Genomic DNA, 72,089 nt, shown 5'->3' with positions numbered 1-72,089 from the left:
TGTTTGAAAAGTGGTTGGATTGGCCTCGAGCCTAGATTAGCTTTAGCGGGAGTAGGTCTCAACACTCAATATACCTTGATTTGTAATATATCTATATGTGTTGTTCGTTGAAATAGACCAAAAGCAAACTATAAATCTTAACTACAGTGTGCTTGAACACAAATCTTATTTGTGATTTAGAAAATAAATGACCTATGCATAGAAAATGAGTCTTTATGATATGAAAATGAGTCATTATGGTATATATAAACTATATAATAAATTGAACTACTACATGCCTGCAAACTACAATTTGTATGCATAAATAAAGAGAAGTTTTAAAAATAAATACTAGCTTAAACCGACTATAGACCATTTATGTCACAGCGACATAACAGTTCACTGTCCTCGAAATAAAATGATTTTTGTAGCGTTATGTCTGATGTTCCCTTTATGTGAATCTAGGTTTCTTAAGTTGGCAAAGTAGTGCTGTCCTAAATCAACGTATGTTTCAACCACTAAAGCTAGTAGTGAGAAGTGATGATTATCAATTCCTACGTAAGTGTAAGTACAATGTTGCTTTAATTCAAATATATCATAGCAGCGCGCAATCTCTTCTTTTACAGAATCTTGGGATATTTCAAACACTGATTTGCTGATGTAGTCGCCTTCAGATACTTTTCGGTGCAAAGAACTGTTGTTACAACACCATCAGAAGGAGAAATCAAGCCACCGTTGTTCTTAACTCTTAACAGAACATGAATATCATCACATTTGCTAACTTCCTTTAAGAATGAATTAGGAAGTGTCTACATGGCTCACAACGCAACTTTTCAAGACGTTTACTGACAAGCTATACAAATAAGTAAACAGCAATGTTACCAAGAACAGCGTGTGATGTAATGTGTAGCATTCCTTCGGGAAGCATAGTTGGTTTGTCAATGACATACTCAACATATTCTTCACTACCAACAGTTGGTGGCACATAGGTAGTAAAAGCTTGTAACAATGCAGTGTCATCCATAGACCTGACATTACCAGTAGCTCCTTGTGTAACACTAGCCTGTTTATGCATGTTTAATCAACTACATGCATATAAGTACGATTTGGTATTAGGTTAGCCTGGGCATGGCTCTCGTGGGGGACTGGGAGAGAGAGCCTGGGACACAGCAACACGGGGAGAAGACAACTCTAAAAGTCGACTTCTGCAGTCGCTAATATCACAATCGTTATTTCCGAAGGAGTATCATGTGACGGTCTTTTTTATGATCTTCGCGAGTATTATGTATTATTTTTAATCTGAATTGGCAGCAAACAAACGCTGGTTGGTAAAGATGAAATGTTGGTTGCATAATAAATCAATCACGGGAGTTATATTATTTCATATGTTTAATTAATTAGGTTTTGATTTAATTATAAACAAAAGTTAAATCAATTGAATAAAAGATTTTCACAATAACAATACAAACATAGCAAACGAATAGCAATAGAACAACAAAAATTAATCGCACCCTGCTAGTAAACAAAAGTTTATCTATTAAAAAGTAATCTCAGTTGCATTTTACTCGCGAGTATTGTGATTACTCGCGACAGTGATTATGAACAACTCGGACCTACCACTGCAAAACGGTGCCATCTGAAAGCGAATACTCTTTCCGAAGCCAGTAGGAAGAACTATAAATTAGTCAAAATCTGCGATAATATGTTGTAAAGCTTGAGACAGTTTTGGTCTAGGCGTGACTATGCCTAGCTTTGATAGATGAATTTTGAATCGCTCCATTTTTTTATCAGTATATGAAATGAAACTGCAAACGTGAAAATGCAAGAAAATAGTAACCTATGGTTCTTATCGTTTTGTTATTAAACGGGGTATTACATTACTACCCAGCCTATCAAAAACATAGGGCCTTTCACTAGATCAAGTCACGTTACCGTGACGATAGGCTTTTAAACGCGCCACATCTAATACATCGTGAGATCTGAATCTATCGACAGGCTTTCATTAGTATCAGTCTGAGCGTCATATGTAACATATGTCGCTAGTTTTGCAGAAGTTATCTTACCCTTTTTTCGCTATGCGTCCCAGGCTCTCTCCCAATCCCCATGAGAGCCATGCCCAGGCTAGTGTAACACCACATCTTGTAACCAAGTGCCTAAAGATATGCTGGAACTGCTCTACTGACGGGTTGTTGTTCCAGCCTCCTGAAATAATAACAGTTATCCTTTGTTGCAATTGGAAATAAAATTAAAATGGTGCTAAAATATGGACTGAATTATAATAATTTTTAAAAGAAAATTGTTAGGTAGTTAATGTATCAGCCAAAACGTCCCCATTACAATCAATCATATCACGAAAATAGATTCATAGTCGAGCAATATCACGGTGTCCAGCAATATTTGAATTGATTATATTTAGGTTTTGACGCCCATTACCTTGAAGCTTGGTGATATCCTTTTTTGCATCATCCTTGATTTGGCCCACTTGATCTATTTTGCTTGAAAGCAGCGTGTGGTATGAAAAGCTATATCCAGCAGGTGAAATAACATACTGCAAAGCATAATACAGTGTATGTGTGTTTGCAACTATAGTTGGATGAGATAAATTAACAAACACTGTACTACATACCACACCTCTGCACAGCATTAAAGAACAACTCTAGATGGTCTTGTGAGAACTTACACATCAGCAGGTAATCTAAATGACCAGGCTTCAGTAGCTTCTCAACTAAACCGAGCACTACATCAACAGCACACACCAATCCAGTAATGCAAACATACCTACAAACAAACCACCAAAAATGTGAATACATAAACTTCGTTCATTTTTTTACTGAACATGAGGGATAGGGCCCACTACCAAATTTAACGTGGCCCACCTTACAAGGTCTCCAAAAAATTACTTTTTGCACATATTTGGAATGGAGCCCATTTTAGGCTGGTTTGTTAAGCTTCATGTAGAGTATTTCTCTATACAAATGGTGCACATAATCTGTATTCCATATTTCCATATTACAACTAAACATAATTTGTTATTGACGCGTGGATGTAATTGTAAAGTAATATAATATATATAGTTATAGAATTACAATAATGTTCTTAAACTCATTTCCAACTTCAGTTCATATCATCATACATCTTGTGGCCAAAATTCTCCAATATTAAATATTGGCCCTCAATTAAAGACAATTGGGCACCCCTGCTGTACATCAATATAAGTTAATGCAGGCTTATAACAATTATGCACTAATATCGCACCACACTACATGATGCAGCTGTTAGTCTAGGAAACTAAAAAGCAGAACAATCCACACACAAAGATCATAAACTAGAAAAGGGAAAGATAAACGAAAAATATTTACCCATAGAAACAAACTGAAATATTGTGAAAAAACAACAGATGATATCAGGTCACCAAACAATAGATAATTACCAGAATATTACTGTGCAATTCTGATTCAATCCAAAATTTGAATTAGTTTGTCAGTCTATTTCGATCATAGCGAAGAGATAGGAAGCGAACAGAAAAGCAAGCAACAGTTTAAACAAAAATGTAGTACCACCTAGTGTTGTATATAGGTGTATCATCCATAATCGTTCTCCAACTCATAAGATGTCTTTTTGTCTAGTAAAAATGGAGTTGGACAGTCCATACTAGACAACCGTATAGGCCATTTATAGCCACCGCCTGCAACTGACCGACTATTGAGTATATCAAATAGTCTATCAACTTTGCAGAAACACAAGAAACCCATTTACTAACATTGGCGGATTTTTAATATCTACAACTTATATTACATACATAAGTATATATATACCTACATTATTCCAACTGTGATCACACTGCCATGCATGACATCAAAATTTTCAACGACAAGTCTTTGCAGTATCAAATTGCAGTTACACGTTAGACTCACATGCACTAACCTGAATCAAGGATATACAGCCCCCTGTATGTGGGGTATCATTGCCTGAATGAATTCAACTGTGGCATCACAGTCTTCAAACTGTGGTACATTTAACTCTTTCAGGGTAATTAGAGAATCGGCCACTGCTACAGATAAAAGTAACTAATAAAAGTTATAAGCATACAGATAAGCACACTAGCTAAGCTAAATTGGCTAACCAGCTACTAACCAGCAACTAACCAGCTACTAGCAAAATGATAACCAGCTACTAGCAAGATGATAACCAGCTACTAGCAAGATGATAACCAGCTACTACTAGCAAAGTACTAATAACCAGCTACTAGCAAGCTTATAACCAGCTACTAGCAAGCTTATAACCAGCTACTAGCAAGCTTATAACCAGCTACTGGCAAGCCTCTTCTAAACAGCTACTGTACTAGTGCTACTAATGCAGGAATAAAACGCTAAACTCACTTGTGAATTGACATATCATTAATCCTCCGTGTTTCAGGGTTTGTCGTAGTAGCAGCAATTAACAGCAAAAACACTGATTTCCAGCAGATAAATAAATGAGTTTTTTTCTTGGGATCTACTATGATCCGCCATTTCGCTAATTACAGCACTGTAGCACTTGTAGCACTGTTCAAGATGGCGCTCAAATTGTTGCACAGAAGTTCATTGGTTTAGATAGGCTAACGCCAGGGCCGTATCCTCCTATACTGCAACTACTGCCATGGCAGTACCATTTTTTGAGGCTCAAAATCTCAGAATTCACGTCATTTTTGCTTGATTTTAACACTTTGGCTGGAAAAATAGCCAAAATTGCATGTTGTTTATTGGTTGTGTGGGGAAACAGCATTTACATCGCTTTTAGTATAAAGCTGCCGTCTCGTAACGTTAAAAAAAGGATATGAAATGCTAGCAATTTTCAAATATCATCAACAAGATATTAGTCGATAAATTAAGATATGAAACGATTATCCGAAAGGCGTTGCTTTGTGCTAATGAAATCGCACCTCATTGGAAAAGAATAAAAGCTGAAAATACCAGTCAACATCGGCTCGACTTTCAAAATGGTAAAATAAAATATTATTTGATTCTCCGATTGTAAGTGATTTTTTGGTGTGATTAGAATAACAATAATACAGATGATGGAAGTGATGCAAACTTTTTAGACTTTTATAATACTTGGAATATACAGAGAAAAACGATCGTTGTGGTAGCTTGAACGGCGAGGTTATAGCGTTGGACTCTACCAAAAAGAATGCTTTCAAGCATTTCATACAGAGACAATTGTACATGGTTGTATTTTTTGAAGTAGTAGATATTTAAATGAATGCTTATGTACAAAATATTTTGTTCATAGAAATAAATTAAGTTTGAGCTATGAATGTAACATGCATAGCTCAAACTTAAATCTATTAGGTACTACTTGCTCAGTATTATAGACTATAGTATAAGTACATTATTTTTAACATGGTGCTCTATTAATTTTACTTTTCAACTCTACAATATTATTTAATTAAATTATTTCATAGGGGACTACTCATCTCCTACACCATTCAGCATTGTACTCGGTAATAATTCTACCTCATGCTAGCTGTGGCCAACCCATTTAGCAGCTCCTATTTACATTATATTTTTAATAAGCGTTGTTAAAGACAATCTCAATAAACAATTTTATATTTAGAAAACTGGATTATACAGTAACGTCAAATTTTATGTTAGAACATGTGCCCCATCAAGAGCCAAGTGTGCTAGATTTGCACCATTTTGACTAGTTATACTAAAATATTTTGGGACCCTGGACCCCCCCCCCTACTCCCACCAATAGGGCGCTCGGTACCCCTCTTAAACTCTCCCTGCAGTACCATTTTCAAACAGGTGGATACTGCCTTTGCCAACGCCATTGGCCTATCCCCGGAATGGCATTACTACCTCATCCCTATCCATTACTACCCCTGGAATGGCATTGGTGAACCCTATAAACAATGTATTTCAGCATAAATGACTCTTGGACCGCCTATTGTTAAACCGAAAACAGTCATGTTTTGAGCTTGTTACTGATGGTAAGGGGTCCCAATATGATTTTCTGATTTAATTGTTTTTCATTCCTTTGGTGTTGTAAATAAAAAAGTTACAGAAAGGATAATATAATTAAAATATTGAAAAACGGTGTTGATTTTTGTATCGAGTAATACTAAAATGCAATATCATAAATTAAAGGTTGGATCCTGTTTACTGATTAATCCACATATTATTATTATATATCACTATATATTACCATATTATTGATTATCAGTTGAAACAGTGTTGTCAGACTTTCGACCCTATAGCCTATGAAATCGGGTCGTTTGTTGTTAGGATGACAAATGACATTGACTTGATTAAGTTGTGGTAATCTAAAATTGGCTGCAAAATTGATAACGCCTTGCGATTGGCTGCTGAAATAGATTGTTTATAAAGTTCACCGTATAATTCAATAAAAAAGAAAATTATTTGTGAGTTCCTAGCCCGTGGTTCCTAACTCGGTTGCGGAATGTACACAAAAATAAATTTTGGCGCATACAACATAACTGCAATATAAAAATACAACATAACTATAAAGTTTCTTTTAAAAGTTTTACAAAACTATTTTCTTACGTCAATGGTACTACTGATTACGTATAATCGCCAACACGGTTATACATTTTTCAAGCTGACTAGAACTCATAACCTATGATCTCACAATCAGTTATCTTTTTTAAATCTTGCCGTATAATTCAGTGCAGAAACTGACTATGTTTTGAGCCACTGCCATATATATATAGCTGTGCTAATATATTGTGATGGATTTACTAAGCTGAACTGCTTTAAGTACAATAAGCATTCAGCTATTCTCAGATTAGCCCTATAATTTAAAAGCCAGCTTGTTTGGAAAGCCTGTTGATTAACACTCAGCCCTTGCTATATAAGCAAAGATGCTTCAGTGTTAAGGGGAAGAACAAGGAGCGCAGAGCAAGTGATACAGACTACGAATGATGAAACTAAGAACTGAGAATTACTTTCCTAATCTTCATTAAGAACAGGGTAATAACAGTAACCTACCTGTAACACTCGATGTATATTCTACGCATCGGCGCCTTCTAACCCTACTAATTAGTGGCTCTCATTATAATATTATGTGTCAGCTTTATCAGCTTTGTATAATATTATGTGTTAGCTTTATCAGCTTTGTATAATATCATGTGTTAGCTTTATCAGCTTTGTTCAAAACTACATGTCTTGTACTGAAACTTTTTTTTTGGTGTAGACCTGCGAACAATAAACTGCGTTTCAATTCTCCAACAATATTCCTTACTTGAGCAACTTATAACCAACATATTACATGGTGTCAGGAGTCTGCCTACTAGTCAGTCATGGACAGTGGACTGAGGAGGCCACAGACGCTATCGTTCGAGAAAAATGTGTCCGAAAACTGGAGGATATTTTAGCAAGAATATGTTATTTATGTCAATGCCATATGTATATAGTGACAAACCAGAGGCTGCCAAGGCGTATATGCTGCTTAACCTGGCAGGGCCAGAAGCAATAGAGAAAAAATGGTCATTCACGTACAATGAAGCAACAGCAGAAGATGCGGAGCATGGCATTGTAGCTGCACCTCAAGAAACCAGGGAGCAAGTAGCAACTTTAAAGCAGAAGTTCAGAAAGATCTGCAGGCCGATCACCAATGTCATTCTAGAACGCCATCAATTCAATGCACGCAGCCAAAAGGAAGGTGAGCCGTTCCAAACCTTTTTAGCAGACATTAGAACTAAAGCTGCGCAATGTGATTTTGGAAGACTTGCAAGATGATTTGTTACGTGACAGATTTGTATCAGGTATCTGTAATGATAATGCACGTAAGCAACTACTCAGAAACGGTGACCTAACACTAGCCAAAGCTATACGAGTCTTCAGAGCAGAACGCAGCCGAATTCAGTAAACTGATCATAGACGTAGTAAAACGCAAATGATAGACGTAGTAAAACGCAAATCATATACGCAACACTAACTGTAGTAGTAATCACGCTAAATCGTCAACGCGACCCAGAACTTCAAGTAGTCAAAGCACATCGTCATGCCGTAACTGTGGGAAACGGCACACGCCAAAACAGTGTCCAGCGTATGACCGTAAATATAAAAATTGTGGTAAACTCAATCACCATGCAGAACTGTGCAGGTCAGGTGCAAAACATCCAGGAACTGTAGATGAATTTTCATAATCGTATCACGTAGAGTTCCGTATCGTAACAGTGTCACTGCCGTGTAACAATCGTGAGGACATACAAACTCATCTTACTGTCAATGACACCACGCTAGAGGTTAAGATTGCCACAGGTGCAAAAGTAAATGTAATCTCGCTCGATCAAGTACGTCGTATAGGACTACACAGCAAAATCAACCGATCACGCACTAGCACGCTGCTAGGCTTTGGAGGTGCTCAGACAGTGACAGTAGGATCTCGTAGTTATCCCAGTAGTTAAACCGCAAACTCAGTCGAAATTGCGATTCGAAGTAGTCGATAGTGACACCAGATGCCTACTAGGACTTAGTGATAGTATACAATTAGAACTTGTAACACTTAGTTAGGAAGTATTTGAAGTAGAGCAAAAGCCGCAGGCTCCAGCCAAGCTACTAGAGAACTGTACAGAATTGTTTGATGACAAACTAGGTACACTGTCATGTAACTAAAAGATAACGATAGATCCAAATGTAGCACCAGCCATTCGACCTGTCTGCTCTGTACCAGTGCCTCTACGTGACAAAGTAGAAGCAGCTCTAAACCGACTAGAGGATCGCGGTATTATCACCAAGGTAACCAAACCTACCGACTGAGTATCCGCATTGGTAGTAACCGCCAAGAAGGACAGTAACGACGTACGTATCTGCATCGACTCGGGTGACCTGAACAAGGCTATCAAACGACCTCATCTCTCACTTAGGACAATCGAACAGGTAGCAGCAAACATACCTGGAGCTAAGCACTTTACTGTAGTCGACGCGAAAGAAGCTCTTCACCATAAACCACTAGAAGAGAGCTCGTCATACCTTACCACATTTGGTACACCGTTTGGCAGATACCGATATCTGCGTATGCCCATGGGATTCTGCTTGTTCTCAGACGTATATCAGGATGCTATGGAACAGCTGCTGACCGACTATCCATGCCAAATGATATTTGTTCTATTGTTCGAACGCGTCTGTTTTATCGTCATTGTAATGCTGTCACTTTTAACACTGATATCTTACAACTTACCGTAAAAAATTGTTAAACTTTTTAATCTTAGCTCGAAGGAGTACATATTATTATCTGATAATCATGACGAGCCTTTTGGTTACTTGTGATAATCGAAAAAGTGCTGCAAAAATTATTTGCGAAGTATTGGGTCACATGATCAGATTACGGCTTGACGAATTGATCAAGCCGAAACAAAACTGTAAAGTAGCGAGCATCTATATTTGATACGGGGTCTTCGGTAAAACCCGAAGTGGTTATCATAAACTAGTGCTACGATAAGTTTTATATTGAGCTTTTTATTGGCCTTTCAATTCACGGGAGAACATCACATGACAAGACAATAACCAAACTGTAATGACTACACTACAGATAAATAAACAGATTCCAATCTATGACGGCTTTTCGTTTTTGAGCTTTTACGAGCTTGTAATTACATTTCCACATATTTGGCACCTACAACACAACAGGGTAAGACATGGTGAATCTTTTGATACCAAATAGCTGTAATGTGAATTTTTTTGCAATGCAACCTTTAAAGACGACTATATCCCGCAGCTCTATCGAGGACATATTGGCGTCGAAGCAACCAAGCGACGTGCCAACGACATAGTATTCTGGCCAGGCATGAGTAGTGACATCAACAAAGCACTAGCTTTCTGCAGTATATGCCAGGCATTTAAAAGTCACAAACCAAGACAACCGTTACTATCGTATCCTGTACCGTTGCAACCGTGGAGCATCGTAGCCACTGACATGTTCTACTGGAAATCGATTACGTATTTGGTGACTGTAGACTCATTCTCAGACTGATATGAAATGGACACACTTTGCGACACCTCTGCAGCGACCGTGATTAAGAAACTGAAAGCCCATTTTGCAAAATTTGGTAAACAAGTGACTCTAACATCAGATTGTAGTCAACCGTACAGCTCAGAGGAGTTCAGAAAGTTCATGCGAGCGTGGAATATCGAACACGTAAGATTTAGCCCCTACCACGCATCCAGCAATGAACTTGCAGAGAAATCTGTTCAGACAGCCAAACGCCTGCTTGAGAAGACATTCAAGTAGGGTAGAGACACTAACAGGGCTCTACTTAGTCAACGCAACACGCCGAGAAAGGATATGGGCTTGCCAGCTCAGAGAAACATATCCCGCCAAACTCGCACACCGATACCGACCGCCGAAACACTCCTACGACCCGCAATCATGGACTTTGAGGCAGTGCAACATGAGCTGTCACAAGAGCGTGCTCGTCAGAAATCATACGCTGATCACTCTGCTGTTACACTCCTGACACTCACACCAGGCGATACTGTGCGTAAGCAGACCGACAAAGGCTTCTGTGACACCACTGCCACTATCGTTGGAACAGCCAACCCCGATCGTATGTTGTGCAGCAGAATGATAAAACATAGAGACGTAACTGGCGCCACTTGCTACATGTACCGACTCCTGCTGACAACCATGTCGCTGATACTGTGGTTTTGCCACCATCTTCTATGTCTACCACCTCGGATGACAAGCGTGGTGACCTGCTAGCTCGCTCGACACCCGCCGACTCCGCCGCAGCAACTGACACTCCTGTGACAGTGACTAGATCAGGACGTGCATTTGTTAAACCAATTCGATATCGCGACTAGGGGAAGGATGTAACATTCGATGTATATTCTAGGCATCGGTGCCTTCTAACCCTACTAATTACGTAGCTCTTATTATAAAATTATGTGTCAGCTTTATCAGCTTTGTATAATATTGTGTTAGCTTTATCAGCTTTGTTAAAGTATTTACCTGAAAAGAATGATAAATGTGAGCTTTCACGTGAGCTACCAAGTTGTCGTCTGCTCGTGGTTTCAACTTAAACCGGAAACTACATAAAATCATGTGACCATAATATGACATCTCCCCTTTTTAAGAAATATTTAAACTACCACGTTTTAAATGAACACTTCATATATCAAACCTACTCTAATTAGGATAAACTAAACAGAAAAAATATTCTATGTAGGACAGAAAGAACTAATACGTGGAACACGAGCTGAGATAAGCTCTGATCTGCAGAAACCAGTATACCTTAGCAGCAAATTGCCACATATCGACAACTGGATACTAAGCAATCATGTGACCACAAGAAACTAATGTAACTAAAACTAAGTAACTACATGTTATGCAGAAAACCCACTAAACAAAAACAAATACAAAGGCAAATGAGTAAACTAGGAGAGATGAGAATAATGATTGAACTATATATGGTACAAGAATTGTCAACTCAAAGGCTTAAGCTGACATGTCATAGTCCCTGTACCTCAGTGGCCGCTTGCCACGAGTAGAACGTTGACTACCTCTATTAGAGAATGAAGAAACAGCAGGCGGTGATGTGTCAACTGTAGCACTAGCATCAATATCTGGCATAGGAATATCTCTTTCCCAGACCACATCATCCTCAGCCCGAATCGGAAGCATGTCTGAAGAAGAAACAATTGTTCCACAAGTTTTTCTCGAATGCACTCGATTCCTTCTTAGCTGTTGACGCCCATCATCAACCAAATATGACCTAGGAGCAGCATTTTGACCTAGCACTACTGCTGGTTCCCAAGTGCTTTGTTTGTCAGTTCTTACCAACACATTGTCTCCAGCCTTAAGAGATGGCAAGGATTTGGTCCCTTGTCATAATATTTTCTCTGCTGATACTGTCTGTTAGGTTTACACACCTGAGGAGCCAGAGTAGATGACAGTTTAGGAGCCTTCGACCTAAGACGCTTACCAAATAGCATCTCAGCTGGACTGTACTCACAACCAGCAAGAGCAGTCTCCCTATAAGCTAACAGTGAGGCATACACATCCTTTTTGGACTCATCAGCTTTTTTTAGAAAAGACTTAACAGTCTGAACATACCGTTCAGCCATTCCATTAGAGCGAGGATAGTTGGGACTTGAAGTTGTGATTTTAAAACCCCAACTATCAGCAAAGCACCATATCTGACTGCTATTGAAAGGCATGTTATCCACTATGACCTCCATGGGTACTCCACGAGTAGCAAACACCGACTTTAAAGCCTGGATAACATCACTAGCAGTCTTCATGGTAAGCAATCTCAACTTAGGATAGTGAGAAAAAATCTACTACAACTAAGAAGTCTTTGCCTTGAAAGTGTAAAATGTTCATAGCTACCTTCTGCCAAGGAAGGTTTGGTACACTATGTGGCAAAAGAGGTTCTCTTTGCTGTCTCCTCTGCAATCTCTTATTGCACACCGAGCAGGCCCGTATAGCCTCCTCGAGATCTGTTCTGAGCCCCGGCCAGTAGACAGACTGCTTAGCTCTACCAAGACACTTATCAAGACCCATATGGCACTGATGAACTATGTCTAGCATCTGGTCCCTCAAAGACTTAGGAATAACTAAGCGTTTTCCAATGTAAAGAAAATCACCTTCTTTGTGCAGACAGCCCTTCACACCCCAGTAAGACTTACATTCTAGAGGCACGGACTTGACAGTGTTAGGCCAGCCAGATTAAACCAGAAAGTCTAAACCTTTCATCTCTATGTCATCGGCATAAGAGCTAGTCAATTCAGCATTGAGACCATCATCAGCTGTCATATAATGGAACATTACTACTTGGTCATCAACAATGTCCTGCGTTTCTTTCGCTCATATAGGTAGGTAAGCCCTGGAGAGAGTATCAGCTAAATAGAACTCTTTGCCAGGCACATGACGCACCAACTTATCTGGATACTTCTCCAGTCTCAGTAACAGCCTTTGCAGTCTAGGAGAGGCCTTGGCAGTGGGCTTGGCTATAATAGACACCAACGGCTTGTGATCTGTCTCAATTTTTATGGTACGCCCATAGACATAGGTGTGAAACCTCTCACAACCATACACTACAGCCAAGAGCTCCTCAATTTTCTGTTATAATCACCACCAAAGTTTAAATTCCTGCTGAGTTTCTCAACCCTTAACATATACTCCCTTTCATTTTCGTCACATGTTTGAGAACAAGTAACAAATTTCATGACCCTAACGTATACTGTTTCCTTTCCACCATAAATTCTATTTAGGTGGTCCATGGCCTGCTCATAAGTAGAATCATGAGACTCTAAACTAAATCCTACAGGCTGTAAAGCCTCGCAGCCATCCTTACCTATAGCACTCAATAGCGCGAGAAGTTTAATGCGACCGCTAAAGTTAACCTGACCTTCTTCAGCCTTACCCATTTGCAGAGTGGTAAGTTCTACACATAAATTAAATTCTGATAGCCTAGACTTAAATTGGCTACATCAGTAAGGCTGATCCATAACTTAGGGAAGTCATTAACTTTGAACCTGAATTTAGCCATCGTTAAAATAACCAAAGCGCCTCTACCACGATCACCACACAAAAGTGTACAAACACTTAGCCTCGTTTTTCCTGAAACGAATAGGTAACTAATTCCTGCAACACAATCACTGAACACTTGTTTTTATACCACTTTCGAATGACAACACGGCTATTCGAATATTAAACACTGTTACTTTTCCTTACACCACTTTCAAATGTCCACGTGACAATTCGAGTACTAAACACTGTATCACCTTCTCTTAAACCACTCTTGAACATCCACTTGATAATTCGAGCACTAAACACTTTCAATCGCTATCACTTTCCACTGAATTCGCCGTTCCCGCAAACCAAGTTTGCCTACAACGCCATGTTATATTCCTACTGGTCACTTACCAGTAGGAAAAAGATTTGAATAATGCGTTCTCGTCTGCGATCCCCATATATATGCATGCACAGCGATCTAGCCCTTTTACGTCCTATGATGTCCTAGTCCTGATTCGGTATTGGCGAGTCTCTATAGTAGCCTCGGAACCTGTAGTATGCATAGACACATATATAACAAATCTTACATTAATCTTACAAATGATTGTTGTAAAATGTGAAAATAATTACTAATTACTAATTGGCTAGGTTTAGAAGGAAGGATGTGAAAGCTAATACACAAAGTGAGCACTGATAGAAAAAATTGTGAAACACGTATTTCACTAACAAAACATTTGGCTGTTGAGGAAAAAAAATAGCGCTTGTTACTATACCATATCGCTATTAAAATATACGCTAATTAACAAAATGAATAACATTTAACAAAATAAAAACAACTGTGAAGGTTTTCAAAATTTTTCAAACAACCGTGACTTTTAAACTTTGTATCATGAGAAAAAGGTTCTCAAACCATTGTAAATTTAAAAGTTCGTAACTTTCATCTTTTAACAACATACAGTTCACCCTATTCTAGTGGAACTGTTCTAGCGTTGCTAACCGAGTTTTCGAGATCCGAAACAATTTTCTCCATTAAAATGGAATTATGTAAATTTTAATCCGTTCCAAGATTAGGGAAAACTTGAGTAAATTCGGAGATATACTTCGGTAAAGTATGTTTTCAACATTTTATACCATAATATGTACTGTAAAAACTGCATACTATAAATGGAAACGGGTGTATATAAATTGTGTTTAATTTTAATAAAATGTTTTATATTTATGATGATGGAAAAAGAAAACAAAAGTAAACATTTCGTATGTTTGGCTTTTAAAACATCTAAAGCATTAAAGGTTAAAATACAATACTAAAAAATATGCAACAGATAGTTACATAAAAAATCGTAGGAAAAAGAAAATATAAACAGCAATGGCCTGTTTACTTTACATCTTTAAAGGAGACTCATTTTCCAAAATAATTTAGGGTAACTCGACTGGAAGGGTTAACTCCCTAGCAAATTTCTTCGGTAGAGGAGGCGTTCTCCCACATGGTTTCGCCCTTTTTGTAAAGAATTTACGAAGCATAAAATGCTTTATTTGTTTTCGAGCGTTTCCGGAGCTTTCTAATTGCATTGCGCATGCTCTAGTTTTGACGAGAACCGAATTTATGTTCGAGCTCCGAGGCAAACAAATCTCAAAATATTTGGTAAAAAACCCAAGGCTAAAATAATTAGCACGCGCACGGCGTTATCTACTACATAAACGGCAATCGTTGTCTGTCTATCTGTTTTTCTGTCTGTCTGCCTTATAGAGTACCGTACTTTTCGGACTATTAGCCGCTACTTTTTTTCTGATGGTTTGCGAGACATAAGGCTTATATAAGGGCGCGGCTATTCTGTGGTTTTTTCTTTCATTGCTAGGGCACATTAACGGGAATCTCTGGTTAGTACACGCCTCTATACATAACCTACTATTCACCGTAGGATGGAAGATAAATACTGATAAGCTAATAATATCATATATTTTGGAGTTGTCTTCTCGATATATCGAGTTATCGATAACTCCCGCATATAAGTAGTATAAATAGCGTACGAAGCAAACTTAATTAATATGAGTAAGTAGTAAAATTAAATTAGTAGTAAATATTAGTAGTGAATTAAATAAAATTTACTAGTCATTAAATAAATTAATGAGTAGTAAGTTACATCTAATTAATATTTACCGCCAACATGTACCAGGAAGGTCATGTGAACATTTGTTTTTTGCAACCACTGGAAAAACGCTGTTCTCTATATAGTAGCAATGATATACAGCCCCCCATATATGAGGGGCTGTATATCATTGATAGTAGATAGCTGAAACTGAACATTAGACGAAGTCTATATATTCCGAACAATAGAATGTTGCGGAGGTTGACTCACAACATTCATAGGAAGAGGAACCATCAATAACATTGATTTATGGGCTGCAACCACATGCAACCAATTTTATAGAGAAATCTTCGGACAACACTGTCACTACTATAAAAAGCCCTAAAGATCTTTGGTTATGTTATCAACGAATAATAAATTTCAGTTACTAGAAATTGCTGGGAAAGTCGCAAATATGCGCCTACGGCGGTCAATCATAGAAAACGCATAAGTCTACTTCAGTGAAAGGGTTAAAAACGTTCGATTTTCCACTGTTTGTAATAGTAAACATGTACATTTCCTTCGGCAGCTGAGTTACTTTTACTTATTTTCCAGCTACGAGTACTACAGCTACTACAGAACTTGCACGGGTACTGCTACTGCATTTTACCTACTAAACTTCTACAGCGAAAAGAATAGTACGTCTTATGCAATGTTGTATTGTCTATGAAATGCCATACATCGACTACTTAAAAACGTTGGATTTTCCACTGTTCATGATAGTAAACATGTACATTTCCTTCCGCAGCTGAGTTACGTTTACCTTTTTCCAGCTACGAGTACCACAGAACTACAAAACTTGCGCGGGTACTGCTACTGCGTTTTACCTACTAAATTTCTACTTCAAAAAGGTAAACACTTCTCATTCAATGTTGTATTGTCTATGAATTGCCACACATGCACTACTTAAAAACGTTGGATTTGCCACTGTTTATGGTAGTAAACATGTTCATTACCTTCCGCAGCTGACTTGCTTTTACTTTTTTTTCCAGCTATGAGTACTACAGCTACTACAGAACTTGCACAGGGCACTCCAAGCGTTGCGATAGGCGATGGTGAGAAGAAAGCGATCAGCGTATATTACAAAAAAGCACACCATCTTATTCACTTTTAGAAATGCTTGAAGCAGTACAATTTGGGCTTCCCAAAAAGCCTACTGCCCAAACACAAGAACAGATTGATTCCCGTAGAGAAAGAGACCGAATTCGCAAAGCAGCAGCTAGACGAGCAGAAACTGCAGATCAAACACAGCTACGCCTACAACGAGACAGAATAGCTACTGCATCTGCTAGAAGCGCAGAAACTACAGAGCAAACGCAGCTACGCCTACAACGAAACAGAATAGCTACTGCATCTGCTAGAAGTGCAGAAACTGTGGAGCAAACACAGCTACGCCTACAACGAAACAGAATAGCAGCTGCTAGAAGAGCAGAAACCGCTGAACAAACACAGTTACATCGAGGGCAGGCCAGAATAGATGCTGCAGCTGCTAGAAGTGCAGAGACCAATGAGCCGACCCACCAGCGACTCAAACGGCTCAGGGCAGCCGCTACATTGGCCAGATGTGCAGAAACCTCTGAGCGGATGCAGCGGCGACAAGAACATGATGCACTAACTACAACAGCTGCTCGGCGAGCTGAATTTTTAGAGCAGATGAAACGGCGACAACAGCAAGATGCACTAACTACAGCAGCTGCTACCAGGCGCCGTGTATGGACAGAAAACTTCTCACTTTACTACAGTCCTGTAATACAGTATAGGGCCAAATTTTTCTATGGGATGAATGTCCAAAAATGCTCCAGATGTAATGCCTTACGTTGGAAAGGCGAGAGGCCATATATGTAGTTTATATAGTAGATTTTATTGATAATAAATTTTATCAACACAACCGCATTACTCCTCCACAGTTTGTATATACCATGTCAAAACACAGGCTATAGACGAAGAACTGGTGAGTCAGGATTAGTGTTTCAAGCACGTAGAAGTCTCAATTCAATAAATGCTGGCGATAGCTTAGCAGTGCAATAGCAAAATATTTTCTAGAATTTCTTAAAATATGTAAAGTTACAATATGTAAAACTTTTCAATACTGCCAGTTTGAAGAACTTCAGTTTGCCTAGCAATGTCAATTTCATTATCAGTTTTGTGTACAAAATTAGGACAATTCTGATTTGAGTGATTCGAGACTGATGCATTGTAAACTAACTGTAAAACACATTGCATATTTCCATTGATCTCTCCAACATTATTGACATGTACGATTGCATATGCGTATGCAGTCAGATCAGCACAAAAATTTTAGTATATTGCAATTCGGGGTTGTTTTACAGTATGAAAGACAACTCTCAATAAAACTATTGCTTTACGTAAATCTGTTCTCGAACACGGGTAATGCAGCTAGTATTTTATATGAAAACGCATCAGATTGCTACTATATGGTGTAATAGCTCAGTGGTTGAGCAGACGGATAAAACCTTCGTCGATGAGAGAGTCGTCGTGAGTGCGAATCCATCAAATAGCTGAAAATCAAGATTTCAAGATCTATAGCCGGATTTCCGACGGACGGACACACGGACTTTGAGAAATATATACCGTATATAATATAAAATATAATAAAATAATAATATAATGTAGAAATATAAATAGATGGATAGAATATATACCTAACCATATAGAGATACATCTTGTTCTCGATTTCACACGCTAAATTAATTTGAAGTCCAGCAACTCTATGAAACACATCGCTTTTTCGTCCTCACCGTACTAGGGCTAATTTGTTTTCCGCAAAATGATATAAAGAACATTTATCTCGAAATTAAAATTTGGCGGTTGTATCTCAGTTCAGCGTCATCCGTTATGGTAAAAACGAGTTCGCAACTAGAGAAGCGTTAAAATTCTAGGTTTAAACTTTAAAGGTTTATTAAAATGCATGCTAAAACTTCCTTCAAGTATGTTTTTAGTAAACTAAATTTATATAAGTTAGATTCAGCGTTTGTGTTACACGTCTCTTGAAGGTAAGAACTCTGCACGTAGTACATTGTAATGTTTCATCTTCTTGCAGATCGTAACCACAAAATGTACTAAAGTGATTGTAGGTGACTATAGTTACTAAGGTTAACATATTGTTTTGTTACTAATTTTTAATATGTACATGTACATAAAACCTTTTTTATGATTTTACCAGGTGTTTGCATTAGATAATTGCTGTGGGTTTCTGTAGCCTACCACTCCACAATATTTTCGCCTTATGATGCCAACACTGAAACGAATTAAAATCATATAGTCTTTATACTAAATAATTTTTCAATGTAATCATAGCAAAACAGATTTTATTTAATCACTACTTACTAATTATTTTACATTTAAACACCTGTAGAAATGTTTTACTTTTATTTTTTCTCTTAATGTATTTCACCTGCGCAAAACCCTTTTATGATATGAAATTTAAAAGTTACAGTGGTTTGAAAACCTCAACAGTTTATTTATTTTCTCTCCTAATTTATTTGAATTGTACAAAGCACTTTTCTCATAAAGTGAAGCTTGAAAGTTAGAATGGTAACTGTTATTATGTACTGTATGTTAGATAAAACAATTTTTTTCTGCAAAGGCTTTTTTATTACCCAGAAAACGCCGAGCATTCAGCTAATCTTTATTATAATAAGAACCATATTCGTCCATATTTCTTCATACAGAATTTGGACTCACTACCTTTAGGTAGACCGTCACTCTAACAACTGCGCCTGTTGACTGCTCACTAGCAACTTCGAATAATTGTACGTAAGGTTATTACAACTGACGATTAACATCAGTGAGTTGCAAAAAACCATCTTATTGAGAACGGCGAGGATCTTAAGGCGAGTTCTCAAATGCCAAAGTCTATGGTAGGAGACACCAGCTTGAGTAGACATTACCACTCACATGGGTTAACTGGAGTGAAGGAAACAATCTTTTTACCCATTATAAAAACATACATACAGTATATATTTTGTATATATATATATAGTATATAGACGGTATATATATACTCCGTATATATAATACTAGCTGTAAGCTCAGCGTTGTTTAGGACTTCTGTTAATTTCAATGCATATCGCTAACCTGGTTTCTTGACAACATATCATGAACATGTTCATTAAAGGTTGACTTGCAACAAAATTCACATTACAGTTATTTGGTATCATAAGATTCACCATGTCTTACTCTGTTGCGTTGTAGGTGCAAAATATATGGAAATGTGATTACAAGCTCTTAAAAGCTCAGAAACGAACAGTTAATCGCAGCCACACGAGACCGCCGTAGTTTGGATTCGCTTTCCAAAACGGCTCAAATGGGACGTAGTTGTTACATGATGGTTTCTGTTTACATTTTCATGCAACCTCATTCGTCGAAATATTTTCACAAATATACTTTACGCATTCGATAAAACCATGTCTATTGTTTTTACGCGTCTGTTTTATTGTCATTGTAATGCTGTCACTTTTAGCACTGATATCTTATAACTTACCGTAAAAAATCGTTAAACTTTTTAACCTTAGCTCGAAGGAGTACATATCATTGTCTGATAATCATGACGAGCCTGTTGGTTACTTGTGATAATCGAAAAGAGCTGCAAAAATTATTTGCGAAGTATTGGGTCACGTGATCAGATTACGACTTGACGATTGAATAATGCCGAAAAAAAACCTGTAAAGTAGCGAGCATCTATATTTGATACGGGGTCTTCGGTAAAACCCGAAGTGTTTGTCATAAACTAGTGCTACGATAAGTTTTATATTGAGCTTATTGGCCTTTCAATTCACGTGAGAACATACATGTACGTGACATGACGATAACCAAACTGGAATGACTACGTCAGATAAATAAACAGATTCCAATCTACGGCGGCTTTTCGTTTTTGAGCTTTTAAGAGCTGGTAATCACATTTCCACGTATTTGACACCTACAACACAACAGAGTAAGACATGGTGAATCTTATGATACCAAATAACTGTAATGTTGCAAGTCAACCTTTAAAGACAATTCTCCTTAATGTAAGAGAAAGCGCATTTTTGAGTTTCTAATTAGTTCGTGGCATATTTATATAGAAAACGAAATATCTAAGATTGCCAATTGAGTCCGGCATTGCTTGAAGCAGGGTTGGCTCGGTTTAAACCAGCCCGAAAAAAACCGGTTTTTATGGTTTTTTCATTATTTTTTGTGAAAAACATAATATTTTAAGCTCCTAGTGGTTCATATGCGGTAGAAATGCAATTATATGTAATTATCAGCTGTTGAAGTTTATTTAGGATACACTAATAAACTGATGGCAGAGTTCAAGTTGAAACTACATGAAATCCTAGCACAACAATGAATTAGTGAATTTCATTTTCAATTGGTTTTATCAAGTGATATGATGATCTCTTTACTGATGAAATATAAAAACCATGTGAAATATACTAATCCAATCATCGTCTCTAATAATGAATAAATACTTTCTCAAGTCTGGCCAGTGAAAAAGGATTACTTATAACTAGAAATTAAAACAATAAAATCTTTTGGGCAAAAGCTTCAAGTTTGCAAACTAATATTTTATTTATATGGCACAAGCCAAAGTAGTTGGATTGTTAGAATTCAGTTTATCAAGTTTGTTGTGTTTTGAAAGGCAAAGGTTTTAAGACAAAACGTAATAGGTGTGCTGTCGTAACGCGAGGTAACGCAGATAGGCTTAAAGCTCACGTAGCAAAATGTCAAGCTGAAAACACCAATTTAGACAGTGATGCCAGTATTCAGGTGATAGAAGTTGAGTCATCTGCCACAGCTCCAAACACTAGCAATGCATCTGCATTATGCTCTGCTCTACACTACCACACGACTAATCACCGGGATTAAAGTTTCTATTTATACATAGAGCTGTATGTACAATATTCACTTTATGTGATAAGATTTCTGCTCTGTATTTCATCGATCATGTTTGATTTAAGACTCATTCTGAAATTTCCATGTTTTCTCTTTTTTCCCATAACAACTCCCACTGTACCATCTTTAACATATGATTCCACATACAGTATGTATGTTCAATACTCTGCAATGTTCAATACATGCAGCTATAGTACGTGATGTTAATTTTGACTGTGACTTAAAATTGTAAAATCCTTGGTAAAATTATAAAAACCATAAAAACCGGTTTAAACCATTAAAACCGGTTTAAACCAAAAAAACCTGGTTTTTTCATAAAAACTGTGGTTTTTTCCAACCCTGGCTTGAAGTGGGCTGCTTTTGCACATTAAACAAACGATAAGACTACTGTCATGGACTATATGCTGATGTAAACACTATGTCATGGACTATACACTGATGTAAACACTATGTCATGGACTATACGCTGATATAAACACTATGTCATGGACTATACACTGATGTGAACACTATGTCATGGACTATACACTGATGTAAACACTATGTCATGGACTATACACTGATGTAAACACTATGTCATGGACTATACGCTGATGTAAACACCATGTCATGGACTATACGCTAATGTAAACGCTATGTCATGGACTATACGCTGATGTAAACACAATGTGATGGACTATACGCTGATGTAAACACTGTCATGGACTGTACGCTAATGTGAACACTATGTCATGGACTATACGCTGATGTAAACACTATGTCATGGACTATACGCTGATGTAAACACTATGTCATGGACTATACACTGATGTGAACACTATGTCATGGACTATACACTGATGTAAACACTATGTCATGGACTATACACTGATGTGAACACTATGTCATGGACTATACGCTGATGTAAACACCATGTCATGGACTATACGCTAATGTAAACGCTATGTCATGGACTATACGCTGATGTAAACACAATGTGATGGACTATACGCTGATGTAAACACTGTCATGGACTGTACGCTAATGTGAACACTATGTCATGGACTATACGCTGATGTAAACACTATGTCATGGACTATACGCTGATGTAAACACTATGTCATGGACTATACACTGATGTGAACACTATGTCATGGACTATACACTGATGTAAACACTATGTCATGGACTATACACTGATGTGAACACTATGTCATGGACTATACGCTGATGTAAACACCATGTCATGGACTATACGCTAATGTAAACGCTATGTCATGGACTATACGCTGATGTAAACACTATGTCATGGACTATACACTGATGTAAACACTATGTCATGGACTATACACTGATGTAAACACTATGTCATGGACTATACACTGATGTAAACACTATGTCATGGACTATATGCTGATGTAAACACTATGTCATGGACTATACGCTGATGTAAACGCTATGTCATGGACTATACGCTGATGTAAACGCTATGTCATGGACTATACACTGATGTAAACACTATGTCGTGGACTATATGCTGATGTAAACATTATGTCATGGACTATACGCTGATGTAAACATGGATGGGTTTGTGATAGAGTAAACAGTGTTATCACAAACGGTCGACATTTGTGGGATTACCATTGTCATACCGCGATATATGAGAACCAGCCTTTCAGGTGAACTATCTCGGACATCATATTTGTCTTTCAGAAGACAATATATGATGTCTAACATGTCTTTCAGATCAAATATTTCAACCTTTCAGAGAAAATCTTTGCCAGTTGTTTTGTTATCTATTAACAATGTACAAAACCCATTTTCCTATAAGCTACTCTCAGAAGCTCTCTGGCTCTTGTTGAGCGGTTCTGCTTTTTATAAGCTCCAATTATGATTAGTCATTTTGGTTCTAGGGGCGATTGTCATTTAGAGAAGACACACCCCGCTATTACATTAAGTCTTATAAACAAAGGAAACTCGCTATATTATATTTATTGAATGATGTCAAAGCTGACTGGAACAATGAGTTGTTAATCCTTCGATCAATATTTGTGTTAAGGAGGGTGTAAGACAATAGTGATAAACAATACAACACACATGTTTGCCTAACAACCAAATATTGCTTTTTTGATAAGCTATGTTACATCTACCATTACAGGCTCAAGTGGTGTAGAAGAACATGGTATCTATTACACATAGGAATGGTGATGACCTTTTGTCTATTTCCGCTGTTAGAATACTGAAATGGAGTTGATATAAAATAAAATCTAGTCCAGCAATGGCTTTACAGGTAAGGAAACTACAGTTTTTAGGGTGACTGGCCACAAATACTAGTACAACCTAGATAAGTAGTGGTCAGGTGGGTGCTTTAGACTATGTCTTACTACTGCTGACTTGCCATACTCGATGAATAAGTGACTTGTCAGTATTGAGATGAGATATTTATTTTTAGGCAACATGACATTATTGCTGCCTAGACAACTCGCCATCATTAGTGGGTAGACAATTCGCCATTTTCGGTGTGTAGGCATCTTGCCATTGTTAAGAATGACTTCAAAAATAATTGAAAGTTTTCTTATTTTTTATCGATTACACTGCTGGAACATAATAAGTCTCAACAATGTTTTGGGAATGTGACTAAGGAAAAAAATACTTTCCTAAATAAAGTATTATTAGTTAAGTGCAACTGATAAAACTGATGCTACTTTAGAAAAGACAAACTGCTTCATTCCAATATTTAGTCCATACTCCGTACTTGTCAGACGTACTCCACACTTGTCAGACATACTCCATACTTTTCAAACGTACTCCATACTTGTCAGACATACTCCACACTTGTCGGACATACTCCATACTTATTAGACTTAGTCCAGATTTGGCAGACGTTCTCCACACTTGTCAGACATACGCCATACTTGTCAGATGTACTCCACACTTGTCAGACATACGCCATACTTGTCAGACATACTCAACACTTGTCAGACATACTCCACACTTGTCAGACATACTCTATACTTGTCAGGCATACTCCATACTTGTCAGGCAGACTCCATACTTGTCAGGCATACTCCATACTTGTCAGACATAGTTCATACTTTTCAGACATACTCCACACTTATCAGACATATTCCACACTTGTCAGACGTACTCCATACTTGGCAGACGTACTCCACACTTGTCAGACATTCTCAACACTTGTCATACATACTCCATACTTATTAGACATACTTCATACTTGGCAGACGTACTCCGTACTTCTCAGACATACTCCATACTTGTCAGACATACTCCACGCTGGTCAGACATACTCCACAATTGTCAGAAAAGATTACGACTTGAAATGCTTCTGCACAACCACACTTGTCTACAAAGTTTCCTTCCATTCGTGGAGTGAACTTTTTAGGCCTGGCTTTACTGACAGTGATGTAGTAAGGCTGGCAGTGGTACTAAATTATATGGCACTTTGTTGAAGTTCAAGGACAGATAACTCCATGGATCAAATAATTGCCCGATTTTGCAAGCAAATGTTCTTGAATATGGCTATTATTTGAAGCCACGGCAACGAGTGTCCAAAAATGCATCAATTATTGCTGAAAAGAAGACTGCGGTCATGAAGAAGAAAGCGAAGGGCAACAGCCAAGTGAATGGCGGAGTAGGTCCATCTCCAGTTAAGAACCAATCTCACAAGCAGCATGAGTTGGTCATATACACGGAGAGTGAGGTATATATAGAGGTCATGCGAAGTATTATATAATTACATTTTTTATCATTGTTAAATAGCTGATTCGTTAAGCTGTTCTTGAAAATGTTTGCTCTTGCTTTGTAACCACATCTCAAATAGTGTTGTTTAAGAAAACAGTTGTGAACTCTTGATTGACTGGCAGTGTGCGCACTAGCAGTGTGTTCACTACCAGTGTGTTCACTACCAGTGTATTCACTAGCAGTGTGTTCACTACCAGTGTGTTCACTACCAGTGTATTCACTAGCATGATTTTATTGTTATGACAGTATGATAGAGTGGAGTACTATTATTGTTATGATAGTATGATAAAGTGTAATACTATTTTTGTTATGATAGTATGATAGAGTGTAATACTATTATTGTTATGATAGTATGATAGAGTGTAATACTATTATTGTTATGATAGTATGATAGAGTGGAATACTATTATTGTTATGATAGTATGATAGAGTGTAATACTATTATTGTTATGATTGTATGATAGAGTGTAATACTATTATTATGCTAGTATGATAGAGTGTGATACTATTATTGTTATGATAGTATGATAGAGTGTAATGCTTTTATTGTTATGATAGTATGATAGAGTGTAATACTATTTTTGTTATGATAGTATGATAGAGTGTAATACTATTATTGTTATGATAGTATGATAGAGTGTAATACTATTATTGTTATGATAGTATGATAGAGTGGAATACTATTATTGTTATGATAGTATGATAGAGTGGAGTACTATTATTGTTATGATGGTATGATAGAGTTTTATACTATTATTGTTATGATAGTATGATAGAGTGTGATACTATTATTGTTATGCTAGTATGATAGAGTGTAATACTATTATTGTTATGATAGTATGATAGATTGTAATACTATTATTGTTATGATAGTATGATAGAGTGTAATACTATTATTGTTATGATAGTATGATAGAGTGTAATACTATTATTGTTATGATGGTATGATAGAGTGTAATACTATTATTGTTATGATAGTATGATAGAGTGTAATCCTATTATTGTTATGATAGTATGATAGAGTGTGATACTATTATTGTTATGATAGTATGATAGAGTGTAATACTATTATTGTTATGCTAGTATGATAGAGTGTGATACTATTATTGTTATGATAGTATGATAGAGTGTAATACTATTATTGTTATGCTAGTATGATAGAGTGTGATACTATTATTGTTATGATAGTATGATAGAGTGTAATGCTTTTATTGTTATGATAGTATGATAGAGTGTAATACTATTTTTGTTATGATAGTATGATAGAGTGTAATACTATTATTGTTATGATAGTATGATAGAGTGTAATACTATTATTGTTATGATAGTATGATAGAGTGTAATACTATTATTGTTATGATAGTATGATAGAGTGTAATACTATTATTGTTATGATAGTATGATAGAGTGTAATCCTATTATTGTTATGATAGTATGATAGAGTGTAATACTATTATTGTTATGATAGTATGATAGAGTGTGATACTATTATTGTTATGATAGTATGATAGAGTGTAATCCTATTATTGTTATGATAGTATGATAGAGTGTAATACTATTATTGTTATGATAGTACGATAGAGTGTAATACTATTATTGTTATGATAGTATGATAGAGTGTAATACTATTATTGTTATGCTAGTATGATAGAGTGTGATACTATTATTGTTATGATAGTATGATAGAGTGTAATACTATTATTGTTATGATAGTATGATAGAGTGGAATACTATTATTGTTATGATAGTATGGTAGAGTGTAATACTATTATTGTTATGATAGTATGATAGAGTGTGATACTATTATTGTTATGATAGTATGATAGAGTGTAATACTATTATTGTTATGATAGTATGATAGAGTGGAATACTATTATTGTTATGATAGTATGGTAGAGTGTAATACTATTATTGTTATGATAGTATGATAGAGTGTAATCCTATTATTGTTATGATAGTATGATAGAGTGTAATACTATTATTGTTATGATAGTATGATAGAGTGTAATACTATTATTGTTATGCTAGTATGGTAGAGTGTAATACTATTATTGTTATGATAGTATGATAGAGTGGAATACTATTATTGTTATGATAGAGTGTAATACTATTATTGTTATGATAGTATGATAGAGTGTGATACTATTATTGTTATGATAGTATGATAGAGTGTGATACTATTATTGTTATGATAGTATGATAGAGTGTAATCCTATTATTGTTATGATAGTATGATAGAGTGTAATACTATTATTGTTATGATAGTATGATAGAGTGTAATACTATTATTGTTATGATAGTATGATAGAGTGTAATACTATTATTGTTATGATAGTATGATAGAGTGTAATACTATTATTGTTATGATAGTATGATAGAGTGTAATACTATTATTGTTATGATAGTATGATAGAGTGTAATACTATTATTGTTATGATAGTATGATAGAGTGTAATCCTATTATTGTTATGATAGTATGATAGAGTGTAATACTATTATTGTTATGATAGTATGATAGAGTGTAATACTATTATTGTTATGATAGTATGATAGAGTGTAATACTATTATTGTTATGATAGTATGATAGAGTGTAATACTATTATTGTTATGATAGTATGATAGAGTGTAATACTATTATTGTTATGATAGTATGATAGAGTGTAATACTATTATTGTTATGCTAGTATGGTAGAGTGTAATACTATTATTGTTATGATAGTATGATAGAGTGTAAGACAGCTAATACATTTAGTCTTGACAGGATGAGGCAGGTGGTTATGCATATGGTGATTCAGGGTCCGAAGAGGAAGAATTAAAGAACATGGTGGAACACGATGAGTCAAACCAGAGAAACAACACGACGGAAGATGAAAAGATCAATAGCTCAGAAGATCAAGAGGTAAGAACATTCACGCTTATCATGTTTTTCAACACGCAACTGCTCAGATGCTCACAACTTTGGCCAACTATTACTAGCAACAATTATTTTTGTTATTAAAGAATTAAAATAAATAATATTGCAGCTTACCATAAACTCATTACTGAAATTGTTTTGAGTCAACTATATACAGATGCTTATTTGTAAATCTGAAAGTAAAACATTAGCGATATCTATTATTTCAGACTAGTTATAAGGACATCGGTCATAATAACTATAATAGTAGTAGTTATAATAACAGTTAATCTCCAAATAAAATGTGACCTTGATGATCATGGTGTTGTTTCTTTGTATTGTTTAATATGTTCTATAGGATGTTTCTTCTTTGTATGGTTTAATATATTGTATAGGAGGTTGCCAGCCTTCACTCGGCACGCTCTATATTGCATTATTGCAATATAGTGCATAAACTGTTAGACTGAATATGGTTTTTTGTTTTTTTTGTTCCGAAGGGGTTTTTATTAGACGTGGAGCTGCGACTACTATGTTCTCCTAGCGAGAGCGCTCCCTATATATACATACATTTTCTCCCCAGACCGTATAATTGAACCAGTTAGAAAACCGTATAAGCATAAATGATTAATAGTGCCGCTAACACCTGGGCCGCTAACACCTGGGCCGCTAACACCTGGGCCGCTAACACCTGGGCCGCTAACACTTGGGCCGCTAACACCTGGGCCGCTAACACCTGGGCCGCTAACACCTGGGCCGCTAACACCTGGGCCGCTAACACCTGGGCCGCTAACACCTGGGCCGCTAACACCTCGGCTCAAATACGGTCAAACTAATAAAGTATTACCGATAAGACATAATATTATAAAGGCAGACACAGAATGCAAAGTATATATAAGAGTAATAATTACTCTTATATAGTTTCATAGTTAAGGACAAAGTGATTGTGGTTGTACCTTATTGGTAAGAAAGTATTGTCGTAATATTTATTTGTTAGTAAATTACAAGGTAGTGACATGCTATGTTAATGTTATATTGCGGCGGACAACAGGCCACGAGTATATTGCTGATGTTTTATACACTCGAATATACATATTATATTCGAGTCTCATCCTAATTCTCATCCTTCCGCTCAGAAATCATCACCAGTTGCCACAGACAATAACTACTTACTACCGCCAATACTGTCCCCTGTAAGCGTCTATTCTCTCAAGCGGACAATATTGTATGTAGGATAATGGCATCTCCTCATTCGGATATTGTCAATAAACTGTGCTGCCTCAACCCAAAGCTGGTTTAATTATAGACTTTCATAGACTATTTTCAAATTCATAATAATTATTACATTGTAACTTATGTACATTTTACATACCATGTACATCTGTTAACAATAATTGTCTCAAACAACATTAATTTATATGTAGCTGTCTTATTTGTTATCGGATATGCAGGTTTTTGCTAAATTAATGCTAAGATTAATCGAAGATTAAATGGTTCAGAGACCAGTTATTAATCACGATTAATTTTTATTATTGTGCAGCTCCAATAATAATATAGCAATTTCAAGAGATGCAAGAGTTGATAGTAAAGAAGATGAAAAGAAGGAAAAGTATAAAAAGCTGGGATTTGAGCTTCCAAGGCAGTGGTATGTCCAACCAAAAATAATACCTACAGAGGTTAGTGTGCTTGGGACAATATCCAGCCAGCTTATCTCAAATCTCGCTGAGGTCGGCACTGACCTGTCTTTCGAAACATTTAAAAAACAGCGCTACTAAGAACTGCCCCGATTCTAAGGAAGACTCTAGTAGCAATAATCATAAAAATGATAACCCTTTTGGTTTCAAGCTAAAATTAGGGCTCCCTTACAACCAACCACTTAGTTGTGAAAACAGTTTATATAACAATAAAAATTGTGCTAAAGTGCTTGAGTCGAAACTGAACAGAGGGATATAGTTAAAGCAATAACGCATGAGCGGTGGCAGCAGTGCATAACACGGCAGGAATAGTTGATTGGACTGTTGATGAGTTGAAAGAGATGGAAAGAAGAACTGATGACTAGGGATCGTGCCCTCCACCTAAAAGCATATGTAGACAGACTGTATATTAGCAGAGATGTAGGAGGTAAAGCAATGGTTTCAATTGATGATTGGGTGAAGATTGAGGAATGTAGTTTGTCAGACTATTTTTGGGTGATTTTGTGAAAGACAGCAGGAGAACAGGAAATAACACGGGATAGAAAAAGGCTCTTTATGGTCAGTATCATCGAATTGTAAAGGAAACAGACACTCACTCTTAGAATTTGTTAAAAACTGGATGGCTGAAGGAAGAAACTGAAGGATTAATTTTAGCTGCTCAATATCAGGCACTCCTCACAAAAAAATTACAAGGCGAACGCCATAAAAGAAATGGTAGCATTAAGTCTAAGATGTGTGATGAGCGGAATGAAACTTTGATGCACCTGCTGAGTAAATTTGAGAAGTTAGCACAAGGAGGATATGAAAAGAGACCCCCCGTGTGGCTTCAACCATTCACTGGGAATTGTGTGGTACTCGTGGAGTCCCAAAAAGCAAGAACTGGTTTGACCACTGGGCTGAGTCAGTCTTGGAAAATGAGAATGTAAAGATCTTTGGTTTGATTCTGTAGGTTTGATTTTGTGGTAGTAGACAAGCTGAGGTCAGAAATACTTATTGTAAATATTGCTGTTCCTGCTGATTTCCGGGTGAGAGAAAGTGTCAGAAAAGGTTGGAAGTTTCCAGGACCTGGCATTACAGGTAGCTCAGATGTGGGAAAACGACAGTGCAAGTCATCACCATTGTCGTAGGACTTTGTGGTGCCAAACATTGGGTGACTAATTGGATGGCTCAACTTAGAGTTGATGTGAAGAAATACAAGAGACAACTCTGTTAGGATTGGCTAACATCCTTGGGAAGGTCCTGTCTATCCCAGCCTAGTGGAACCAGGTCAATGACAGAAAACTACACCATTTAAAGCTATGATAAAACCAATAAAAAATAATAGCAATGATAAGAATAATATGTAATTCAGGTGAACTTGTAACTTCCGATGAAAAAGACGTCAAGATCAGAATATAGATAGATACAGACAAGTGCATGGCTAGATGAATAGACACAGGAACCGATGAATGGGCAATATCGAAGGCAAAAAAGTGAGCAGGCAGCACCAGAGATCTGAAAGTGGATGACAAGAGGAATCCTAACGCAGGAAGTAGAGAGTTTGATAATAGCAGCACAAGACCAAGCACTGACAGCACAAGACCAAGCACTGACAGCACAAGACCAAGCATTGACAGCACAAGACCAAGCATTGACAGCACAAGACCAAGCACTGACAGCACAAAACCAAGCACTGGTAGCACAAGACCAAGCACTGCAAACCAATTACAGGAAAGCAAGGATTGAATAGAGCAATAATGATGCTAAATTTAGATTGTAAGACAATGGATAAAACAGTCAGTCATATTGTAAGTCAACTCTCAAAGATCACACGAAAAGATTACAAACATCTGTTTCCATTCTGATACAATCTCTTGGTTCTAATATGGATACTTGTCTCCTGTAGAGATTGGAGTATGTGACCTGAAACTTGCGTTGCTCTGACAGTTCATGTTGAACAGGCTCATTGTTTATGGCCTTTGGGTTTAATAGCGCATTGGCCATAGGTAGAGGTAGCCTTGTTCTACAACTGATGTTTCTATGGGTGGGTGACCCATGCTCACCTCGAGGATTATTACACAGATTTAAGATAGAAATGTACATATCTCTTCCTTCTCTTCTTCGTCAGTTTCTTTGCAGTTTGTATGGCCCATTCTGCTAGACCACTGGACTGGCCATGTGCAGGCACACTGGTGATTTGTTCAATATCTCAAGTTTGGACAAACTGATTGAATGAAGTCTTTGGAGCAAAACTGAGGGCCATTGTCAGTTATTAGCTGAAGTGGTGATTTGAATCTGACGAAATGGGCTTTCAATTTGAAAATAACCATGATTGCTGTAATGGTCATGAAAAGATCTATCTCAATCCTGCTGGAGAACAAATCGACCGTTACTAAGTAGCTTTTTGACGCCATCCAAATTAGTCAGTGGCCACTATTGCAAATGATTGACTCAGTACATAAAAGTTTGTGACCAGGATTTTAATTTGACGGTTTTGGACCTTCTGAAGATGGAAAGCCAACATGAAAACAATATGATGTATTGTGTGAATGGCAGATAGTCTAAATTGTGTAGTGAAAGTTGACTATGAGGAGGATCATATTACCAAAGCCAGTGTCTGAGAATGACAAAATGAAGCTGTTATGGGACTTCAACATTCAGACTGGTAAGATAATCGAGGCCAGGAAAACAGATTTAGTACTAGTCAACAAAGAAGGAACCAAGTGTAAATTATTGATATAACAATCCCAGGAGAGACCAGGGTTGAAAGGAAAGAAGATAAGAAGGAGAAGTATAAATGACTGGAATTTGAGTTTCAAAGACTAGCATGTCCACCCAAAAGTGATAACTATAGTTATTGGAGCGCGTGGGACAATATCTAGCCAGCTCATCTCATCTCCCGCTGAGATCGGCGATAAACTGTCTTTTGAAACAATTCTAAACGATTGTAAAACTTCAGTAGAAAAAGTTTTCAAGCCAAGGCCTGGGCTTACTTTCTTCCAACCACTTGATTGTGAAGACAGTTTCTATGATGCTAATACTAATAACAATAATAATAATACTCTGCTCGCAACTAATTCTTTATCAAGCTAATAATAATCTTCAGTTTATTGAACTTATGTGCTTACTTATGTACTTACTTATTCACTTATGTACTTAGTTATTCACTTATGTACTTACTTATTCACTTATGTACTTATTCACTTATGTACTTACTTATTTATACTCTGCCTAAAGTATTCCGAGTATACGTAGTAGTTCATTTGGAAAGGCAAAGTAGCAGTCATTTTGGCATATTTCTTGCTAGAGATCATGTTGTTGGTTTCCTTATTATTCATTGTCAGGGCTTTAGTAGCCTAGACCATAAATAGATCGGATTCGCAAGTTGATGTTTCGAAGTTGTATACTTTGCCACCAACCAGTCAGTCTCATTACGCTTTGGATATCTTATGAAGTAGCGTCTTTACTACCATATTCTCAATTTTTAGTTATCAGTTGCTATCTGCCGGAAGAGAAATAACTTGTTATTATTATTATAAGCAATCTTTATTGAAGTAATCAATAGTCATTTTATAATATAACCTGTTATATAGGACATACATTTTTAGTAAACTTGTGAGAATCATGCTCAGAGCTCTAAATAAATTAGTTTCACTAAAAATTGTTCTATTCCATTAAGATTTTTCTTATGTAATGCTAGCCTGGCTCTATTTTTGCATCTGTCTAGTCAATAAATCTGCATAGTTAAAACCTTCTATTGATGGTAATTGTTGTGAGATAACTTCTTTTCATATGTATACTCATGTTGTCAGCAGTAGCAATATCTTCTCTTCATATGTATACTCATGTTGTCAGCCGTAGAAATATCTTCTCTTCATATGTATACTCATGTTGTCAGCCATAGAAATATCTTCTCTTCATATGTATACTTATGTTGTCAGCAGTAGCAATATCTTCTCATATGTATACTCATGTTGTCAGCAGTAGAAATATCTTCTCTTCATATGTATACTCATGTTGTCAGCAGTAGAAATATCTTCTCTTCATATGTATACTCATGTTGTCAGCAGTAGAAATATATTCTCTTCATATGTATACTCATGTTGTCAGCAGTAGAAATAACTTTTCTTCATATGTATACTCATGTTGTCAGCAGTAGAAATAACTTCTCTTCATATGTATACTCATGTTGTCAGCAGTAGAAATAACTTCTCTTCATATGTATACTCATGTAGTCAGCAGTAGAAATATCCTCTTTTCATATGTATACTCATGTTGTCAGCAGTAGAAATATCTTCTCTTCATATGTATACTCATGTTGTCAGCAGTAGAAATATCCTCTTTTCATATGTATACTCATGTTGTCAGCAGTAGAAATATCTTCTCTTCATATGTATACTCATGTTGTCAGCAGTAGAGATATTTTTAAATGAATAAAAAAAAATTTCAATAACTAAAAATGTAATGTCTTAAAAATCCCAACAGTTAGCATATAAGCTCTGAAATTAAAAAGCATTTCCATAAAGAATTTATGTTTATCCTTGTGGTTTTAGTAGTGTTGCCACAGACTCAAACTTATTTTGTTGATTTTAAGACTAGATTTTTGGGTATATTGTAATCGAATAAAAACTATAAATTAGAGATAAGTGTTATAATCTAGTGTATATATAGATTATCGATTATGTAGATAATCTATATATATCTATATATACCTATGTATATATGATAGATATTATACTTATATACGTATATATATATACATCTATTCGGAAAAACAATACAGATGAACATGGAGATTTATCTACTATATAAACGGCAATCGTTGTCTGTCTGTCTGCGAGTGTGATTGAGTGTCCGCCTTATGGAGTACCGCACTTTTCGGACTATTAGCCGCTACTAAGTATCTAGGGCGCATTAACGGGAATCTCCAGTTAGTACACGCCTCTATACATAACCTATTCATTGTTTGCCGTTTTCACACAAAAATGACGTGATCTCTGGTTAGCGCGCCTCTTTACAGTTCCCAACGACACTGGTGCGTTTGCAACAGCAAGGTTGCTGCCGTGTTAAAAAACACCGTCCTGAGTTCTGCGGCCTATACAAAGGCGCTTATACAGCTATACAAATGTACTTATCATCAAATAAAATAAATTAATGAATAGTAATTCACATGCGATTAATATTTACTGCCAACGTGTACCGAGAAGGTCGCGCGAACATTGGTTTCTTGCGCTCACTGAAAAAAACGCAGTTCTCACCTACTAAATTTCTACATAAAAAAGGTAAGTACTTCTTATTCAATGTTGTATTGTCTATGAATTGCCACATTTCCACTACATAACCCTTTCACTTGCGTCCATGTACAAATTTAGCTATTGGCCTCACTGTTTGGTAAGTGGCCAATTTGGCAGACCAATTAGAATACCAAATACTGAAAAATATCATAACTTGATACCAAATAAAATACCAAATACTTGAAAATCTCAGAGCCAAATACCAAATAAAATATCAAATACTCACCATTTTGTAAATCAAATACCAAATCAAATAGTACCACTGGAAAATTTGAGAACCAAATACCAAGTGAAATACCAAATACTGGCAATTTTTCAAACCAAATATCAAATAGTAATACGTAAAAATCCCAAGACAAAATACCAAATACTGGCAATTCTTGAAACCAAATTCCAAATCAAATAGTAATACTTGGAAATTTCAAAACAAAATACCAAATAAAATATCAAATACTTGGAAATATCAGTATCAAATAGGTATAAGGGGAAATTTTATATTAAAATACCAAATAAATTACCAAACTCTGCAATTTTTGGATATCAAATAGTTATATTGTGAAATTTCCGAATCAAATGTCTTTTCCTCCAAATTTTCGCCAATTAATATACTGCGCACAGGGTGACAATGATTCAACTTAGCCAGCCAGGCTGCAAAACCATTAGATAAGTATTAGTGGATTCTTTGATGTTTTCTTTGCCTTCATTGTTCATAAGTACTTACTACTTTTCACTCGGGAGTCCGGGATTATAAATCATGAGTAACATGCGACTTGGGTGGGTGTTGTTTTACATACAAGCGCAATGCAGGCCAAAGACAAAGGGGAGGTTTGATGGTTTCTGTACTGGGTTGCCGTTAAATGTGAGCTGTAAAGGAGAAGCTTTCTAAACATCAGTCAAATATCCATATTATTTCTAGCTAGCGGTTCTAAACTTACACCAACCGAAATCAAAATTGATGATCAGAATGCAAAATATTAACGAATATCAAGCACCAAATACTAGAAAATATACCAAATAATTAACCAAAATACCAGAAAAAATATTGGCCAATTATAAACCAAATTATGATACCAAAGCAAATGCCAGATACTGGACAATCTCAATTATACCGAACATTACCAAATAAATTAGCAAATATTTATAAATTCAGAACCAAATAAAATTCTAAATACTGGGCTATCTCAGAACAAAAATATCAAATAAAATACCAAATACTAAAAATTACCCAAACCAAATACCAAATCAAATAGTAACTACTAGGAAGTCATAGAACCAAATATCAAATAAAATAGTAATACTGGGAAATCTCAGGACCAAATATCAAATAAAATACCAACTACTAAAATTTCTCAAAACTAAATACCAAATCAAATAGTAAGACTGGGAAATTTCAAAATCAAATACCAAATACTCAGAAATCTAAGAACTAAATACCAAATAAAATACCAAATACTGAAAATTCTTGAAACCAAATCAAATAAATATAGTAATTGTTATTTGAATTTGCAAATAGATCTATTTGAAATAAAATCAATTACCCAACCCTGAATTTGGCCTACTGCCAGCCATTTTGCCGATATTGCTTAGTATGTATACAATATTTTTTTCAATTTCAAACTCCATCTAGAACGTTTGTTTTGGTTATATAATTCATTTTGCCAACATGTTAACAAGCAGTGCTATACAAAAAATTTGTTGTATCTATACTTTGTGCATTGATAAAGCGATGTGAAGCTACAAAGCAAAACGATCCTCTACGATGTTCCTTATTCTTACAAAACCATTACTTTCATCGCCATCAGAGTCAGTGCTGCTATTGCTATTTTAATTTTCTGTGTAATCACAAAAATCTCAATCGGCTATAATGTCATCAACATAAGTAGTTATTTGTTTTTTTAATTCGGACGCCTCTGATGAACTTACACAAAAATGTTCGTTTTCAAGTTGGAAATCCCCAAACAAAGATTAAAATATTAAACTTTGGGCTAATTTTGTAGAGAAATCTTAGGACAACACTATCACTACCATAAAAGTCCTAAGGATCATTGGTTATGTTATCAACGAATAATAAAATTCAGTTACTAGCAATTGCTGGGAAAGTCGCAAAAAATGTGTCTGCGGTGGTCGACCATAGAAAACGCATAAATGAGTCTACTTCGGTGAAAGGGTTGAAAACATTGGATTTGCCACTGTTTGTGATAGTTAACATTTTCATTTCCTTCTGAGTTACTTTTGCTTTTTTCCAGCTACGAGTACGACAGAACTACAGCTACTACAGAACTTGTACGGGTACTGCTACTGCATTTTACCTACTAAATTTCTACATCGAAAAGGTTAGTACGTTTTATTCAATGTTGTATTGCCTATGAATTGCCACACCTCAACTACTTAATAACATTGGATTTGCCACTGTTCGTTATAGTTGGACAAGTTCATTTCCTTCAGCAGCTGAGTTACTAATTTTTTTTTTCAGCTACGAGTAGGCCTACTGTAACTTACTACTACAGAACTTGCACAAGTACTCTGAGGGTTGCGATAGGCGATGGTGAAAAGAAAGAGAGTAGCCAATATCGACTTACTGTCACCCTGCTTTGGCCATGACCAGCTGTACGTCGCCTGCTAAAACGTAGGCACAAGCCGAAAACTGTTTGTTCATACACCCGACAGAAAAACAAAAGATGTTGTTATCCGCAAGTGTTGCGTTGAACTAACATCGTGTTATTGTTATGTCATGCTATGTTCTTCATGTTGCCATACCACATGCAGCATTTTCTAACATATTTTTCAGTATATATATATATATTTTTTCATGCATTCGTTATCCTTATTGTATCTCATAAAAAGGCTATCATGTTGGCGTTATGTTTTATTATTGTAAGGTGCCAATGCTGTATCTGCCTTGACATCATACTGTCTGTGCTGTTATACATAGAAACTTTATCGACACAACCTCATTACTGTTTGTATATACCATGTCAAAACACAGGCTATAGACGAAAAATTGGTGAGCTATGATTAGTGTTTTAAGCATGTAGTCTCCATTTAATAAATGCTGGCGATAGCAAAATATTTTGTATAATTTTTTAGAAGATGCAAAACTTTTCAATACTGCCAGGTTGAAGAACTTCAGTTTGCCTCGCAATGTCAATTTCATTATCAGTTCTCTGTACACAAATAGGGCAACGCCGCTTTGAGTGGTTTGAGACTGGTGCATTGTAGACTAGCTGTAAAACGTATTGCAGATTTCCATTGTTCTCCCAACATTATTGACATATATGACTGCATATGTGTATGCATAGTGTGATCTGGTCAAAAGATTTCAGTAGACTGTATATTTGTAGTTGTTTTACAGTATGAAAGACAGCTTTCGATAAACCTTTTGCTGTACATGAATCTGTTCCCGTGGATGGGTAATGCAGCCAGCAGTTTGGGGCCATGGCGTTACTCGGGGAGGCGTGGGAGACCTTTTTTGTCCCGAGTGCAGCGAGCGTATCCAAGCGCAGCTTTCCAGATGAATGAGTTGGCGAGTGCGAGGCGATTGATTGCGAGGCGATTGATTGCGAAGCGATTGAGTGCTAGGCGATTGATTGCGAGGTGATTTATTGCGAGGCGATCGATTGCAAGGTGATTGCGAGGCGACTGATTGCGAGTGCGAAGCAATTGATTGCGAGGCGAGTGCAAGAGCACGATTGTCAACAGCTCGGCGGGCAAAGACTGGTCAGCCAAGGCGGGGGCTCGGCGACAGAAGTACGCGATCGTCAACTGCAAATATAGACGGGTATGGAGGACGGACGCATGAATCTAGACACATGAATCTAGAATATTTACTAGATTTTACACGCTTCTAGCTGTGAAACACATTGCAGATTTCCATTATTCTCTCCAACATTATTGACATGTAATATGTGTATGCATACTCAAGGCAACAATTTCAGTAGACAATTTACATAATAATACATCATGGCAACAATTTCAGTAGACTGCATATTTTGGGGTTGTTATACAGTATGAAAGACAACTCTCAATAAACCTTATGCTGCGCGTGAATCTGTTCCTGTAGGCGGGTAATGCAGCTAGTATATATATAAATCTCCATATGTTTCTGTCTGTTTGTCTGTCCATTCACATGCCCAGTTATAGCAATAAAGGTCTTAGAATGAAAATTCTGCTGCTCACTGGATTTGAACTCAGAACGTCCACTTTTGCAGACAAGCATTTATCCAATACACTGTGATGTCCAATGAGCTATACTGTGGAATAAATTGTCCACATACTTATAACATATGCCAATCTTAATGGCTTTATGCTTAACACTGCAGTTAGCATTATGCATGAAGGCATTCCAGGAGAGAAATTCATGCCCATATAGGAAGGAAAATGCTCGAAATCCACACATGATTGCCAAACTATTGCAACAACGTAGAGCTGAAGTAGGCACTGCAGCTGGTACAGAATGAATTACACAGAAATAAACACAGCAAACAAAAATAAACAAACACCTTCATTTAAAAGTTAGAATGGTAAATGTTGTACATGTTAATTAAAAATAATTTTTCTGTGCAAAAACTTTTTTATTACTCATGCAGTTTCCCAATTTCCCAACGTTGCATGCGTTGGGAAATTAGCTAGTCTGTATACATGCGTATAAATCTCAGTGTTTGTCGCTAGTCTGTTGATCTGTCATTTGTGTGTCCAGTTTTACCAATAAGGTTTGAGAAACGAATGAACAATTCTGTGTCACACTGGAATTAAACTCAGAATCTCCAAGTTTATAGGAAAAAATTCTAACCACCAAGCCACACTGCCTACTTGTGATGCGTAGGATTAATTGAGCACATAGTCATTACACCGGTTAAAATACAAAATACGCATGTTTGAAGCTTTTTCAAAAGTGCTATTGTCACCACTTGCACGCTTGACAATTATGATTGATTGTGTGAAAGATCATTATGCATAATGTAAGGCTTATAATCTGGCTACGCAGCTCTTATTATAGTAAGGATTTAGACAAGGTTAAGCGGATAGCTTAAATTACTTAACTCTTTCGATGCCATAGACTCATAAATGCGTTTTCTGTGGTCGAGTGCCGTATATGCATAATTGCGACTTTCCCAGCAATTGCGTAGTAACTTTATTTTATTATTTGTTGACAACATAACTCACGGTCTTTAGGACTTTCATGATGTTGGCAACGTTGTCCGAAGATATCTTTATAAAATTAGCCTAAATTAAGGAAGCAATTTTAAACTTTTGTCTAAGAACTACTAACCTAAAACAAACAATTTTTTGGGTGAGTTCATTAAGTACCGCACGCGAGTCAAAAAACAGGTAATTACTTATGTTGATGATGTCATAGCCAATTCAGATTTAAATTTTCGTGATTATACAAATAATTAAAGTATCAGCAGTGACTCTGATAGTGGTGAAAGTAATAGTTTTGTAAGAGTAAGGAACATTGTGGAGGATCGTCTTAGCTTCGTAACTATCGCTTCACATAGCTTTATCATCACACAAAGTACAAATACATTGAATTTTTTGCATAGCAGTGTTAGTTAAAAGGTTCGCAAAATAAAATATGTTACGAAAAATGTTCTAGATAGAGTTTAAAATTGAAAAAATATTGTATACATATCATGAAGCAATATCGGCAATTTTCGATAAAATGGCTGGCACCTGGCCGATAGCTAAATTTGTACATGGATAGCAGTGAAAGGGTTAAATTTGCCAATTTGCAACTTTTGCTTTTGTCTAATCAATGAACTTAGTCAATGGCAATGACATTACATGCCAGTGTTTAAAAGCTCTCTTTTGTTACTCGTGCAACTCCAGACATTCATCTAGTTATTCATAAATGGAGTTTACAAATATATTTCACCTCTCACATCACTCTCTCACCTAACAATTTGTTACAATTTCTGGTGTAAACACTTTAACATGGTTTTATATACTCCATCGTATGAGATTTTCTGTACAAATTTGCATTTTTCTGTTAGTGTTATGGGTTCAAGGTTGATTACATAGTGTTGCTCCATGTGCACACGATAGTTTGGTTGTTATTAGCTATATACAATTGTATATACAAAAGGGTGAAGAAACAGCACCCTCATATATAAGATATCAGTGCGTATAGGCTATCCACTTATAATGAGTCAACTAATGGCTGAAAATCATCCAAAAAGTTCAGTTATCCAATTTTTTGTCTTATTTCTTGGCTTTTGTTTTGAATGTAATTAAAAATTGTTTTTGTTTAAAAAAAACCATATGATATAGTTATTATATTTATTATTATTGCTTTATTATTAAACTACAATTGGTTTTAACAGATGTTGTAGACATCGACAAGTTACCAAAGTCAGTCAATGATTAAAGTTACCAAAGTCAGTCAATAATTAAAGTTACCGAAGTCAGTCAATGATTAAAGTTACCAAAGTCAGTCAATGATTAAAGTTACCAAAGTCAGTCAATGATTAAAGTTACCAAAGTCAGTCAATGATTAAAGTTACCAAAGTCAGTCAATGATTAAAGTTACCAAAGTCAGTCAATGATTAAAGTTACCAAAGTCAGTCAATGATTAAAGTTACCAAAGTCAGTCAATGATTAAAGTTACCAAAGTCAGTCAATGATTAAAGTTACCAAAGTCAGTCAATGATTAAAGTTACCAAAGTCAGTCAATGATTAAAGTTACCAAAGTCAGTCAATGATTAAAAGTTGACTTGCAACAAAATTCACATTACAGTTATTTGGTATCAAAAGATTCACCATGTCTTACTCTGTTGTGTTGTAAGTGCCAAATATGTGGAAATGTGATTACAAGCTCTTAAATGCTCAAAAACAAAAAGCGGCCGTAGATTGGAATCTCTTTATTTCGATGACGTAACCACGAAATTTGGTTATCGTCTTGTCACGTATGTTCTCACATGAATTGAATGGCCAATAAAAAGCTCAATATAAAACTTATCGTAGTACTAATTTATGACAATCACTTCGGGTTTTACCGAAGACCCCATATCAAATATAGATGCTCGCTACTTTCCAGTTTTGTTTCGGCATTATTCAATTGTCAAGTCGTAATCTGATCATGTGACCAAATACTTCGCAATAATTTTTGCAGCATTTTTTGATTATCACAGGTGAACAACAGGTTCGTCATGATTATCAGGCAATGATATGTACTCCTTCGAGCTAAGGTTAAAAAGTTTAACGATTTTTACGGTAAGTTATAAGATATCAGTGCTAAAAGTGACAGCATTACAATGACGATAAAACAGACGCGTAAGAACAATAGACATGGTTTTATTCACTGCGTAAAGTATATTTGTGAAAATATTTCCGCGAATAAGGTTGCAAAAAAGTGTAAACAGAAACCATCTCTGACAACTACATCACATTTGAGCCGTTTTGGAAAGGGAATCCAAACTACGGCCGTCTTGTGTGGCTGCGATTTTCTGTTCGTTTTTGAGCTTTTAAGAGCTTGTAATCACCTTTCCACTTATTTTGCACCTGCAACACAACAGAGCAAGACATGGTGAATCTTTTCATATCAAATAACGGTAATGTGAATTTTGTTGCAAGTCAACTTTTAAAGCTCGTAACTCGACATCATAAACAAGGAGCAACTGAAAAGTTGTTAACTTTCTTGCAAATCCTCATTTCATACTTTCTCCTGTTTCAATTCCTCATTACAGCAGTCCTTAATTACAGCTAACTACAGCTAACCCTATGTAAATGCCTAAATGCAAGCGGCATGAAGTTAATAACCGTCTAAGAAAGTTGTTTAATTCTCATGAAATAAAGTGAGCCAACTTAGATACCCGACGTTAGTTGAGTTGGTTAATTGTGTCTGTAGTAAGCTTCAGATGAAAATTTGTACTCAGTGAGATACTTAAACTCCTAAAGTACTCAGTGAGATACCTAAAGTACTCAGTGAGAAACCTAAAGTACTCAGTGCGATACCTAAAGTACTCAGTGAAATACCTAAAGTACTCAGTGAGATACCTAAAGTACTCAGTGCGATAACTTATGTGTTAAGTTCTAGTTTTAAAATTTAAACAGACTCTAAGTGTGACAGTTAATTTTTTGTTAGAAATGCGTGATGAGTTACCCACATAACTGATAAACAGCATAACAGATTTGTCCAAGTTAACAATTTGATTGTTTCTAAAGACATTTTATAACTCTCTTATAGAATGTGATTTAGCCATTTCTAGCCTTTTACTCACATCTACCATTAATTAAAATAGGGCAACCCTTTAATTCTCAAAAAGCCTTATATACAAAATAATGGCGAGAGATTACATTTTTCTGACTATTTGTAGACTCCAAGGCGGATCCCACAGCCAGTGAATGAAAAAAGTAGAATTTCAAAAGGGAATCCTTCAAATCATCAAAAAACACCGAGAGATCGAGGAACTAATGGGAAAGCAGCTAGTCGGACGGTCAAAGGTAAAAGAGTGTGTCAGCTCAATTTTGCGTTCCTTTTCATTCGGTTTACGTAATCACATGTTTCCCATGTCTTCTTAAGTTTTACTTGCCTCTTGCTTGTCAATCTTTTGTTAGTTGCCCGCTTTTTTATATTTCCCAAACAGTTGCTTACCAGTAATTTATCAATAACTTGTTATTTGCATCTTAATTAGCTGCCAATAGCCTCCCAGTCACTTGTCAGTGCATCATCTGTAGAGTCTCCATCAATTAATAAACTAATAAACAGATAATCTTTAACAAACATTGATCAGTAGCATGCTGCAGATTTTGACAACCTACAACAGGTGTTTTGCTATCAGTAGAGCACTTGATTGTGACTTGATTAAGTTTATTACATCATATCACATCGTATTATATCCTATTATACTATATCATAGGATACCCTACAGGATGAAATCATATCACATCATATTATATTCTATTATACTATATCATAGGATACCCTACAGGATGAAATCATATCACATCGTATTATATCCTATTATACTATATCATAGGATACCCTACAGGATAAAATCATATCACATCGTATCATATCCTATTATACTATATCATAGGATACCCTACAGGATAAAATCATATCACATCGTATTATATTCTATTATACTATATCATAGGATACCCTACAGGATGAAATCATATCACATCATATCACATCCTATTATACTATATCATAGGATACCCTACAAGATAAAATCATATCACATCGTATTATGTCCTATTATACTATATCATAGGATACCCTACAGGATGAAATCATTCAATGGATTTAATAATTCACGTGCAGTCAATTCCGCGAATTATTAAAACTCGCGAATAATTAGTTTTATTTTTAACACAAGGGAGAATAACTACTACCTCAAATTAAAAACTAGCCGCTAGGCAGAGTTAGTAAATGTAGCTGAGTTCCAAAACCTTTTAAAATTAAACTTAAAGCTAACCCCATCCCCAATGCATTACACTTCTTTACAAAATTATTCAATGTTGTCACAAGTTATTCATAAAAAGCATGGCGTCGTCCTCGCAAAAATCTCTCCGGCAGTTCTCTACCTTGAAATGATCGACATAAATCTCCTAGCTAAATAGAAACCTAAACATGTGGTATACGCATGTGGAGGTTTGTAATCTGCATTCACGGATTAGTGTTAGCAACAGCTATGTTAACAACAAGAAATGTCAGGGTTTGAACATCCTGAGCCCGTCAGCATTGCGCTAAAACTTAAAACAAACTCTTAATCGATGTTTGGCAAGAAAAGAAAATGATCAATGAAGGACAAAGCGCAGAGCATCAGGACGAGTACATTGTAAAGGGTCACCAGGTTATCATTAAGCCACTAGTCTCCCTGCTATAAACTAATCGTATTTACATTGTCCAGATTCGACCGCGTGTTACATTGATGAAACAATTAGGCTCTTGAAGGTGAAAAGAACGCTGATCATGTTTTTTATTCATACTATTGATCAGTGAGCAAAGATAATTAACATCATTTTTAAAAGTGACACTTCATAGAATTATTCCATAGAATTACTTGTTGGCACTTAGAAGCCATTGGTTACTCCTGTTTGCTGATGAAAGGGTGTATTGACCTCTCCGGTTGAATGACAGATGCAGTTGTTACAAATCATGCTTAGGGCTGCATCACCCAATGGATTACTGTCTATACCAATAAGAAATAACGTTTACATTCGGGACGCTATCCTTAGATTGTAAGCATGATGTATGTATGACATGGGAGGTGTAAAGCACTGAAGGTGGATGAGCAGTATTTTACTGTATAACATAGCAATCGAAAGTTTATCATTTGATCGTAAAAGTGAAATACAAATGAGTGTAAAAAAACTCTTCTACATTTTAAGCTAAAAAGCACAAAAGCTGCATATCTGGCTGCCACAGCAACAATGTTATCGATTATTTTCTCCTCATATTACTAGAAATTCTCCTGGCATACAGTCCACGACCAAAGGAATAATGGAAAAAAGAAAGGGTACTGCTGGTTGTCGAAAAAGTAGTTGTCAGCAGGAATTGACAGAGTATAGTGCAAATGAGAGTTGTTCAAGATAGTATAAAATCAATTTGAAAGAACACGACTCCAAAAAGGTGCAACTAACAATTTATTTTGGAGGTAAAGTTGAGTTGAAACCAGGTATATGAGTAATTGATTAATTGTTGATATTACAGTTGTATTTGGTAGTGTAATATATATTGATGAAGGTGAAAAAGTTCCATTTTAGAAGTGTTAGTATAGAAAAAAGTTAGGAATGTTGTGAATGGAAAGTATATGGTGAATGTAAAGTTGTATATTAGGTAATAGAAATTGAATAATGGTATATGATATAGAATAATGTTGTAAATAGATTTATATGTAGGCCCTATATAAGTATATGTAAAGTATTTTGTAAACGAATTAATAACAAAGGAAATATATAATAATAGAAATATAGAAAAGGAGACATATAAAGTGTTTAGAAAAAGTTTATATAGAAAATAATAGAAGTAGTTTGTTAGATAAGTTCAGTGTTCTGTTAAAGGTCGCGCAATCTAGTCTCTCTTTTACGTTGTAGGATTTGATCATTGATAGCTAGTTGAGTGATGCGCTCCTTAGCGAAGTTGTTAACAAATAAGTCATTAATGTTTCGAACTCGAGTGAGGCAAGAATATAGTTCATATTGGAAAAAGTTTGTTCCCTGTTACAACGGTAAAATATTGAGAGTTGGTTTGTGTGAGCCGATGAATAGTAACTTTAAGATCTTGAAATTTGATTTTACTGAAGGTATGCAAATTTTTCAGTGTCCCTAATAATAGAAAAAAGTATAGTTCAGTAAAATCTAACCTCAAGATCTTAAAGTTACTATTCTCAATATTTTACCGTTGTACCAGGAAACGAACTTTTTACAATATGAACTATACTCTTCCGAGAGAGCAACAAACGATATTCCAGTGGTAATTTTGGCTATAGACTGGTGAAATGTGCACGTTTTTCTTGTGAAATGCGCACGGCTTTATGGTACTACTATCTGTCGCACGGCTTTATGGGCATTCGGTTGGCCGGCCTTAATTTTGATTAAAAAGGTTTGTCAGGTTTTAATGGCGATTTTAGGCCAAATTAATCTTTCTAGTTATGTATAATCCGATCAGATAGGTAGGTTTTAGGATATTGTTGACACTTTTCAAAAACTTGGTAACATATTTAAATAGGTTTATATGTGGTTTGTATAATTACTGCACTTGAACGACTCCACCGAAAAATGGTTAAATTTTTAGATGGGATCTCGGTACAGGGGTTTGGGTATGGCCGTTGATGGATACTTTTCGGGAGTTTTGTGCACATATGCATTTATCATAAATCTCCCAAACACTCGCTTCGCTCTTTATGGGGGATAACCCCATAAAAAGTTTGCCTTTTGATTCGAGAAACTAGACTGGTTGTGAAACTAGTAATCTTTGCAATATGGAAAACTGAAGGAAAGATAAGATTCACACATTGTTTAAAAAAGAATAGTTTTTCAGTTTTCTAGAAAGATAGTTGGGCAACTCATCTTATTGTTAATACTAAAATAAACTAATTTTTGTAGGAAGTCTGAGCTTGAACAAACGGAACAATAATAATGGTGATGACTTTGACTTTGAGCAGACGTTTGGAGATGATGAGCGAAAATGTGTGAAGGAATTTAAGGAAGCATATGACTCATACACTCAGGTACTGTACATACTGACTCATACACTCAGGTACTGTACATACTGACTCATACACTCAGGTACTGTACATACTGACTCATACACTCGGGTACTGTACATACTGACTCATACACTCAGTTACTGTACATACTGACTCATACACTCAGTTACTGTACATACTGACTCATACACTCGGGTACTGTACATACTGACTCATACACTCGGGTACTGTGCATACTGACTCATACACTCAGGTACTGTAAACTGTACACTTATTGCAATCATTGAGTATGCGAGACAGCTGAGATTGAACTTAGCTAGGCTAAACACAACAAAAGTATTTGCAAAGGATGCGTTTTAGCAAACGCTCAGAGTTAGCTTTCCTTGATATTGTAATACAGATGGCTGTACAAAAATCCTTGGCGATAAATATTTGCTTGACTTACAATGTACCTACTCTTGTCATGATCGATGAAAGCCTCATCAACTTTATGAAAGCTATGCACTGTTGACCGTAGATAAATTGTAACGATGGAGTTGTTCTATCTATAGGATAAAGTAAGAAAGTCTTGCAAATAGTTTGTGTAGTATTGAGACACCCTTGTTATGCGATTGAATCCATAGCGTTATATAAATATTCTTTCACAAATAAAAGATTTACCAGCTTGGCCAGTGTTTAAATGTAGACAATGTTGTAAAAAACAGGCGACAGGCAAAAGTGAGATGCCCCTTGACGAGGAAGTTCAGCACCTGACTGCTCTGGCAGATGTCTATCAGCTTTCAGCAGTTGGTACTCTCAACATTCACAACTTGTTGAGGACCTCCGGCCTTTACAACGCCTGTCTGGTTTGTTACAGCCTTTGGTTATACCTTTAGTTTTAGTAGTCTGTTTTATCAACTTATCATGTTCCATATACTGTTAACATGGCTGCAGATATAACTCGCTGGTTGAGTGTCTACTTTCTTATACTGTTAACATGGCTGCAGGTATAACTCGTTGATTGAGTGTCTACTTTCTTATACTGTCAACATAGCTGCAGGTATAACTCGTTGGTTGAGTGTTAACATGGCTGCAGGTATAACTCGTTGGTTGAGTGTCTACTTTCTTGTACTGTTAACATAGCTGCCAGTATAACTCGTTGGTTGAGTGTCTACTTTCTTATACTGTTAACATAGCTACAGGTATAACTCGTTGGTTGAGTGTTTACTTTCTTATACTGTTAACATGGCTGCAGGTATAACTCGTTGGTTGAGTGTCTACTTTCTTATACTGTTAACATCGCTGCAGATATAACTCGTTGGTTGAGTGTCTACTTTCTTGTACTGTTAACATCGCTGCAGGTATAACTCGTTGGTTGAGTGTTAACATGGCTGTAGATATTTCCCATGTTCAGCCGACCACTTTTCGCTGGGCTCGTTATATATCGTCATCGCTGGTTCCACCTTTTTTCCGAAAACGTCGACGCGGTAGCAAGTCAGTTTATTTAGTCGCCGGCTCAACAACAGGTCGGTCTTTTATCTGCTGTCTCATTGGTCAACCCGGCTGTATTTACCGGGCAGTGGCCAGTCGGCTGTACTTCTGGCCGGGTTGAAGGTCAATCCTGTCTCCTCTGACCTCAGTTCGACAGTGCCGGTCAGAGTTCCTAGCAACTCGGAGGGGCCGAGCCATCCTCTTGGTCTCACTACGGCCGGCTGGTCGTAACAACTTCCCTTGGCCTGGCTTTTTACTGCAGTCACTGCACTTCTACTGCAGTCACTGCACTTCTACTGCAGTCACTGCACTTCTACTGCAGTCACTGCACTTCTACTGCAATCACAGCACTTCTACTGCAGTCACTGCACTTCTACTGCAATCACAGCACTTCTACTGCAGTCACAGCACTTCTACTGCAGTCACTGCACTTCTACTGCAGTCACAGCACTTCTACTGCAGTCACTGCACTTAGTGGCAGAAAAAGAAACATAGTAAATCAAATGAAAGTACCTATCGAAGAATATTAACTGTATAAAAAAGTTTTCAATAATCAAGATTTCGCATCAAAATGGATCATTGTTGTGGTATCAGTTGTGTATGTTTAACGCCCTAAATATAATTGTTTATTTAGTTTTGCTTATTAAAAAATATTTTTAATATTCTCAATCAGCAATAATGGGCTTTAATTAATTATTAAAGTTTACCTTTTTGCAGAAAAAGTGTGTAAATCAGCGACCAGACTTATATGCCAGAATATTAGACTCCCTGACAAAGTTTGAAGAGACCGCTATGAGAAGAATATTAAAACTCAAGTCAACCAACTGTCACCTTTTTGCTCATCAAAAGAAAACTGCCTCTCATATCAAAGAGTTGCAAGAAATTCGAGACATTTGCTCAGCAGACTTTAAAAACATCAAAGACTCTTTCAGAGAGTTCCCATCTGCACAGACCTTGCTGAAACAGAAGTCACCGAGCAAGAGACATATTGCTGCCGAGGAAAATGTGATGGCAACCACCAGCCTCATGTTTGGTGAAGTGACAGAGAGAATGAGAGGGTTTCTAGCTGGACTCATAAATGAATGCTTTGAACTTCAAGGTCCATCTCCATGCAATTATGTCCTGGTAGGGCACCATAAATTAGCCGGAAAAGACCTTTCACCTTTTGAACCGATCTCCTTGTTTATAATAATCGAAAAGGAGACTGCTGGAATTAAGGCATACTTCAGAAACACCTTGGCTTTGCTTGCAATGAAAATAATTAATCTAGGGGAAACTAGCCTGTTATCATTGAACATCCGATCAATTGCATGGTTCACGATCGGTGCCACGCCATCCGGACTTGCCATGGCTAACTTCATTGATGATACTGAGAAAAAAGAGTTCAGTACAATTCCTCTCGAGTGCCTCAAGACACCCAAAGAGCTTTTAAAGTTGGCAGTCAGTGACAAGCACCTAATCAGACAGGGCATCATCACTCTTTTACACAATATGACATTTATCACAGGTGACTTACTAGCTAATCATGTAAATGAGATGCTAGCATTTAATATGTTGTATATAGTTCAGCGCGTGTGGCATGCCTAAATTCGACACTTATTGCAGGTGTCATTTATGAATGTTCATGCATCGTATATGTTATGAATGCTGATTCATTCATTTATACAGGAGACATGAAAATGTACAAAGAGTTGGCACCTGTTAGAACTGCTGTCCTCCAGCGGGAACAGACGGAGAAATCCTACAAAAAGTCTTTGTTTACTAGATACCAGAATCTTGTACGTTATACGGACCCTCTGAGTATGTTTGCTCTCCAAGAAGGCAATGAGGATGAAATACAGTCAAACGTCATGAGTTTGGTAACAGAGTTTGTTGACTGCTTCTGTGACATGGCCAAGAACTTTTCTTCTGATGGTAAGACGAGTGTGAGTGGGCCCTCTTTCTTGATATGAACAGCGCTGAGGCCTTTATCCGGAATGAAAAGAGGCTATTATCAGTACTTTAAATGTGTGTTATCAGTACTTTAAAGTACTATTATCAATGCTTTACAGGAGTATTATTAGTTCTTAGAGAGTGTAATTTCAGTGCCTAGTTGGCTGTATTGTTTAGATTTATGCTAGAAAATTGCAACAATTTTTGCAATTTTATAAGGTTTCTGAGGCTGCAAAAGAAAGAAACTGGTACATGAGTTAATTAACTGAATTAACTGTTATTGATATAAACAATTCATTATTAATACGATTTTGTGTACATTTTTCTACTGATCAGTTGATATTATGGGCTCGGAAAGATTAATGGAAGTAGCGTTCGATTGGAGAGTGGCGTTCAAATAGAGGTGGCGTTCAAATAGAGGTTTTACGGTATATGCCTCACTTTTGCTCTACTGTAATGATAGCTATTCGCCAATCTAAGGTTTATTATATCTACGGCTTGACCTCACGAAGATTGCGAATGCAGTTTTGTAATCCAGCGCTTTATCCACAAGACCATGGAAGCTCTTAAAGTTTATCGCTCTTTCTACATAACATATACATCCTTTCTATTCTCACACTCAAAATGACGTATTAATTGAAACTTTATTAACTCTATGAAACGCGATGCTTTTTCGTCTTCGCCGTACTAGGGCTAATTTTTTTTCTGCAAACGATATCAAGAATAATCTTTCTCGAAATTAAAATTTGGCGATTATATCTCAGTTAGGCGTCATCCATTATAATAAAAAGAGTTCGCAAACCGGTGTGATAAACTTTTAGTTAAAAGATTACTAAAATCCATATGAAAACTTTCAAGTATGTTTTTAGTTAGCAAAATTCATATAAGCTAGATTAAGCGTTTATATTACTCGTCTGTTTTGAAGGTAAGAATTCTTCTCGTAGTGCATTGTATTGTAGGTAACTATAGTTACTAAGGTTAACATATTGTTTTGTTACTGTTTTTTAATGATGATGATTTGTAACAGGCAGTGATTGCATTAGATAATTACTATGGATGTCTATCCCACTCTAAATTTATACGTTATTTTCTCCTTATGATACCAACACTGAAACGAACTAAAATCCTAAAATTGTATACCAAGTAATTTTTCATTGTAATCGTAACAAAACAAACTACATGTATATTTAGCCGTTACTTGCTAATTACTTCACATTTACATTTAAACACTTTACAGTTTTAATTTCTTTAAACTAGTTCCGATGTTTCAATGACTCTCAGTTAGATTGACACCATGTTTTTTCAGGCACCATAAACAGACTGGAAGAGATGATGCCTACGGGATCTAACGTATCATATGGCAATACCACTATAACTACAGACACTCGAGAAAAAATTGGAGTCGTTTCCACAATATCTACGCGACTCGAAACTCCTGAAAGTACTACCCCATCTCCTGGTTAGTGCTAAACTCTATATTTATTGACTGATTTCATGAAAACATTAATCAAAGTTCTAGGAATTGTTGACAAGTTGTTCTGAGTAAATTGGAAGTAAATACTCAGGAAGTACTTAGGAAGTACTTAAATGACTCAAGTACAGAAGTTTCTTATATGGCTCATAGGAAGGTTAGATTACCAATCAGCAGTCTTATGTAAATTAGCTTCTGGCATGAATTGTTCCTAGTTGAGACTACCCTTTCCTGTAAAGTGTAAAATGTAAATCTCTGCTGACCTCAAGGCCCTGGCTTGAGGTCAAGGCCAATGGGCTTGTACTCAGCAAGTGTCATACAAGATAAACTGTACATGAGATGTACAAACTGATGCCAAATATCTGATACTTACCTTTAATCTTTAAAAGCTCAGACTTTCTGCCACTTATAGAACTTATAGTGGTGAACTGGTGAATTGGTTCTATTCTTATAGAACCGGTGAAGTTGCCAGATATCCCTGTAGTTATCAAGAAGAAAGACACATGGACATTCGATAGGAAAACTCCAGTGGGCAGCAACTCACCCCTTCCAGATAATAATGTCGCTCTACGGAAGCTCAAAGAGAGAAAGGCTAACCTACACACCGAGTACAGGTGCAATAAACCCTCATCACTTATTCCGTCTCCTAAAAAATGACTGACGAGATATTTTTGTTCCATAAACCTTTCTACAACAGAAAATAAGGTTTAAGCCAAACCTCAAAGTTAATTTGTTCCAAAAATTATTGTAGGTAATTTACTGCTAGCACTGATAGTGCATGAGAATGCATTTAATTTATTTCATGGCACCAAAACATAAAATCATTTGTACTAAATATTCGAGGAAAATAAAATAAAAATTTATTTGTATTAAAGAAACCAAATTATGTGTAAGACTCTAAAATAATAAAGTGATAATAGATGAAATAGATATAATAAATACAATAGATATAATAGATACAATAGATACAATAGATATAATAGATACAATAGATATAATAGATACAATAGATATAATAAATACAATAGATACAATAGATATAATAGATACAATAGATATAATAGATACAATAGATATAATAGATACATTAGATATAATAGATACAATAAATATAATAGATACAATAGATATAATAGATACAATAGATATAATAGATACAATAGATATAATACAATAGATATAATAGATGCAATAGATACAATAGATACAATAGATATAATAGATACAATAGATATAATAGATACAATAGATATAATAGATACAATAGATATAATAGATATAATAGATATAATAGATATAATAGATACAATAGATATAATAGATATAATAGATATAATAGATACAATAGATATAATAGATATAATAGATATAATAGATATAATAGATACAATAGATATAATAGATATAATAGATATAATAGATATAATAGATACAATAGATATAATAGATACAATAGATATAATAGATACAATAGATATAATAGATACAATAGATATAATAGATACAATAAATATAATAGATACAATAGATATAATAGATATAATAGATACAATAGATATAATAGATATAATAAATACAATAGATACAATAGATATAATAAATACAGTAGATATAATAGATATAATAGATATAATAGATACAATAGATACAATAGATATAATAGATACAATAGATATAATAGATACAATAGATATAATAGATACAATAGATATAATAGATACAATAGATATAATAGATACAATAGATACAATAGATATAATAGATACAATAGATATAATAGATATAATAGATACAATAGATATAATAGATATAATAGATACAATAGATATAATAGATACAATAGATATAATAGATACAATAGATATAATAGATACAATAGATATAATAGATATAATAGATACAATAGATATAATAGATATAATAGATACAATAGATATAATAGATATAATAGCCTTAAACGTTGGCAAGGATGTAAAGCATTCAATGCTTTAAGGTGAAAACACACTAGGCGATATTTAGCACGATATCGTGCTGCGTGGCGCTAATCTGTGCTAGAACTCGCTCAGCGAGCTCATGCAGACCGATAACGCTAGACTTTAGTCTACACAACTTTATCGCTAGCAAGATGCATTTCGATAGGTTGGTTTTTACCAGAATCCAATTTTATGCGGGTAATTATTTCTTATCGATGTTCACCAACGTACAGCAGCGACTATTTGCTATTTTATTACGATTGAAACATCTTCAGAACCAACACTGAATTGTTCATAAATTTAATAAAAGCACTCCCAGTCCTGTACACCATAGCAAACAAAAATTACAAAAGATCCCAGTAGAAAACCAACATTTGGAGTCAATCGTTGCGCAGGTTGACCATCTTGAGAATGGTAAATATTTAATATATTAAATATAAAAACTACTTCAAAATATATACAAAAATCGTAAAATATTACAGTTAAAAATGCAACAATCATTTTTTCTTGTCTTCTTGTAGTGTAGGCAGTGTACAATCTTTGAAAGTGAGATAGGTTTAATAACGAGAGCGGAAGTTGTTTACGTTATTGCTTAGACGTCGCCATATTGACTTACCTAAATTTATTAACAACTCCGAAGAAACTAATGACACGAAATTTTATTGGCAGTTTGTGAGCGCGCCATTATATCGTTTGCTAGTGAATTGCTCAAGTGTGTTTAGGCACACGCTAGCGATATCTCCGTCCTCTTCATGATGCTCGCGATAAGATTGTGTTTGGACCTTAAGAGTTGCAGCAGAATGTTAGCGGAAGATCTTGCTCTGTATAGTTATGTAATGTTTCTACGCAACTAATTTTAACTCATTCGCACCCGACTAATTTCTAGGTGTTTAGCCCCAGATACCGCTAATTTTTCAGGAAGTTGTTGTGATTCAAATTACAACTTCAGGAGACAGACTGGAAATAATTTACTCATTCAAATTTCACAAGAACCAGCCAGGTCTCATCTTTCAAATTATATTATATTTATATAGACAACTCATATCCCTTTTATGTAGATTCGTGCCTCAAAGAAGGTAGTTTCAGGAAAACTGCAATTTTGAAAAAATTGTCATTTGCTGAAACAACGTTAGATTTGCACCATTAAAGTTGCAAAATATACAAAGTTGGACTGAAATTACTTATTTATTACATACAATACATAGTTATAAGTATTATTGATACATATGCAGTTAGTCATGAACATGAAAATCATGAAACTCTAACTTTTCCTCACAAGTATCATCATTCTAACAAAAGCATAGCAAATCTATATATGCCAATATAACTCAAAGAAAATGTCATGAAAATGTTTCAAATAATAAAAATATGTTCAACAGCTCTGTTCTTGACTTTTCAGACTTCATAGACAGCTCTAAGAATCCATACGATCCTATCGAAACTGAAAGATAACGTTAGACTGACTGCGGCTGGCAGCCTAAAGATTGCATTTTTATTTGAGCATAACGATTCAATTTGGCAAAATTAAAAGTTGATAAAAACTTTGAAACATTAAAAATAATGTTTCACTTTAGTTTATGCAGTCTTTCATTGTCTTACCACTTCTGAACCTGCATATTCACTTCTGGAGTTGAAAAAAAATTATCGCAATCGATAAAATTTCAAGTCTGCACGGTGATTTCCGGTTTTGGTAGATATTGAGATGGGTGTACTAATTTGGTTATAACTTTTGCCAGGGACGTCATAGAGACATAATTTAAAATTTGTCTCAATGGCCAGAATTTTTTCTTTTTAACTAATCAAAAATTATTTTTCATAAGATGAAAATAACGACGCAAGGAGTCGGTAGATTTCTGACGCGAGTTAACTCGCGTTGGGTGTTTAGCAACATTATAAATATGCGAGTTAACTCGCGCCTGGGTGCGAATGAGTTAAAGCTGCTCCCGGTTCATTACTACCGGTACATTTACTATTGATTTTGATAACTGTCAAGTCCACTTATGTCTTCTGGGTCACCACCTCGCTAATCTAACACGAGCCTTAGCGAGGTCATTTTAGCTTAGCGGGTATCTGTTTAAGGACACAGCCTGGTTCCGTATCCTTAAACCGATATAGGGTCGTGCACAAGTAACCTCCGAGTAATCTGGGTGGAGAAACAAGACTAATTGTTGCGACTGAATGATGTGTATTTATCACACGAACTTTCAAACACCAACTGGTCTCTCTACAATTCAGGCCCGTTATATATACATTCACTTCTGGGTAAAAACTCACTCTGACATGGATAAAACTAACAAAAGCCCTTGTCGGCCGTGTTCCGGGTAAACAACACTATCGTTAATACAATATACAACAAATATAGTGCATATAGTTGTATGAGCAGTTTTATGTCAGTAAATATATTATTGCTAATACAAGAACAAAATACGACATAAATAAAGCAATAAAAGTGAAACTACCATCGCTCATTCTTTGGCTGCGATCCTTTTTCCTGAATTGGCGCCACTTATCGGATTCTACTTCAGTTATCCATTACTAGTGATGAGCTGAGATGTTGTTAGCAAAAGAAACTCTTCCCTTGGGCATTATTTGCAATAAGCTGAGCAGTGCAAAGTACTTAGTAAACTTGCTAAAAGGGTCCATGAGGAACATCGTAGAAAACAGTCAACAAAATGCAAAGCATGACTCACTAAAAATATATCAGCTAAAGTTATCTAACCCTGCAAATAAAATCTGGCAAAATTGCCCGCTTTCGGTCTAAACTCGGCCTAGTGTGAACCAAAAAAACGAGCCAATAGATCCCATAAAATCGTTCAGAGATCCGGCTGGTGTGAACTCAGCTTAGGATTGATACCACTTACAAGTGCTTGCAAGATGTAATTTTAATCCGCTATTGCTAATCATATATACATATCATATATGTACTGGCTATAGCGTCGTGTCGTAATGTAAGGAGATTCTAAGGAGACAGTCTTGGTCTGAAAGTGTCCGGTACTAAATCCTTTCCCTCTTATCCACGTAAAACTTCAGCTTTGAGCTCATTATAAATTTTTGATCATTTTTATTAAAAACACCTTTGATATATTTCTGCAAAACATGAAACTGTGGCTGTTCATCGAGGCTTCAAGTAATTTAGTAGCAAACTTTTGTAATATACTATGACTGTGCAAGTGCAAACAATGTTGGTCATTTGTTATGAGTAGTTATGAGTAGTTATGAGTAGTTATGAGTAGTTATGAGTGGTTATGAGTAGTTATGAGTAGTTATGAGTGGTTATGAGTAGGTATGAGTAGTTATGAGTGGTTATGAGGCTGAATTTTGATTGAATTGACGTTACATTGAGTAACAACACTCGGAGATGCAGACATTACAAATCACCTGGTTATGTGACAGTCAAATTGGCGTCAACCAAAAATGCTTGAGAATGCAACCGCGCTGTACCAGATTTCGACACCAGCACATTACTGATGACCACCCTTGCCTCTACAACTACTGCAAGATATCTTTTTCAGTTTTTAACTGCTTCACCTTTATTGAGTTTTAATTAGTTGGTATTCAAAGGTAGTAAACCAACTTATCAGGATGTATAAATATTTGTTGGACTGTATTGGCAGCAAGTTGACTTATTGTCGCAGGAAATCGGTTTACTTCCACATTCCCAGAGGAGCGGAAGGAAGAGGAAGTAGAGTGCAGAGAGGAGGTGCTACTAGCGATGTAAGCTCTAGCACAGGCTCGAGTGGATTTTCAAACACATGGAGAAAACAGCGGGTAAAGCAGCAAAAGCCAAAACCCAAAACTCCCCCCAACCTTCCAACTCCAGAACCAATTGAGCGATTTGTCTATATCGGTAAGACGCGATGATACATCTACCGTAATTACTCAAGTTTGATGCTCCCTTTTTTTGTCCCAAGTTTCAACATAAAAAGTTTGAAAAAGTTATTATACTTGAACTAGCTGTACCCGGCGTTGCCCGGGTAATAAAGAAGTCTTTTGAGAGATAATTGATTTGTATTTAAATTATGTGACCCAGCCATCAGAATGTACAATCGTGCGGTAATTGCATTGTTCACAATAGCGTGTTATAGTGTGCTTACGCTATTATATGACTCACGTCACTATTTTAGTAAACAGTGGTCTATAGTGCATTTAACCCTGCTCTTTCACATAGTCTTGTTTATTTTTGTGTCTGACCAATCATAAAGCCAGAATTGCCATTTAACTATACCCGTATCGGTGGTTGCTATGGAATTTTTCATAACCCAAGATCATAAATATAGGCTCTAACTGCGGGTGTACGCATGTATGTGGCTATTTCCCGTTTTAATGCTTCAGGCTAGAACAAAATAAAACTTATTTCGCAAAAATAAGTTATCATTGCGAAACGATCATTGCGTTTTTATTCTATTGAATACCGGATATACCGTATAACGGATACGGATAACTCGCCCTGGTAAGTTCAGCGACATATATATTTTAATAACATACATAATCAGTACACAAATCGCCAAATTTTAAGTTCGAGATAAATAACATTGTAACGTGTAATCGCAAGGCTAAAATAATTAGCATGCCAATCGGGTATGAGGTATATGAATACATCTTTGATCCATATGCCGTTCTAGCTTGGTGGTAGAGCATCCGGTTGAAAAACTTTTCAATGCATTCGTCGTGAGTTCAAATCCATCTAAACGCGGAATTTTAATATCAAGATTTTAATAGCTATAGCTGGATAATCAAAACCACGAATACACATACGACCAACTTTGAGACATATATATATATAAACATTTTACTTGGGTGATTACGGTAGGTTTTGAGGCATTTTACTGCACTGCCTTGATCAACATTTTTCAGCATAACTTTACAGGTAACAGATGCTACAGCAAACAGACATTACTTGTGTAGACAAAAGTTCTCAGTATTTGATCAGTTGGTTTCGCAGTCAACCAAGGAATTTGCTGAATATACAAACCAGTTCTATCTAGTTCAATCTAGTTTTAACTAAGTATATGTATCACTCTACATTGTTAAGATATAAACTGTCTACAAATGTGTAGATACCAGCTTGTTTAGGTGTAGCTTTCATTTACTTTGTAGCATCTCATAGGATAACTTGGATTGATTTAGCTATGTTATATGCTAAACAGTTTTTATGGTATGCTGCTTACACCTTTGTTGTATCAGAATATTAACTTTTGTATTCCCTAATCTTATTCACATAATTTCTTGCCTTTCTACTCTTGTTTTCTATTCACCTTTTTTCAAGCCCTTTTCTATGTTGCTATCTCAACTTATCTCTGTTGTTCCCATTGGATTGTCCCTTTTCTATATTGCTATCTCAACTTATCTCTGTTGTTCCCATTGCATTGTCCCTTTTCTATGTTGCTATCTCAACTTATCTCTGTTGTTCCCATTGCATTGTCCCTTTTCTATGTTGCTATCTCAACTTATCTCTGTTGTTCCCATTGCATTGTCCCTTTTCTATGTTGCTATCTCAACTTATCTCTGTTGTTCCCATTGCATTGTCCCTTTTCTATGTTGCTATCTCAACTTATCTCTGTTGTTCCCATTGCATTGTCCCTTTTCTATGTTGCTATCTCAACTTATCTCTGTTGTTCCCATTGCATTGTCCCTTTTCTATGTTGCTATCTCAACTTATCTCTGTTGTTCCCATTGCATTGTCCCTTTTCTATGTTGCTATCTCAACTTATCTCTGCTGTTCCCATTGCATTGTCCCTTTTCTATATTGCTATCTCAACTTATCTCTGTTGTTCCCATTGCATTGTCCCTTTTCTATGTTGCTATCTCAACTTATCTCTGTTGTTCCCATTGCATTGTCCCTTTTCTATATTGCTATCTCAACTTATCTCTGTTGTTCCCATTGCATTGTCCCTTTTCTATGTTGCTATCTCAACTTATCTCTGTTGTTCCCATTGCATTGTCCCTTTTCTATGTTGCTATCTCAACTTATCTCTGTTGTTCCCATTGCATTGTCCCTTTTCTATATTGCTATCTCAACCTGTCTCTGTTGTTCCCATTGCATTGTCTCTTTTCTATGTTGCTATCTCAACTTATCTCTGTTGTTCCCATTGCATTGTCCCTTTTCTATGTTGCTATCTCAACTTATCTCTGTTGTTCCCATTGCATTGTCCCTTTTCTATATTGCTATCTCAACTTATCTCTGTTGTTCCCATTGCATTGTCCCTTTTCTATGTTGCTATCTCAACTTATCTCTGTTGTTCCCATTGCATTGTCCCTTATCTATGTTGCTATCTCAACTTATCTCTGTTGTTCCCATTGCATTGTCCCTTTTCTATGTTGCTATCTCAACTTATCTCTGTTGTTCCCATTGCATTGTCCCTTTTCTATGTTGCTATCTCAACTTATCTCTGTTGTTCCCATTGGATTGTCCCTTTTCTATGTTGCTATCTCAACTTATCTCTGTTGTTCCCATTGCATTGTCCCTTTTCTATATTGCTATCTCAACTTATCTCTGTTGTTCCCATTGCATTGTCCCTTTTCTATATTGCTATCTCAACTTATCTCTGTTGTTCCCATTGCATTGTCCCTTTTCTATATTGCTATCTCAACTTATCTCTGTTGTTCCCATTGCATTGTCCCTTATCTATATTGCTATCTCAACTTATCTCTGTTGTTCCCATTGCATTGTCCCTTTTCTATGTTGCTATCTCAACTTATCTCTGTTGTTCCCATTGCATTGTCCCTTTTCTATGTTGCTATCTCAACTTATCTCTGTTGTTCCCATTGGATTGTCCCTTTTCTATGTTGCTATCTCAACTTATCTCTGTTGTTCCCATTGCATTGTCCCTTTTCTATATTGCTATCTCAACTTATCTCTGTTGTTCCCATTGCATTGTCCCTTTTCTATGTTGCTATCTCAACTTATCTCTGTTGTTCCCATTGCATTGTCCCTTTTCTATGTTGCTATCTCAACTTATCTCTGTTGTTCCCATTGCATTGTCTCTTTTCTATGTTGCTATCTCAACCTGTCTCTGTTGTTCCCATTGCATTGTCCCTTATCTATGTTGCTATCTCAACTTATCTCTGTTGTTCCCATTGCATTGTCCCTTTTCTATGTTGCTATCTCAACTTATCTATGTTGTTCCCATTGCATTGTCCCTTTTCTATGTTGCTATCTCAACTTATCTCTGTTGTTCCCATTGCATTGTCCCTTTTCTATGTTGCTATCTCAACTTATCTCTGTTGTTCCCATTGCATTGTCCCTTATCTATGTTGCTATCTCAACTTATCTCTGTTGTTCCCATTGCATTGTCCCTTATCTATGTTGCTATCTCAACTTATCTCTGTTGTTCCCATTGCATTGTCCCTTATCTATATTGCTATCTCAACTTATCTCTGTTGTTCCCATTGCATTGTCCCTTTTCTATGTTGCTATCTCAACTTATCTCTGTTGTTCCCATTGCATTGTCCCTTTTCTATGTTGCTATCTCAACTTATCTCTGTTGTTCCCATTGCATTGTCCCTTTTCTATGTTGCTATCTCAACTTATCTCTGTTGTTCCCATTGCATTGTCCCTTATCTATGTTGCTATCTCAACTTATCTCTGTTGTTCCCATTGCATTGTCCCTTTTCTATGTTGCTATCTCAACTTATCTCTGTTGTTCCCATTGCATTGTCCCTTTTCTATGTTGCTATCTCAACTTATCTCTGTTGTTCCCATTGCATTGTCCCTTTTCTATGTTGCTATCTCAACTTATCTCTGTTGTTCCCATTGCATTGTCCCTTTTCTATGTTGCTATCTCAACTTATCTCTGTTGTTCCCATTGCATTGTCCCTTATCTATGTTGCTATCTCAACTTATCTCTGTTGTTCCCATTGCATTGTCCCTTTTCTATGTTGCTATCTCAACTTATCTCTGTTGTTCCCATTGCATTGTCCCTTTTCTATATTGCTATCTCAACTTATCTCTGCTGTTCCCATTGCATTGTCCCTTATCTATGTTGCTATCTCAACTTATCTCTGCTGTTCCCATTGCATTGTCCCTTTTCTATGTTGCTATCTCAACTTATCTCTGTTGTTCCCATTGCATTGTCCCTTTTCTATGTTGCTATCTCAACTTATCTCTGTTGTTCCCATTGCATTGTCCCTTTTCTATGTTGCTATCTCAACTTATCTCTGTTGTTCCCATTGCATTGTCCCTTTTCTATGTTGCTATCTCAACTTATCTCTGTTGTTCCCATTGCATTGTCCCTTTTCTATGTTGCTATCTCAACTTATCTCTGTTGTTCCCATTGCATTGTCCCTTTTCTATGTTGCTATCTCAACTTATCTCTGTTGTTCCCATTGCATTGTCCCTTTTCTATATTGCTATCTCAACTTATCTCTGTTGTTCCCATTGCATTGTCCCTTTTCTATGTTGCTATCTCAACTTATCTCTGTTGTTCCCATTGCATTGTCCCTTTTCTATGTTGCTATCTCAACTTATCTCTGTTGTTCCCATTGCATTGTCCCTTTTCTATGTTGCTATCTCAACTTATCTCTGTTGTTCCCATTGCATTGTCCCTTTTCTATGTTGCTATCTCAACTTATCTCTGTTGTTCCCATTGCATTGTCCCTTTTCTATGTTGCTATCTCAACTTATCTCTGTTGTTCCCATTGCATTGTCCCTTTTCTATATTGCTATCTCAACTCATCTCTGTTGTTCCCATTGCATTGTCCCTTTTCTATGTTGCTATCTCAACTTATCTCTGTTGTTCCCATTGCATTGTCCCTTTTCTATGTTGCTATCTCAACTTATCTCTGTTGTTCCCATTGCATTGTCCCTTTTCTATATTGCTATCTCAACTTATCTCTGTTGTTCCCATTGTATTGTCCCTTTTCTATGTTGCTATTTCAACTTATCTCTGCTGTTCCCAATGCATTGTCCCTTTTCTATGTTGCTATCTCAACTTATCTCTGCTGTTCCCAATGCATTGTCCCTTTTCTATGTTGCTATCTCAACTTATCTCTGTTGTTCCCATTGTATTGTCCCTTTTCTATGTTGCTATCTCAACTTATCTCTGCTGTTCCCAATGCATTGTCCCTTATCTATATTGCTATCTCAACTTATCTCTGTTGTTCCCATTGCATTGTCCCTTTTCTATGTTGCTATCTCAACTTATCTCTGTTGTTCCCATTGCATTGTCCCTTATCTATGTTGCTATCTCAACTTATCTCTGTTGTTCCCATTGCATTGTCCCTTTTCTATATTGCTATCTCAACTTATCTCTGTTGTTCCCATTGTATTGTCCCTTTTCTATGTTGCTATCTCAACTTATCTCTGCTGTTCCCAATGCATTGTCCCTTATCTATGTTGCTATCTCAACTTATCTCTGTTGTTCCCATTGCATTGTCCCTTTTCTATGTTGCTATCTCAACTCATCTCTGCTGTTCCCATTGCATTGTCCCTTTTCTATGTTGCTATCTCAACTTATCTCTGTTGTTCCCATTGCATTGTCCCTTATCTATGTTACCATTTTTCATCATCTTTCAGCGTGTGTTTAACAAGAACATGGTACATGTAACCACTGTTCAAAACAGATTACTGATTACAGCCGGTAATGGCACCACTACTAAATGGCACCACTTATGTGATACTAAAATGAGAGTTTTCTATGTGTAATAGAACTGTGAAAATAAAGGATTTTAATAGTTTCAGCAGTTTCACCTACATACCTACGTACATACCTACCTAAATACCTACCTACATACCTATGTACATACATACCTACATTGTTTCCTTCGTTGAACATTCAGAGTTTTGCTAATCTTTTTGAACCTGAGAAAATCAAGTAACTTTGAAAATTGAATGAAACTTTGAAAACTCATTGAAAATCATCATTAAACCTATTTTATATCTTTATGTTGTTGAAATATGACCTCGTGGTAAGTGAACTAGTCGAGAATAACTCGATGGATGACAACAGGTTTAGCTATGAGCAGTATGACTATTTTAGCCAGCCATTGCGCTACTGAAACACTAAATCTACTTTCAACTATAGACTATTCATTTACTTTAGTGCCAGCATTTGATGGAAAAGCTAAGAATGTGCTCTCTGCCGAGTCAGCGAGGTATTTGATCCTTTTGCATAGCCTAACGTCTGCAATTACTCTTTCCAATCGCAGTGCCACCTGCCTCATGTCTACTAAACACAAGTCAGCATTCACCATTGGCAGCAAAGACTACGAAGGTAGTGTAAAAGAACCAATATATTTGTAACAGCTGCAATATCAAGATATCACAGTTGTTGGTTGTTTGGAAGTTGATAAAACTTCTACGAAAAAGCGCAAGATGAAAGATTACATTTTGTGTTTTGTTGCAAATGTTAAAACACTCAAATAAAAAACTTATTTTACCTAATATTTTATATAATCCTACAAATCATAGGATTTTGTTTTCATTTATTTAAATGCAAAATGAAAAAGTATACATGTATATAGTTGTCTCTCATAGAAATATTTAAAGTTGTCTCTAATAAAATATACATACCGTAATGTACCTCTATAATAATATACCTCTAATTGAACGCCGTGACGCTCTATTTTTCTACCCTTCCGTGCGGTCAATTGGAGGCGGCGTTCAAATAGAGGCTGATGGTCTATTTTTCAAATAGCTCGTCAGAATTTTCGCGAGATAAGTTTAGCCCTATTACGGGCAAAGTGAATGTCGCCTATATTTTGCCCTCTTTTTCTGGTGGGCCGATATTAAACATTTTGAATGCAGTAAATATGCTAACTTACCTCTAACTTGTCCAAGATATCTCAATAAATATGCATCAAGAAATAGAGAAATATCTCTACCAGTTGATATCTATTGCTTGCGATTGACCTGCGATGATATTATAGCCTTGTGTCCTTCTTTGCAATTTGTTGGCATATTAAATTTTTATTTCATTCTAAAGTTGAAGGCATATTTTTATTTATATCTATGTTTAGCAATCTTGCATAAAAGCTCATTGCACTCACTGATATGTTTGCTACAGCTTGCAGCCAAAACTAGCTTTTTATGTGCAATAGAAGTGGAGTTATGAGCATCGATCCATTGTAAGCCGTGTTAAGATAGCCGCGAAATGCTATTAAATAACATGCTATAAATTTGCATATTTATAAGTTATACAACAAAAATCATCAAATGATACAAATATATGTTCAAGTGAACAAGTGACGTAAACGAACCACACTTATATTACATGCATAAACAAAAAAATAACGCTTTTAAAACACAAAAATATTTCCATTGTTTGCTCGGATAGCTGCGTTCTGATTGTTGCTTTCTATGGAATGAACATCTTCTAATTTTCCAATACCTTCCACAATAATCTTCTGGCTTCTATTCTTTTTCTGCACTCCTGAACCAGTCAATATTAGCATCCAAACAATTTTTCGGCAGAGCAAAACTTTCACGTGCTGCATTTAGGACGGATGTAGTGCTAAAGGTTTGCTCGCTAAACGTATAACCTTTGGTCCAAAACTTGGAACCAGTTTTCATATGCATGTCCTTCCAAGTATTGAGACGGCGTTAAACAAGAAACTACCATTAGCGTGAGACAGTTGGTAGTTATTTCTATAGCGTTGCTTTTCAAGTTCCACCTACCATCGTAAATCTAAGCTGGTTTTTTATATATGTAGGCTAATTCGAAGTAGGAAGACTGTTAAACAGAGAGCTACTACTAGCCTGAGACCGTTATTGATTATTGCTACGGTGTTGCTTTCAAAGTTTTAACAAAAAAACGAAAAGCTTTGGAATTGGACAACGAGAGAATTACCTGTAATTGATATAAACAGTTCATTATTAAGATGATTTTGTGTACACTTTTTTACTGATCAGCTAAAAATATGGGCTGGGAAAGATCAAACAATGTCAGAGTTGCGGTTTATTTTTCAACCCTTCTCTCAGGGTGGCGGCCAATTGGAGGTGGCGTTCAATTAGAGGTGGCATTCAATTAGAGGTTTTATGGTAATTGTCTCTAATAAAAGGTTGGATAGCAACTTCAACATTGTATTATCTTTCACTTCATGACTCCTGCCTGACTGCTTGTCTAAACCTACAATTCTAAAAACCATTTAGTTTCAATCATTATTGAACAGGTTGTGAATTTCCATACTAGACACACATTGGAACCTGGTGCCTCAATACGGTTGCTGCTGCACACGTGTCCAGAACAGTTTTAACTAAGAGTTTTATGTTTGCTATATCATTCATGTTGGGTGAAGGTATATTGGTCATTTGCTATATATTAGGGTCATTTGCTATATATAAGGGTCATTTGTTGTATATAAGGGTCATTTGCTATATGTAAGGGTCATTTGCTATATGTAAGGATCATTTACTATATATAAGGGACATTTGCTATATATAAGGGTCATTTGCTATATGTAAAGGTCATTTGCTGTATGTAAGGGTCATTTGCTGTATGTAAGGGTCATTTGCTGTATGTAAGGGTCATTTGCTATATATAAGGGTCATTCGCTATATATAAGGGTCATTCGCTATATGTAAGGGTCATTCGCTATATGTAAGGGTCATATGCTATATATAAGGATCATTTGCTATATATAAGGGTCATTTGCTATATATAAGAGTCATTTGCTATATGTAAGGGTCATTTTTTATATATAAGGGTCATTATCTATATATAAGGGTCATTTGCTATGTATATAAGGGTCATTTGTTATATATATAAAGGTCATTTGTTATATATATATATAAATGTCATTTGCTATATGTAAGGGTCATTTGCTATATAAAAGGGTCATTTGCAAAAGCATATTGTCAATATCTTTGTTTGCAGCTGCCTACATAAAGATATTGCAAGTGGTATTACCCTTCGTATCAAATCTCACTCAGCTGGTTTTTGGAGCAGATGTTACCACGGGCAACCTTAAGAAAGGTTTACAAAGCATGGGTATGTAGAATATTTACCACGGGCCTTGGGAAAGGTTTACAAAGCATGGGTATGTAGAATATTTACCACGGGCCTTAAGAAAGGTTTACAAAGCATGGGTATGTAGAATATTTGCCTCGGGCCTTAGGAAAGGTTAACAAAGCATGGGTATGTAGAATATTTGCCACAGGCCTTAAGAAAGGTTTACAAAGCATGGGTATGTAGAATATTTGCCTCGGGCTTTAGGAAAGGTTAACAAAGCATGGGTATGTAGAATATTTGCCACGGGCCTTAGGAAAGGTTAACAAAGCATGGGTATGTAGAATATTTACCACAGGCCTTGAGAAAGGTTTACAAAGCATGGGTATGTAGAATATTTACCACGGGCCTTGGGAAAGGTTAACAAAGCATGGGTATGTAGAATATTTACCACAGGCCTTAAGAAAGGTTAACAAAGCATGGGTATGTAGAATATGTACCACGGGCCTTAAGAAAGGTTAACAAAGCATGGGTATGTAGAATATTTACCATGGGCCTTGAAAAAGGTTTACAAAGCATGGGTATGTAGAATATTTACCACGGGCCTTAAGAAAGGTTTACAAAGCATGGGTATGTAGAATATTTACCACGGGCCTTAAGAAAGGTTAACAAAGCATGGGTATGTAGAATATTTACCACGGGCCTTAAGAAAGGTTTACAAAGCATGGGTATGTAGAATATTTACCACGGGCCTTAAGAAAGGTTTACAAAGCATGGGTATGTAGAATATTTACCACGGGCCTTAGGAAAGGTTAACAAAGCATGGGTATGTAGAATATTTACCACGGGCCTTAAGAAAGGTTAACAAAGCATGGGTATGTAGAATATTTACCAAGGGCCTTAAGAAAGGTTAACAAAGCATGGGTATGTAGAATATTTATCACGGGCCTTAAGAAAGGTTTACAAAGCATGGGTATGTAGAATATTTACCACGGGCCTTAAGAAAGGTTTACAAAGCATGGGTATGTAGAATATTTACCACGGGCCTTAAGAAAGGTTAACAAAGCATGGGTATGTAGAATATTTACCACAGGCCTTAAGAAAGGTTAACAAAGCATGGGTATGTAGAATATTTACCACGGGCCTTAAGAAAGGTTAACAAAGCATGGGTATGTAGAATATTTATCACGGGCCTTAAGAAAGGTTTACAAAGCATGGGTATGTAGAATATTTACCACGGGCCTTAAGAAAGGTTTACAAAGCATGGGTATGTAGAATATTTACCACGGGCCTTAAGAAAGGTTTACAAAGCATGGGTATGTAGAATATTTACCAAGGGCCTTAAGAAAGGTTAACAAAGCATGGGTATGTAGAATATTTACCACGGGCCTTAAGAAAGGTTTACAAAGCATGGGTATGTAGAATATTTATCACGGGCCTTAAGAAAGGTTTACAAAGCATGGGTATGTAGAATATTTACCACGGGCCTTAAGAAAGGTTTACAAAGCATGGGTATGTAGAATATTTACCACGGGCCTTAAGAAAGGTTAACAAAGCATGGGTATGTAGAATATTTACCATGGGCCTTAAGAAAGGTTTACAAAGCATGGGTATGTAGAATATTCTACAGTAAAATATGAAAATACAGTAAATTATTCTGCAAAACAAAATAAATTATACAAAAAGCAAAGATTGATTTAAAGCTGAAGTTGACTGTTTAATTGCCACAAAATTGTAACCGGTTCACTTATTGTAGACCTGAATGTCGATGATGATGAGTTTATCGTAGCACTCACCCACTTCCAAAACAGAAAGTATGTCCAGTGCTGCAAAGCAATCTACAGATATTTGGAGAACAGGTCTGACATTACTTTTGTCGGAGAACCATTTGCTGCTGACTTCATTGAAGTATGCCAAGAGCTGCTAGAAGATCAGATTCTTACGCCCGAAAGGTTTGCATAGCATTATAAATCAAATATTAAGTCTAGTGTCATTTTTGTAATATTTTAAATAATACCCAAGTTAAGGACAATTTAAAATTCAAGCGATGTTTGTCACAACAATTAGGCTGATACGAGAGAGACATCTAACCTCAAGCAGTAAACATACCACTTTCAACATCTTTAAATAGCCTTGATCAGGCTGTATCAGACAAACTACATATAGGTATATATATAGATAGACTCGCGACATCTTAAATAACATGTCTTCTATCGCTTTTTCTTTAAGATTTTCAAACGAGTATTTTACTCAAATATCTCAATCATTTGTAGTTTTACTCTTTTATCTTTTGCTAGCACTGATTTTTACTTTCATGTATAATATGATATCTATATATATATATGTAGAGTATTAGTACCTTATGTAGAGTATTAGTACCTTATATAGAGTATTGGTACCTTATGTAGAGTATTAGTACCTTATGTAGAGTATTAGTACCTTATATAGAGTATTAGTACCTAATATAGAGTATTAGTACCTTATGTAGAGTATTAGTACCTTATGTAGAGTATTAGTACCTTATGTAGAGTATTAGTACCTTATGTAGAGTATTAGTACCTTATGTAGAGTATTAGTACCTTATGTAAAGTATTAGTACTTTATGTAGAGTATTAGTACCTCATGTAGAGTATTAGTACCTTATGTAGAGTAATAGTACCTTATGTAGAGTATTAGTACTTTATGTAGAGTATTAGTCCCTCATGTAGAGTATTATTACCTTATATAGAGTATTAATACCTTATATAGAGTATTAGTACCTTATGTAGAGTATTAGTACCTTTTGTAGAGTATTAGTACTTTATATAGAGAATTTGTACCTTATTAGCCTCCCATAACTTCCAATCCTTTTATTTCAGATTTGGGGCAATACACCTACTTCTTGCTCATTGTCAAGGAAGAAGGAATGCTGATGATGAAGCTCTATCACTTTGGTCAGAGCTGCTGTCCAAAGCTGAGACAGCAAAAGAAAAGGCTAACATTTATGCAAATATCACTGAATGCTGCCTCAAACTTGGTTAGACTTTCACTCACCATAAGCAACCCTCTAGATTATAGCTGATTGTTTTGCTTTTAAAAATGCATTCCAAGTTGCTAATTCTTCTGTGTTCAAAACAAAAACTAGCATTGTTACTTATTACAATAACTTTCAAACCAGGAGTTGTACCTTCTCCATCACTGACCATGCATAAGAAAACATAACTCTTAATAAGACTGCAGTTTCAAGACCATCTAATGGAAATTGTATTTTGGCTATTTTGTCTATTCTTTTGATCTACAATGAAACATTCTGATTATATTAAAATTTTAAATGTTCACTCTATGGCAATGTGTATCTCAGTCCTCACAACAACTTTTAATAACAACTGAATGAATGCGCAGGGTAGGAAATATTTGCATGATTTAAATAAAATCTCCTATTATTGTTTATAGGAAGAAAGAGTGATGCCCTAAAATCAGCAACAAGAGCAATCAACTTATATCGAGAGGCACAAATTACTACTAAAACTATCAACTTTCAAGAGGATTTGGAAAAAATGCAAAAAATCAAACAGGAGTTGCAATGATAATAAACAGGCCGAGGCTGTTTGCCTGTACAAGGTGGTAGATTTGGATGCACTGATATTACTAGACATAGTCTAATTGTCGATGGTACGAGTGATATGTTTTTATCTTAATTCTTTTGATATTTTCTGCTCTTTTGAAATTTATACTATTTACCTATTTCTCTATTAGTTTTGTTAGAAAAATATTCAATTCATCTAATAAAATGTATTATATTTTCATTTTCCTTTTTTTGCGCAAATGCCCTTATTGTTCCGGTTAGCAGTGGCTTTCCAACAATGCATTTAAAAGGTAAGAAGAATGTTTTATTAAAATACTAGCAATAATAATAAAGTTAATTTCATTTTTCAATGATAAAAATAGCAATGTTTACACTAACACAAAGTGTTAAGAAACCTTTAAAATACTTCTGATGTTACAAAACAAAAGTAATTTCCGGTAGGTTTTACTTTTACTACTCGTTCATCATTCAGCGATATTAAACACTAATTAGACTAGCTTGACCTTCATCTTTGCAAAGAAAAATGGAATCATAGACTAACTTGACCTCCATCTTTGCAGAGAGAATTGGAATCATAGACTAACTTGACCTCCATCTTTGCAGAGAGAAATGGAATCATAGACTAACTTGACCTCCATCTTTGCAGAGAGAATTGGAATCATAGACTAACTTGACCTCCATCTTTGCAGAGAGAATTGGAATCATAGACTAACTTGACCTCCATCTTTGCAGAGAGAATTGGAATCATAGACTAACTTGACCTCCATCTTTGCAGAGAGAATTGGAATCATAGACTAACTTGACCTCCATCTTTGCAGAGAAAAATGGAATCATAGACTAACTTGACCTCCATCTTTGCAGAGAGAAATGGAATCATAGACTAACTTGACCTCCATCTTTGCAGAGAGAATTGGAATCATAGACTAACTTGACCTCCATCTTTGCAGAGAGAATTGGAATCATAGACTAACTTGACCTCCATCTTTGCAGAGAGAAATGGAATCATAGACTAACTTGACCTCCATCTTTGCAGAGAGAAATGGAATCATAGACTAACTTGACCTCCATCTTTGCAGCGAAAAATGGAATCATAGACTAACTTGACTTCCATCTTTGCAGAGAGAAATAGAATCATAGACTAACTTGACCTCCATCTTTGCAGAGAGAATTGGAATCATAGACTAACTTGACCTCCATCTTTGCAGAGAAAAATGGAATCATAGACTAACTTGACCTCCATCTTTGCAGAGCGAAATGGAATCATAGACTAACTTGACCTCCATCTTTGCAGAGAGAATTGGAATCATAGACTAACTTGACCTCCATCTTTGCAGAGAAAAATGGAATCATAGACTAACTTGACCTCCATCTTTGCAGAGAGAAATGGAATCATAGACTAACTTGACCTCCATCTTTGCAGAGAGAATTGGAATCATAGACTAACTTGACCTCCATCTTTGCAGAGAGAATTGGAATCATAGACTAACTTGACCTCCATCTTTGCAGAGAAAAATGGAATCATAGACTAACTTGACCTCCATCTTTGCAGAGAGAAATGGAATCATAGACTAAC

General features: G+C 35.9%; 2 protein-coding genes across 2 annotated transcripts; one reads left to right on the top strand and one right to left on the bottom strand.

Annotated features, from left to right (window-relative positions):
* Positions 1-11,421: 11,421 nt before the first annotated feature.
* On the bottom strand, positions 11,422-13,355 carry LOC137397282 (uncharacterized). Its single transcript, XM_068083571.1, has 5 exons — positions 13,164-13,355; positions 12,862-13,047; positions 12,397-12,591; positions 11,768-12,200; positions 11,422-11,609 (listed from the first exon to the last, which is right to left on the bottom strand). The coding sequence occupies exons 1-5, from the start codon at positions 13,353-13,355 to the stop codon at positions 11,422-11,424; spliced, it is 1,194 nt and encodes a 397-aa protein (XP_067939672.1).
* Positions 13,356-23,721: 10,366 nt separating this feature from the next.
* Positions 23,722-70,723, top strand: LOC137397281 (uncharacterized). Its single transcript, XM_068083570.1, has 15 exons — positions 23,722-23,733; positions 24,997-25,164; positions 27,968-28,105; positions 43,379-43,505; positions 47,118-47,247; positions 47,907-48,066; positions 49,409-50,198; positions 50,360-50,605; positions 51,930-52,082; positions 52,549-52,708; positions 57,703-57,914; positions 64,108-64,278; positions 68,708-68,903; positions 69,810-69,967; positions 70,384-70,723. Exons 1-15 carry the CDS (start codon positions 23,722-23,724, stop codon positions 70,515-70,517), a joined length of 2,955 nt encoding a protein of 984 aa, XP_067939671.1. The 3' UTR covers positions 70,518-70,723.
* Positions 70,724-72,089: the final 1,366 nt, after the last annotated feature.

The sequence above is a fragment of the Watersipora subatra genome, chromosome 5 (assembly GCF_963576615.1).
Source record: "Watersipora subatra chromosome 5, tzWatSuba1.1, whole genome shotgun sequence".
In the NCBI taxonomy this organism is placed as follows: domain Eukaryota; kingdom Metazoa; phylum Bryozoa; class Gymnolaemata; order Cheilostomatida; family Watersiporidae; genus Watersipora; species Watersipora subatra.
This window is presented reverse-complemented; position numbering and strand designations above follow the sequence as displayed.

Coding starts and splice junctions, on each gene's coding strand:
- LOC137397281 (XM_068083570.1), top strand. Junction 48,067..49,408: donor GCCTTTACAACGCCTGTCTG/GTTTGTTACAGC, acceptor ACCTTTTTGCAG/AAAAAGTGTGTAAATCAGCG. Junction 52,083..52,548: donor AAGTACTACCCCATCTCCTG/GTTAGTGCTAAA, acceptor CTATTCTTATAG/AACCGGTGAAGTTGCCAGAT.
- LOC137397282 (XM_068083571.1), bottom strand. CDS start 13,355: ATGGGTAAGGCTGAAGAAGGTCAGGTTAACTTTAGCGGTCGCATTAAA. Junction 13,048..13,163: donor GTGGAAAGGAAACAGTATAC/GTTAGGGTCATG, acceptor TGATTATAACAG/AAAATTGAGGAGCTCTTGGC. Junction 12,201..12,396: donor AGGCTATACGGGCCTGCTCG/GTGTGCAATAAG, acceptor GATGTTATCCAG/GCTTTAAAGTCGGTGTTTGC.